Source organism: Benincasa hispida, chromosome 9 (genome assembly GCF_009727055.1).
Source record: "Benincasa hispida cultivar B227 chromosome 9, ASM972705v1, whole genome shotgun sequence".
In the NCBI taxonomy this organism is placed as follows: domain Eukaryota; kingdom Viridiplantae; phylum Streptophyta; class Magnoliopsida; order Cucurbitales; family Cucurbitaceae; genus Benincasa; species Benincasa hispida.
In genome coordinates this window covers 59776892-59848980 of record NC_052357.1, presented here as the reverse complement: position 1 = coordinate 59848980, position 72089 = coordinate 59776892, and the positions used below count along the sequence as shown (strand labels likewise).

The 72089-nt window shown below is 33.2% G+C and overlaps 1 protein-coding gene across 2 annotated transcripts; it reads left to right on the top strand.

Annotated features, from left to right (window-relative positions):
• The first annotated feature begins 25801 nt into the window (after positions 1-25801).
• On the top strand, positions 25802-31606 carry LOC120085555 (filament-like plant protein 4). 2 transcript variants are annotated; one of them, XM_039041584.1, is made up of 6 exons: positions 25802-26143; positions 27419-27520; positions 27729-27948; positions 28062-30483; positions 30713-30770; positions 30925-31606. In XM_039041584.1, exons 2-6 carry the CDS (start codon positions 27425-27427, stop codon positions 31354-31356), a joined length of 3228 nt encoding a protein of 1075 aa, XP_038897512.1. In that variant the 5' UTR covers positions 25802-26143; positions 27419-27424; the 3' UTR covers positions 31357-31606. The 2 variants fall into 2 exon arrangements, with proteins under 2 accessions (XP_038897512.1, XP_038897511.1); XM_039041583.1 differs by lacking the exon at positions 25802-26143 and having other exon boundaries at positions 27413-27520.
• Positions 31607-72089: the final 40483 nt, after the last annotated feature.

The following is a 72089-nucleotide window of genomic DNA, read 5'->3' as shown; positions in this document are numbered from 1 at the left end:
ATAACCGTATGTTTCTGTTTATGATTGTAATTGTAAAGTTCATATGTGATTGTAATTTGGAATGATCTTTCCGCTACTCATGGAAATCCTCATGTTCGATTTCCTTCACTTTTACTATTGAAGATTGCACATATTAATTGAGAAACTTCATCTTTCTCCCTTTCCATCTCTCTTTTTCTATCTCTTCCTTACTCCAATGTTTCTAATAACTCCACCTGTCGCCTGCCGCCATCAACAAATCATCATCAGTAAGATGCTCAACTCCAGTAATAAATCATCGGCAAAATACACTTGTTTCATACAAACAACAGAAGCTATAATTATGCATCTCAAATAAAGACTTCCTAACTTAGACATATTAGTTGACATCTTAGTTGAGTGTTAAAAATTTTTAAAAATATTCCTGCAATTGAAAGGTTAAAGAAAAATTCAAGGAAATAAAAATAATCACAAGAAAATCATACTTTTTTATATTACAAAAATTGTATCAGATATCTCAGATTTAATAATTTAACATAACTCTACACTCGAAATACAAACCTTCTAACTTTGAACTAAACAATTATGCACCTCAAATAAAGACTCTCCAACTTAGATATATTAATTCCAGATTTCATAATTCAATTCACCTCCCTAAATAATCCTATTGGTTTAAAAATGGAACTATGCAATTATATTTTATATAATTTGCTTGCAGATATTAAAAATAAAAAATAATAATAATAAAAAAAAAAAAAAAAAAGATTTTCAATCTGCAATCCAAAATGTTTATTATTATTTTTTTAAATAACATATTTTTAATCTTAAAAGCCTTACAATGGAAAGTTAATATTTTATAATTTTATGGAGAAAGTAAAGTAGTTTTGCTTTTGCTAATATTATGATTAGGTGGCAAGGGAAGTTGACTTTGAATAGTAAATAGCTTGTCTCTATTTTCCCCTTTTCCAATAGCTTGTTTTGTTTCTTCCTTTATTTTCTTTTTTATGATTTTTTTTTCATGCAATGCAACTAATAATTTAAGGTGAAGTGAATAATTGGACCGTAGAAATTTCATTATTCATCATTTGCCTAGTTCTTGTTTGGGATAAATTAATTCATTGGTGTTCTTTTATTTTTAAAAAATAATTAAACATATTTTTAATCGGCCATACTACTCTAAAATTTATTTTATCGTCTCCATCTCTATTTCATATGAAAATATTTAAAAAGAAACGTTCATACAACACCACTTACACTCTTTAAATGTGACATCATAACTACCTTCGATTATCATGTGGATGATAATTTAAATAGAACGATCATATTCAATCATATCTCTAGTTTGAATTGATTCAGCTAAACAATGGTAGACATGCCCCTATGTGATATATTTTCTCAACAGAATCAACGTCCTATGCTATGAATAGCCTTCCTAAACTTAGGCTTGAAACTTTTGCCAAGCAATAGATCTCTCGGTTCACAATTTTATAGAAAATTATTTGAGATGAACTTATTTCATATATATAAATCAAATAATAAATTTATAATTCTCCTTAAAAATTCAACTCTTTATTTCAACCACCATTAAAAACATCACATTTAAATAATGGAAGAAGTTGAGAACCACTTGAAGAAGTAGGCATTATTCATATAATTACATAAGCTAAGCTATGTTGGATTTTTGCAGCTATATATAGTTTTAATTATTTTCCTCAACTCTCACCTAACTACCTTGAGATCATCAAAATTATTTTGATACACACTCGCGCACACACCATATTCCATATTAATTATGTTATTTGATTTCACTCCAAAATTGAGGAAAGTGACAAACATTCAATAAATTTTTCAAAACAGAATCAAAGTAGGAGAGGATGAATAATGCACACACATGAAATAATAAGTTTTAAGTTAACATATATATATATATACACACACACATTATATTATATTAAAATTATTTCTTAATTTAAAAATTAGTTTTTGGGAGGGGAGTTATTGGATNTATATATGTTTTAATGTGATTGTTAAGTTGGTTGGAATGTGAGGCAAGATGACCTGGTGAGAAGAATGGAATAGACAATCAATCAAATGGGGGAAGGGCATAGATGTAAAAACACCATGATGGGATTTCTATTGTTCTAATGTATAATTAAGAATTTGTACAAACATAAACATTAGGGTTGGTCAGGTTGTTTATACATATGTATTAATAAGTTTTTTTTTTTTTTTTAATATTGTAATGTGTTGGTATACTTGATTGAATTGACAGTTTAATATTTGAGGGTAGTTAATGAATATAATTAAGCTTGACATCAAGTTAATTAATCATCCATTATTGGTTGTATTGGTGGTTAGATTGTTCCTTCCTTTGGGTACTATAGTGTTGGTGCTATCTTTTCAATTGCTTTTGACTCTCTTGGTTTTTTTTCATTGGATAGTGACATTCATCCAAACATACACTTAATCCTTGATTAAGGATTCTTTATCTTTTAATTTCTTTAATTATGCGCTTACTTAATTTTTTTTATCATTGATATATATTTTTTTATTGTTAGTATGATAAAAACCCACACTTTGACCATGGATGGTGAAGCAAACAAATTATGGATTTTTTTTATAGGGGCCTCTTTTGTCATAAGTGGAATATATTATTATAGTCGATTGATTTTAGGATTGTTTGATGGAGATTTTTATCTTCTCAATTAAATAATAAACATTCTCTGTCATTATTATGATAAGTTAAATTAATGTTTTGGTTTAAAAGATTATAGTGATTCTTTTTCAAAATAAATCAATACTTGATAATTTAACATTTAACTTACTTTCTACCTTCATCGATAAAATTCAATTAATTAAGACATATACATGTCATTAACAAAATATGATACTTACTTGATTATTGAACTAAAAAATATCATATTTATTATTTTAGAAGTTTTAATTAAATTTAGAAAAAAAAACGTTTTTACCTGAAAATTGACATTTAAACCAACTTTAAATCTTATCATTTTTAAACTTTAAATTTGATAGATTGTATCAATTTTAATCTAATAAGACTTAATTGAATGTGAAAATTGATACAATTATTTCAATTTGAGACTTAAATTGATAAAATTTAAAATTTAAAATTAAAATTGATACAATCTATGGATGAAATTAAAAGTTAAAAGGTTAAAAATGATATGATATATCAAGTTTTGGGTTAAAAAAATGAGGTTGTTCCATAAAATTTTATACGAAGTTCATAAATTCTCCCTCTCCCAAATCTCCTAAATTGTGCGGTTGTTATGAGAAGTGGTTAGCACATTATTAAAATTAATTAACATTACCAAATTTTAATGGATATAAAAATGAGGTAATATGGTTAAGGCATGGCAATTAATTTGTGTTAAATATTGAAGAGGTTGGGAGTGGGAGAGGGTCAAACGGTGCGTTTGAGAGTTGTTGAGTGCCGACGGCCGACGCTGTCAACTTCGGATAGTAAAAGCAAGAACGAGGGGGGGATCCCTACGGGGTTCACGAAACGAAACGTGGCCGCTTGCTTTGACACGTGTAAAATCTCTTCATTACCTACCTTTCTCTCACCCAGCCCAGCCCAGCCCAGTTAATTTTATTATTATGATTGTTTTTTTTTTTTTTAATTTTTAAAGTAATTTGTAAATTAGAGAAAGAAAATAAATTTTAAAAAAAAAAAAGTGGTGGGAGGTGGTCCCCTATGGGCAGTGAAACGTGTGGGTGAAGTGGGGACCACTGTGTCCGCTTTTTCATCTCATCGGATGCGCTGCTCCTCCACTATACAAATGCAAATGCGAAGGAGTGTGTTTGATGGGGTTGTGGGCCCCTATCCCAAACTCCACAACGCTCCCTTTGCCCCCACCATCGTTCCCACGCACTCACTTCCATCCCAATTATCCTACGCCCTCCCTACCATTTTTCTTTTAAAGTAAAAATAAATACATTTTTTGTTTCGGATTTTTAGTCTAATTTTTATTTCGCATCTTTTTAATACTACATTTTTATCCTTAAATTTTGAGTTTAAATTTATATTTTTTAATTAAATTTCAATAGCTTCCATCCTTTAAAATTTAAGTTTCATTTCAATTTATTCTCTTCAACTTCAAGATTTACACTTTTAATATATTTTTAATTTAATATTCACTTTCAGTATCTTATATTAAGGCTTATTATTATTTAATTTAAATAGTTAAATTAATTATAATTAAATTAGTCTTCACCAATATTGTTATTATTATTGTTATTATTAAGGCTTAGTATTATATAATTAAATTATTATTATTATTATTGTTTCTCTAGATCGTGTTAAAGCGCAATTTGTTACTAAAGAATGGATTCTCAAATTTAGGAAGAGCTTAAATTCATGAAGTGGAGTGGTCTTCATTTGAAGTGCAAAGATAGAAGTCGAGAGGGAGTTTCACATTTAGAATGAGCCTAAATGATTGTTCACCAATACTCTTACACTTAGCGAGATCATAAGTGATAATTCAAGAAGTTAAATTATCCGCGTGTCACTGTATTTATTATGTTTTTACATATAAGTACAACGTTGTAATTATTTGACATTATATTGATCAAAATATCGTTGTACGGGTACACTGTTCCCTAGACGTAGGTGGTATTGTATTGAATTGAGTTACTAAACTCCGTTTCTTTTCTGTTTTTAGTTTTATGTGCTTATCTTTGATGTCTCTGAAATTGTTGTAACATTTTGTGTAACAAATTGTGTCGTGTGTCATATGACTTTTATTACCATTGTTATAAAATAAAATTAAAAAAAAATCACATCATGATTATTTTGTATTAGTTAATTGACATCAAATATCAAAATGAGCATCAGTAAAACTCCAAGATAGAAGGTAAAATATTGAAACCTATAGATTAAGTGGAAACTATATTAAAAACTCAATAATAAACGTCTAAGCCTAGGAAGCAAATGAAAATCTTACTTAAATTTTAAAGAAAAAAAAAAAAGATAACATTTTAAGCTCATAAATCAAATAAAAATTAAATTCAAAACACCGTAAAATTTATTGCCCTCTTTTCACTTTCAATCCAACGCACACCAACTCCCAACATAGGTTGTATCTTCTCTCGAACCCATTTCCATTATAACTTCTACGGAAGTATTATACTTCTTTGGTTCATATTATAAATTTTTCTTCTTAAATATTTGCCAACCCCACATTAACGTCAGTGGGTCTTATCCTATTTTTAAAAACGTGTTGATGTGACATATAATTAGTGGAAGTAGTATGGATATTATCATAGTATAGGAAAGTTTTCCCATATTATGTTTGTTCAATTAACCTCCTAAAATTAATTTTAAATACAAAATTGAAAGTTAAGTACCTATTTCACACAATTAAAATTTCAAGACTAAAAATGAAAATTACAATTGTATTTGTTGGGGTTTGTGCCCTAAAGTCTCGTGTCATGTAGTTTGTAAACAACTTTGTACAACACTTGTGATGTATAGTATATATGATATTTACCTCACTTTTTGACTTTGCACATTTAGATATTTTTTATTTTACCACAAACCAATAAACTTAATATCCCTGAATGTATTTATGTAACTTAAGCATTTATGTAGTGACATACAAGTAGATCATGTCTTAAGTGACAACCAAAATAGTCTGTATTATATGGATATAGGAGGGAAACCTTATCTTGGTAATACTATGGATGCGGCCCGCTTTGTGGAATTGTTACAAGTCTTGTGACTTGTTACAGATGGTTTGATCCTGATCATTCGTGTAGTGGACATGCGAGTGGAGGCGTCCTATACAAAGAGTTTGTATAAGACCTAACCTCGAAGTGTTAATGTCTCGTCATATAACTCCGTTCATGACTGAGAGTTCACTTCACTAGAATGATCATAGGTAACATGACCTCAATCCTGAGTGAGGTGGGAACTCTTGCCATTGGGGGCAGTCCTTTGATTTGCATGGGTACGAGTGGCCAGAGCGCCGACTCAAACCTACCACTTTGGGGATTCGTCTGATTTGGAAACTAGGAACTTATCTTCATAAGATGAAGTTCACTCTTTCCCCAAAGCGGGGATAAGTAGATAGATTGTTCTCTTAAATGTTGATCCCGGGGCTTGAACGATGTGGCGTCATACACCTTCTCATGGCCGAGAGGTGTTCATACATAGTAGGACTATGTTGTATTGTTCATTAGAGGGATCAGTGGCACTTAAGGAGGAAGATGTAACTACATGAACAAAACGGTAAATTGATCTACTGTAATTACGAGCATCTGTGAATGATCGTCGTACTGATGATTGGTTATATCCAATGGACATAGAAATGTATCTATGACAAGAAGAGTTCAACTGTCAGTCTTTAGTGGAATGCCTGACAGTTAACGGATGGTGGATATCGTGACTAAAGAGTTTAGTCAACTATTCACGTACCGTTGGAGCTTTGAGCCATAGGTTCATAAGATCCCCTTGGTAGCTTGGATACAAGTTGTGAGTCAGTTTTTGGTCAGTTTAAAATGTTCAAATTGACAAGTGAGAGTTCGATTATATATGATATAATTGAATTAGTTAATTATATATGATATAATTAACTTTATGTATGAGATACATTAATTTGGAGGAAATTTGATATAATATGATTTATATCTAGTGGAGGAAAATACTATAATCAATACATGATATTAATTCATATGTTATAAATATGATATGATCACATTCATTGGACGGTTAAAAGGGAAATGAACGGCGTCTCTTCTGTTTTAATAACGGATGAGTAAGTTGGAAGATCACTTTGAGACGCATAAATAGCTCACGATGTGTCAAGCATGAGATGTGCGGACATTGTATTAAAAAGTGTGTCATCGCTTAGAAAATTTGTGCATATACGATAGTGTCTGCACGACCGCTTATCTATACGATAGTGCTAAGCGATCGCTTAACGATTACACCCGCGCATGCTATTTACTAAACGATTGTTTGTCTTTTCCTAAGCGATCGTTTAGCTTCTAATATTTACTAAACGATTGTATAGATGATCGCTTAGTTTTTCTACATGATCGTTTAGACGATCACTACCTTTTCCTACACGATCGTTTAGACGATCGCTTACCTTTTTCCTACATGATCGTAGATTTCACTTAAACAATCAAGCATTTTGTCTATACGATAGACGAGCTTATCTCCCACTTGCTTGGTCGTTATATACGATCTCTCTTCCTCTTTCCCTCTACCAAATCCGAACAAAGCGACCATTTGGATTCTCACTCCAATAATACTGAGGGCTCTGAGTGGTGTTGTCATCTCCGTTTCATTTTGTTCGTGTGGAGAATGTTGGAGGTAGACGATTGGGTCTTAGATTTGCTGTGAAGAAGAAGTCTTCAATTGGTATGATCTTTTGATCTCTTTAGCATTATGAATGCATTTTAGTATGTTTGAATGTATATGTGGAATTTCTGTCACAATGAATTAGAAAGATTCGCTTCCGCTCGTAGGTACTCTTGAATAAGAGTTCCTTCAGTATTTTATTTTCTAAATAACTAGACTTGTGTTTTAAACTAAGTCAAAACTGTTGTGATGTATGCCCTAAAGCCTCGTAGCTAATCTGTTATTTGAAATAATGGTTGATTATTTTATATATGCAATTATCCATATGAAACTTGAACAATATATGGTAGATACAAAGGTGGATCATGTTCAAGTAATAACCTAAATAGTTTACAATATATGCATAAGGTTGGGTGTCTTGTCATGTGACACTACGGATACGGTCCACTTTGTAATTGTTACCAGAGTTGTAAAGTGTTACGAATAATTTGATCATAATCAGTCATGTGGAGACATGTGAGTGAGGTATCCTATACAAAGAGTTTGTATAATACTGGATCGCAAAATGATTAATCTCTCTCTATAACACCTGTAACTTAGATTAACATTTCACAAGATGACCATGGATGACTCAACTTTAATCATGAGTGAGTTATGAACTCATGTCTTTGAAGACAATCATCTGATCTGTATGGGTGAGAGTGTCCAAATTTTCCGACTCAATATGCCTAACATTTTGGGGATTTGTCTAAGTAGGGAGCTAAGAACATAGCTACACAAGATAAAATTCCCTTATTCCCGTTTTTAGAGTAAGTAGATAAATTGCTTCATTAAGTGTTAACTCCGAATTTTAAACAATGGGACCCCTCTCTCTCACTGGCCCAAGAGGATTTTGTTTATAGTAGAACTATAAACAGGTTGCTGTTCATTATAGGATCAATGAGGCTTAAGGAGTTAGATATAACTACAGAGGTGAAGGTGAAACGATAATTTTGACCTAGCCGTAATACGAGCAATTCGTGAAAGGTTGGCTTACTGCTGATTGGTTATATCAATGGACACAGAAATATATCTACGGTGCAAAGAGTGCAGCTATGGATCTTTAGTGAAGTGACCTAGAATTAATGAATGTTGATTAATTTAATTAAAAAGTTCAATTAATTAATCTCGTATCATTAGAGCTTCTAATTTGTAGGTTTATTAGGTCCTATTGCTAGCTCATTAAAAGTAAAAGAAGAATCGTCTAAATTTGGATTAATTTGAAATGGCCAAATTAAATAAAAGAATTGACTATATGAGATACAATTAATATAATGTATATAGATACATTATGATATAAAGTTAATTTTGAATGAGATTTAAAATTATACTTTATTTTATGAGAGAGATAAATATTTGAATAATATTCAAATATTATTTATATGAATGAGATTCATATAAAACTATATGTTAAATTTAATATGAATGAGATTCATATTAAAACTATAAGTTATATGAGGTAAGTAAATATTTGAATAAAATTCAAATATTATTTATAAGAATGAGATTCATATAAATATATAGGTTAAAATTAATACGGATGAGATTCATATTAAAACTATAAGTTATTGCGAGAATATTATCTGGATATGATTCAAATGAAATTAAATATATGATATTTAATTAATTTATTAATTAATATTTATTTAACTATATATATATATATATATAAGGGAGCTATTCTCCATATTGGTGGTTGGGAGCTGTTTAACTCATTTTCCAACAATTTCTTTCTCACCCTCACATCAAGAAAACTTCATGTTCTTCCCAAGTTTTCTTTCATCTAGATAAGAATCCCACCATCATCGATATTTGTCCAAATAATAGCAAGAAAACCAAGTGGTGCATCTCACTCAGTGTTCGTGATTGATCGTGGGATTTGAAAGAAGTATTGAGTACGTATCTATTGGTGAGGTCGACGCAAAGAGAGGGATTATGTCGAAGACGGTCTTCAAGAGGTATCCTTCCCATTCCCTAAAAACATGTTGTAGAATTAATGCTTATCATGTATACGTTCTATGTATTTTATTTGTTTTTCAAGTTTTCCAACATAAATTTCACTGGCACATACATGCGTTTATGCGCTTTTGCCGAGGAATTCGATTCCTTCAAAAACTCTATTTTTTATTACTATACTTTAACTTCTATTCATTTTTTCTCTTTGTATTTTCAATTGTATACTTTTAATTCATATACTTTCAATAAATTTAGTCTCTATACTATCGTCAATCTTAAATCTAGTCATTTAAGTTTAACACTTGTCAATTTTGATTAAATAAAAAACTAATTTCATGTAAAATTAAAGGTATTATGTGAATATATTTGTACAATATATAAAATAAATGTTATCTCGAAAGCAAGATTCAAAATATTGAAGTCGATGGAAATATCAAGGTCCCGATTTTATCGAAATATCGATATAAATTTCAGAAAACTTTTATAGAAATTGATGAAAATTGTTACAATTAGTCGGTGAAACTTTGATTATCGTCGAATTAGACTGTAATTGATCACTTTTAATCATCATTTCTATAAATTAAGGCAACATTTAGATTTACGTTGTAAAATATTTGTGTAAATGTTGATGCGATAATATAATATTTTTTTTTTAAAAAAAAAAAAGAAAAAATAATTATAAAGTAATATCAAATATTGGGAATCAATTACAAAGTTAAAGAACATGAAATATTTTTATATAAAATAATTGTATATTATTTATTAGAAAATGAAGTGGATATAAAAAAAAAATCGTACATTAAACTAACACAATATAACAAAATAATAATAAAAATAGTAACATTAAATATAATAAAGATATAAAAAGCATAATATTAAACATAACACAATATAATGGAAAAGAAAGAAGAAAAAGAAAAATCTACAAATAGATAGACGGGGCTTGAGAGAAAATGGGATGAATATTAGATAACTTATATTAATTCAAGTATGAGGTGAAATGATGTGAAAAATCAATGAAAAATATTTGAATGAAAATATATGATTTTTTGAAAATAAAGATTTTGTATGATAAAAGAGAAAAAACTTCCCTTAAACTAAGATAGAAGACAAACAAAACCTTTGAAATTTTAATTTCTTAATGGAAATATCAATGAAAATTTTAAAATTTAGAGGAAAATCGAAATTTCATTCTTACCGAAATTGAAAATCTGAACTATATTGAAAAATATGATAACCAAATTGAAACAAAATAGAAGTGTGGGAAAAAATGTATTAAATATATATATATAAGTATTGTAATTAAGATGTGGAGTAAGAAAAACGAATCTTAAACTACAAAATTGATAATAATAAATACTATGTTAGTTGAGCTACTCTGTATTTAATATATTAGTGTATATTATAGTAGTTGTTATTATTATTATTATTATTATTATTATTTGGAATGGTTTGGTGAAGGAGAGGCATGGAGTTGTCAAGGCTGTTATAGGTCGAGCTGTCGATTCAACTGACATGCTTTGTTTCAGAACAAATCACATTCACGTCGCCCACAATACTCATTTTCGATTCCCTCAAATTACACAAATTTATTACTCTCTTTCCACACACACACGCCCATCTAGATTGATGGATACCAAATTATCCTTTACTTGTCATGCAAAATGGTTTTGAATAACACAAAAATCCTTCATCTTTCATGATTAACACCCTTTTAAATAACGATTTTAATAATCGAATAAAATTTTCATTCATTTTTTTTTTATAAATCCAAATCATCGATTTTTTGGACTTTCTTTTTATAAATCCAAATCCCCAAATTCAATAGGTGAATCTCACTACAACTTTAAGTAATTTTTCTATTTTAATATTCCAACTAATCGTACATAGTATTTCCAGATATTTTGCAGATAATCTTCTTAAACTTTCTTATTTCAATTTTCATTCAAATATAATTGTATGTGTATAACATAAACAGAGTTGATTGGACATTAAAATATGACTCGAAGAAAAATTATGTAAGATTTGAGAATATTTGCAGTTCGTCCCAGTCTTCATCCTGGTCGAGACTTTACTAAAAAAAATAATAAATCACTGAAGTCAATGCTTAGTAAAAAAATATTAACATTTTCTTTTCAATCATGGTTGAAGTGCATTAGGATGAGTCACTACAACAATTAGTAAAAACAATATGCTACTTGTTAATGATGATAGATCATAGATAAAAATAGGGAAAATTAAAATGATATTGCCCTTTTATAAATTATTTAGGAAAATATTATTGTTTTAAAACTATTTGTAAAAATATTGTTGTTTTTTTTTTTAATAACAGGTCGAATTTTGAACCCTCGACCTTGCCCTTTCACTTTTCATTTGTAGGTCGAACTTTGAACCCTCGACCTTGCCATTTCTTTAACATTATTATTTTGAGTCTGTTTCATTATCATTCCAGAGACCTTCCTCTATCAAAAGATCGTATTTCTAAATTTTTATAAGTTCCCCTGGAATTCCTTCCAAAGCTTGTTGAATAATTTTTATGGATTTTGTCATCTCAACAAGTCTGACTAAATAACGAGCTAATGAATCTCCTTCTTTTTGCCACTGAACTTCACAATCAAATTCGTCATAACACTCATAATTATTTGATGTGTTAAAAATAATTTTATATTAGGAGAGAGTAAGAAAGAGGAAGGGTAAGAGAGAGAGCGAGATTTTGAGAAAGAGAGATTATGAGAGAGCGAGAGTACACTTCAATTTTTGGGTCATCCGTACAAATTTCCTTTTTTTTTTCTTTTTTAATTATTACATATTCCACCTTCTTCTTTCTTCCTTTTTTTTCAATTTTCCATTTTATAAAAACAATATCTAAAAATATTTTATTATTTTATTTAAACTCTAAAAAATAATAAATTTTAAAAAAATAAAATCTCATAAAAATTTTAAAAATGTAAATTAAATATCTCATTTATATAAAATAATTACAAAAATCGATGTGTCCCATCAAGGAGCTGTCGCTCGATTTTGAGCTGGTTGTCGTCGTCGACTCGAACTTGAGGTTGCTCGGGTTCTTCTTGATGTTGCTCTGGTACCTCTGCAGCGGTTCATAATATAAATATTCATTATGCTCTCCACGACCCCGACCATGTCCATGCATGTATGAAGACGAAGGACCAGCCTTTGAGTCATAATGTCCTGAACCAAATGCTGGCATCATCATCATCGGACTAACATAATCAGTTTGATTCTGCGCCTGCATCATAGGGGGCAACTCTTCCACATTATGTGCAACCTCATCAAACTCATCCTCTTCCCGAATAGGTTCTCTACGTCTAAGAGCTGGTGGAGGAACAATAGGTATATCGTACATATAATGAATTTTCTCCATATAGCTTTGGTTGTCACTACATATAGCAAGAACCTGGTTCGGATCATTCACAACCTCACGGAGTCTATTGTTGTTCGATCTCTGTGAATTATAAAACAATTAGACAATATTTAAAATAAATTTAAATTAAAAATAATTAGATAATATTCATTCATTTATCAAATGACCCACAACTGCTTCCGGACGAGTGACGTAGCACCTTGTGATATTATTATACCAATGAATATATTCTGGAGTGACATCTGTGTCAAACTATTCAAGAGAAACCCCCACTGATTAACCCCACCCATCATTTGTAGTATATATGCTTGCACATATCTTATGACGATTTCCTCGTCTGTATCATCTGTGAGCTCACGAAATTGTGTTTCTAACCATATTAAACTTAATCTTGATCCTTTAATCTTGTCGCCAGTTGGGGTCGCACCGAGGTACAGTTGACAAATTTCTGACCAGTCATCGTACATCACTCCGGTGACTGGCTCACTGTCAACAGGTAACCCCAACAACACTTCTATGTCTTGTAGAGTGATAGTGCACTCTCCAACAGACATATGAAATGTATGCGTCTCGGGCCTCCATCTCTCGACCAAGGTTGTGATCAGATGTCAGTTCAACTGAATAAATCCTAATATGGCAACCCCATAGAATCCAGATGTGCGCAGTAGCGGTAGTATTCAAGGGTGGAGCATGATAGTACGTTGGAGAATTGTCTCTCGATGCCTGCAAGATATTTCTCCAGTAGTACGATCTCGCCATACAACAGATGATCGATGAATGGCCTGGTCGTACAAAACATCAAGATCAACAGGTTTTGGGTTTAAAGCCATGATCTGAAAAAAATATATATATATATTTATTTCTCAATTAAAAAAAAATTGTTTCTCAATTAGAAGAATAATGTACAAATTAATTAAAATAATAATGTACAACTTAATTAAAAAAACAATGCACAACTTAATTAGAAGAATAATGTACCACTTAATTAAAAGAATAATGTACAACTTAATTAAAAGAATATTTTAATAATGTTCTTTTGAGGCTAGTAAATTCCACACTGTTAAGTAAATTCTTTTGAGGCTAGTAAATTCCACAACTTAATTAAAATAATATTTTAATAAAGGAAATTGAATATACAATAAAAAAAGGAGGATCTCGCTCATGAGCAGGACCTTACTCATGAGCGAGATTTCCTTCACCTACTTATCTTTTATTGTATATTCAATTTTTTTATTATAAAGTTATACATTATTCTTTTAATTAACTTGTACATTATTCTTTTAATTAATTAATATATTTAATATATATGTGTGTATATATATATACTATTCTTTTAATTGACTATAATTGAATAAGTCTGAAAAAATATGGTCAACCTTGATTTTATTATCAAGTAAATTAAAAAAAGGTGAAATAAGTAAATAGAATAATAGAGAAAAGTGAGGGTAAATTCACTCAGAATATGCAGTGTGCGGGTAAAGAATAATGTAAAGTGTTATTGATTACAATAAAAAAATTGAATATACAATAAATTATAATAAAAAAATTGAATATACAATAAAATGAATATATAATAAAAAAAATATTTATTTTTCAATCCCTAACTATTTGGAGCCCGTTTTAGTAACGAAAGATACTTCCTTCGATTATGTCCTGACTGATTACAAAATCCACATCGTTGTCAAGTAGCTGGTTCGTTCCAATCCATCTCGTTGTGATAACGTGAACTTTCAGTCTACCAGGTTTTCTCAACAACGATGGATCATGATGTAAGACGGGCATATTAGGGTGCGTGATCCAGTAATCTTCATGCGATACAGGTTGAAATTAAGGAGAGTAACATTCAGCATACGTTGACAATTTGTAATAGTCCTCAATAAAATCTTCGTAGTTCATGCTAAAATGTGAGTAAACGACCATAAAATGCGAGCATGGAATGCCAAATGCTTGCCACTTGTTACATGAATAGTACCGCTCAGACCCGTTTAGCCTCAATATTTGAACGTTTTCTCCTTTGGCATTGAGATTATGACGTCCGGTCTTCACATGAAACACACCTTCATACCGATCGTATGATTGTACTTCATGTTTATTAGATCGTGCAGCCCATTTATTTATTTTCTCGTGTGCGTACATGGATTTTTACTCCACTTAGTATTATAAAATATGTTTGAAATAAATTATTTATAAATTATATATATATATAAAATAATATTACCGGGTGTATTTATCTTGACGTTGCAATGCATCCTTTATTTATTCTCTTCTTTTCTCGAAATAGTTCACGTATTTGAAGAATGTTATCTGAGCAAGAGCATTTATAGACAACATTCTAGCTCCTTTGAGGACTTCATTTATGCACTCTGATAGATTTGTCGTCATCCACCCATATCTTAATCCTCCATTATGTGCTCGAGTCTATTGCTCTTAACTAATATTGTAAAAAAAACTCAGACAACTCCGATTTATTTCTTTGATATCTTCAATTGCTTTGTTAAACTTTCGAATTTGAAACTGATACCCGACACGATAAACATAATTTTTCAATGAATTAAATTTATATTTTTTTATTGAAGTTGCTGACGATATGTCGTAAGCATAAACGATGGTGACATTTCGGTCCTGTCCAACCATTTGTTGGGTTGTTCACTACTGTGATTATATCAGCATGTCGACCTGAAATTAAACACACCTCTTCGTGTGTTACAATTTCTCTCAGGTGCTTTAGGAACCATCCCCATGAGTCTGCGGACTCTTCATCAGCAACGGTAATTGCAAGTGGAAGAAAATGGTCATTCGAGTCAACTGATGTAGCAATGAACAGTTTCCCTCTATATTTGCCATACAAGTGTGTACCATCTATCTGAATTATCGGCCGACATTTATTGTATTTAGTAAGCGTTTATTTAACTCTCCATTCTACATGTGTTCCGGGATTGGTCTGCTTAATCATATATAACCACCCAGGCAACAATTTATAAGACTCATCCCAATCACCGAACATGTTAGCCAACGCTTTTTTTTTTCCCTCCCATTCCCTATGGTAAGGAACATGATATCCAAACTTTTATTTGATGTCGGACTACAGTTGTGCCACACTGATAAATGGTTTTTCTCTTACGACGTCACAAAACTCCAGTGCAATCATCGATGAATCCAATTGCACGTGACTTTGACTTAGTTCTGAATAAAAACATGTATGCTGCTCGTCATACTTAGTGATCTCGAATAAGCCATGCGATTTTTTATTTATTGCACGAAGTCTCCACTTGCAACCTTCCTCCCACTTCTTACACCGAATTGTCCAAATCGTCGGTGTAGATTCAACAACCTCGTATGGTGCGTGACACTTTATTGCAAAACATTTGACCACGTGTTGTAGCATTTTCCTGTCTTGACAAATCATCCCTTTATACAATTGCGTATTGTCAACATCCACAAGAGTTACAATTGGGTCATGTTCCCGAATGCTATCCAGTACATTTATATCCAAAGCATTGAAAATATCTGAAAGCATCTCATGTTCACAACCATCGAAATCCAACTCTTCAAATTCGTCAGTCGTTTTTGTTCTGAAGTCTCTGTACAGGTTGTTAGCTGCCATATCTTCATTATCACATGGTGATGCAACTGACTCTGGATCAGGATCGATACATTAAGTTGGATCTTCAAACTGGTTAAATGACGTATCAGGATCCATCCCTATCCTATTTACATTTACATACAAATGCACTACATTCGGCACTGGCATTGCCATTGAGAATATCAAGTTCATAGCTTGTGCATTCGAAATAGGAAATGGCATAAACCTTATTGATCCTGATGGTTCTAGATTGGGATGTTTATATATTATTTCTATCTGATTTGCTCCCATATCTACACTAAGTAACATCCCAACTATTTGAATGAATTGTTCAAATACAATTCCACTCCCACTTGGTGGTTGGTCATACTCAACTCCATCAATCATATTACCATTTGTAAACATAAAAATCCCAAGCATTTTGCCTACCATTTCTAAAAAAAAAAAAAAAAAAAAAAGAACAAACATCAATTTTTTGTATATACTTTTATAATAAGTATATTAAAAAATATTAAATTTTTAGTTTATTAAACATAAACTTTTTAGTTTTATGAACATCAATTTTTTTAAACATAACAATAGATTAAACTCTTAAACTATTTTAAACTAAACATAAATTAAAATTTTTATAACTATTTTTTAAAAATAACAACAAATTAAACTTTTCAAATAAAATGTGGTAAACTATAACTTATATTTCAAAAGTTAATACTAGAAAAATATCAATTATCACAAAAAATACAACAATATAAATATTTTTCATATGAATAAACTAAAATTTTCAAACTATATTAAACTTTGAAACTATACCAAACTTGTTAACATATCACAATAATTTTTATTAAACTATAAATAGCCAACTTCTAACATAACAATAAACTAAACATTTAACACTATAAACATCAGAAGTTAATACTATATAAATCAAATATCATAAGAATAAAAAAACCTAAACTTTTCAAATATCCATTGAGCTCCAAACACACAGATTCGACGGTTAGTTCTCTTTTTCTTTCAAAAAGTGACAACGTTCACCATTTTTTCCTGTTATTTGTTATATTGACAACAAGCTACAAAAAAAAAAAAAAAAAAAAATAGAACTATAAAAAAAATAAATAAGAACAAAAAATAAAATTTATAATTATTCTAAAAAATAAAAATTAGTAGAAGTAACGAACCATATCAAGTTGTTGAGAATAATTTTGTATTAAAACGAAATACAAAAGAAGAGAAAAAAAAAAAATGGATATGGAAATGGGAGGAGGGAGATGATTTCGAAGGCTTAATTTTCGGAAGCAATGAGGGGCATGAGCTATAAAAGGACAGCGAGCAAATCAAGGGGAGAGAGTGACAAAAAACCAAGGCGCAGTGAGCTAAAAACTATTATCGAGGGATATGAGTGAGCAAAAATGAGAGGGATGGTGGTTTAAAAGGATGTAGGTCGAGTGTTTTGAAAAACACTCGACCCACGTGTTTGGGGTGGTCGAAGAGGCATTAGCAATGGCAAAAGCATGAATCGCCCGTCAATGAATGCCAGGGATCGGAGCAGAAGAAATCAATCAGTCAGTCAATGAATGTAGGGGAATCGGAGCAGGAGGCAAACATGGTGCATAGGACCTCACAAATTTTTATCAGACTTATTCAATATATCATTTTAATATAATGCAACTTTTCATTAAAACTTAGTTCAACTATAGTTATTAGTGTAAAAAATTTTGTTATTGTGTTATTTTTCTAATATATAGCCTTTTATTCTCATTGGTTCCATTTTTTTGGTATATATAATTTTTAATTAATAATATATATTTCTATGAAAGTAAAGTAAAGTAAACGACATATGAGCGAGATTCCGTCGAGCATATTCTTTAACAAACTGTCTCCCTCACGAGATTCAGCCCACACTTCTAGCAAGATTCCTTATAGAGCGAGATCCCATCACAAAATTAGCAAGATTTCCTTCTAGAGCGAGATTCTCAAAGCTTCTTTAACAAACTGTCTTTTTACGAAGCTCACGAGATTTAGCCCACATTCTAGCGAGATTCCCTTTCTTAGAGCGAGCTCCCCATCCACAAATATTAGCGAAATTTCCTTCTAGAGCGAGACTCCTCAAGCATTTCTTTAATAAACTGTCTTTTCCTAGCGATTGCTCACGAGATTCAGCCCACATTCTAGCGAGAATTCCTTATTAGAGCGAGATCCCCATCACAAAATTAGCGAGATTTCCTTTAGAGCGAGATTCTCAAAGTCATTTCTATTTAACAAACTACAATTCTTAAAGCGAAGCTCACGAGATTTAGCCCAACATTTCTAGCGAGTTCCCTTTTAAAGCGAGATCACCCATCACCCAAAAATTAGCAAATTCACATCATCTATAGAGCGAGATCCTAAGCCATTCTTAATAAACGTCTTCCTAGCGATGCTCACGAGTTCAAGCCCACATTTTCTAGCGAGATTCCTTTAGAGCGTTCCCATCACAAAATTTGCGAGATTCTTCAAAAGCAAGATCCTAAAAACATTTATTTAACAAACTGTCTTCTTACGCGATGCTTACGATGATTCAGCCCACATTTCTAGCGAGATTCCCCTTTATTTTAGAGCGAGATCCCTATCACAAAATTAAAGCGAGATTCCTTCTAAAGCGAGATCTCAAACATTTATTTAACAAACTGTCTTCTAGCGATCTGCTCACGAGATTCAGGCCCCACATTCTAGCAGATTTCTTCTAGAGCGATATCGCCCATCACAAACAATTAGCGAAGATTTTCCTTTTGTAGAGCGAGATCCTCATCATAAAAATAGTTTCATCCACTTATCTTCCTTGTCGATGGTTTGAAGTTCAATTTACGTATGTCAAACTTCAACTTTCGACAACTTAATATACAAAATTTAGCGAGATTCCCTTCCTAGAGCGAGATCCTCATCACAAAATTAGCGAGATTTCCTTTTCCTCTGTCGAGGGTTGAAGTTGTCGACATACATAAGTCGAAACTTCAACCCTTGACAACCCTAATATACATATTGTTTCCAAGTTTTTCTTTGTTTGTCGAGTTCTCAACGTTCGACCTCTATATTAATCGAATTCTCAACCCTCAACTTCTAGTCTCGAACTCCCAAAACAACAATATTTTTCTAATAAATTTTGAAAACAACAATATTAATATTAAATGTCCGATAAAAGTAATATAAGTGGATTTGAATTATATATCACTACTTACAAGTTTGCTTAGCTCAACAAGGTAAATATTATTTTTTCAGTGTTTTTTCACGAATATAATATAAACTAAATTTGTAATGAAAAGACAAGAAAGAAGTCACATCTTATATGTCGTACTACCTATCGTGAAGGACCTTTAGTAACTCTTATTTGAACAATGACATGACTAAATTGGATTTTTGGCTTATCAAAAGTATTTACCTTTAGCTTATCAATATCATATGCCTTTACGATACAAATGTACTATTATCGTCTATGTCATACATGGTGGCAATGATGAAATAATCCATTTTCATTACCGTGATTATTTAAAGAGGAAAGGACATTTGAAAACGCTATTGAAATAAATTCAAGCACACTAAACTTTTCAACTTTGTGTTAAACACAATCAAATTATCTAAGCCAAATTTTAATCAAATTAATTATTAATTTTCAAAACTTGACGTGCATTTTTTAAATTAGCTAAAAATAAACAAAATTAATAGTCAATTCTCTCTCCCTCCAACCATCCCTTTAAATTTAATATCATAGATAGTTGCTTATCCATTTTAGCATTGGATTTTTGGCTTCTGTAGCTGATATAACCTAGCCTTTTCAAGAAAATATACCCTACTCCCACAAATAAATATAACTAAAAAAGAAAAAAAAAAAAACAAGAGAAATATATTAAAAAAGATTAATAATTTGCGATACAATTATTTGTTGAATAGACGAACTGATAAGGAATGTTTATAATTGAAAATTTCAGTTGAACAATAATTTCAACACTGTTGACAAAATCTATTTTTTATTTTTCAATGACAGATTTAAACCAATAATTTGAAGAAAATATCTAATATTATATATATAATAAACTATGAGGAAAAACATCTTGAAATTTCTATTTTTTTTCTTACAAAAATTCATAATTTTTATTTTGTTGGATTTCAATAATTTTTTAAACAAAAAAATTTCGACATTGAGATTATTACATGTTTTATTAATAGAGATGTGTTTGAATGAATAATCATATAATTTAATTTTTAAAGTTACCAATAATTTTATTTTATATAAGATTAAGTAGGAAAATAAAACTATTGAAATAGTGTATGTAAATAAAATTTGTCCAGATGGAGCAGATGTCTCGAGTGTCGAGGCCTTTAAATCCTCACTCTGTTGCCGTACAGTGCCATGCAGGTTTTGACTTTATACCATATATATCCTCTCTTTCTTCAAACACCAAAACGCCGCCGTATTTGCATTTGCAACGATTGGGAAATAAACTGACCGTTTCATCCATTCGCCAGCTGATGAATATGTTAATAGAATAATTTTTAAACTTTCGTTGAATTGATTCACCCTGAAAATAAACCCAATGTTTGATCAAATTAAGTAAAAAATAAATTTAAATAAAAATCTGATTTGTGCAGCAATAAATTAAATTGGGTTTTATTTATTTATTTAATTTTTAACCTGTAGTGGAAAACGACAGGGGTTTCCTCTTCTTGGATACCCTTATGGATTCTGTTCCCCAGAAATTTGTGTCTCTATTTTCAACACAATCCAAATTTACTGTCTTTTCTCTCTGTAAATTTATTTATGAATGAGTGTGACAACCTAAGCTATTCCCTCTTTTGTCCTTTGGATTCGTCTTCTATTTATTGTTTATTACAAATCTCTTTCTTTCTATCCATTGTCACACTTGCTGTATAAAGTGATGAAACAATTCTTTTATTATTATTAAAGGTATTTGGCAAAATGGGGTTAATTAGAGTGTTTATTCAACCACCATTTAAAAAAGTAAGTTAATTTAATTGGCTGTTACATAAATATATAAATTCAACTGGGGCTAGTGGTCCTCATGCTAATTCAGAATGCAAACCTTAGAGTTGGTGCAAACCAAACAGCCACCATGAGAATTAAAAAAAAATAAAAAAAAAATAGAAAAAGTATTACGTCAGCATTTCCTCTCCATTAATGTTTATAGTTCAAGGAAAAGCTTCTACTTTCTTTCTCACATTAATTTCAAAGACGGATTCCAAATACGTATTTCCCCACTTTATATATATATACACCACTCCATATAAATTTATTGAATGGGGCATCCATCCCCAAACTGTCATTTAATAATTGTTTGACGTAGTTTTGAAATATATGTATTGATTTTAAAATATAAAATAAAAAACTTAATAATTATCTATTTTAAGAATCTTCATTGAAGTGCTTTGTAATTTAAATTTACCAAGTCAAAATGTTCCAAATATGTTACAATAATTTGGCAACTTTATAGCCACCCTTGAAAAGAGAGGAATTGAAGTTGTATAACGTGTAAGAGAAGCATTGGTCAAAATTTGGGGGATATAGAGAGGCAAAAGAAAGAAAAACTACATGCTACCAACTGTTTATAGAAAAAAGGGAGACAAAAGAAGAGAGGAAAAGAAAGAGGTTGAGTTGTGGCATTGTGGGTGTGATATCAATCTTTAATCTTTTAATTATAAAAAATCAAACTTTAGCAATGGATTCCTTGCTTCAAACGCTCTCATTTACATTGACATAGCCTATTATAACAATGTGGTCATCGATAGTTTTTTTTTTACTACTATGGAATACCATACATTCTTTTTGTTTATATTATAATTTTGTCTATATAAATATTTGTAGATTTCATCTTAATGTTAGTAGGCCTCATCATATTTTTTAAAGTTCATTAATGTGATACACAATAAATGGAGGTAGTATAATTTTTTCCTCATTATAGGAAAAATTTTCAAGGTAGTCTCTTAATAAATGTTAGACGTGAATTTAAAAACTTATCGAGATTTAAATTGAAACGACCTCTAAAATTGAAGGGCATGAACTGATATTTTCTCTAAAATTAAACCAGTTAAAAAAAAGTTTTTTTTTTTTTTTTTTTTTTTTTTTTTTTTTTTTTTTAAAAAAAATCCATTAACACCAACCAATATGTTATACCTTTTTCGGTCTCATGTTTTGAAACGTTACACATTTAACATTTTAAGTTTTGAGTTTGGTTTTAATTTGGTCACTTAGTTTTAGAACGTTACAAATTTACTATTGAGATTTAAGTCTTATTTCAATTTGATACCTATAGTTCAAGATTTTTGCACTTTTAAACTATGTCTGTTAATTCATTTATAACAATCATAATTAATCAAGTTTCATTATTTTTCATTAATATTAAAATTTCATTTCATAATTATTTTAAAACAAATTGAAATCAAGATGGAAAATGAGTAGTTAATGAAAAATTGAATTTAGAAGTGTAAAATATTGAAATTTGGAGACTAAATCAAAACAAAATTCAAATTTCAAAGATAAAAATATAATATTTATAAGACGTACAAATTAAATTGTAACTAAAATTAAATTTTACGAATGTATAACCTTTTGAAATTCAAAAATTAAATTGAAATTATACCCAAAATAGGATAAAAGTATTTCCCCTAATTCTTTCATATATTCAATTATATAAAACTTTTAAACACGTTGTGACTACTTTTGATATAATTTAACCATAAGGGAAAAAAAAAAAAAAAAAAAAAGTAAGAAGAGAAGAAGCATGTGGTTGATAGGCTGGAGTGGAACAGAAGTTTATTCAAACATTCAATTGCGTTTGTCAGAAGTTTATTAAACCACTTCCAAATCGCACCCTCTTCCTATTCCCCACTTGCTTTTATTTCTTTCTTTATCATTTCCTTATTTTTCATTTTATGTTTATCTCAATTTATTTTCTTTACTTTTTAATTTTCATTATCATTATCATTTTTTTGTTTTTGTTTTTTATTCTAAAAAATGTATACACCTTTTTGAAAAATGTATTCCACTCTTCTCCATTTTCCAAAGACACGATAAACAGTTTCACAAGTGAATTCAAATTAATTTTCTGGCACCCTATTAAAAGCTTCCCAATGTTTAAACAAAAATGACAATGTGTACAATCAAAAGAGAGAACACGTGAACATGGAAATTATAATTTTTTTTAATATCACTTCTAATTAATTAGTTGATATTTGGTGCTAAGTTTGTTTTCAAATTATGTTTCTTTTTTATTAAATCTGAAAAAAATAGAAAATACCAATACTAGAAAAATAAGGAAGTTTAAATCTCAAAGCAACTACTGTTAACCGTTTTTTTAGATATTTTTTGCTCGAATTGTCCTTTATTTGTCTATTAAGAAAAATCTCCCCATTTTCCTATAAGTCTATCTCAAAATATTAATAAATAAAATATGAATTTCGAATACCCTAACAGACACATTTTTTCTCCAACGCATACACTAACATTTATTTCAGCGAACAGTTTCAGAAATTTTAAAAGCTTTATATTTAGTCTTAAAATGACAACAAACAGATAAAAGATTAAAATGAAAAATACTTTATGGGTCTTTAGATTTTAGTACTAATTTCTATTTAGTCTCTAAATTTCAATACACTATGTATCCTTAATTTTGGAGTTTGTTAGGTTTTAAAATGTTGCAATTTTATTTTTCATATTTGAGTTTTGTTTCAATTTGGTCCCACATCAAAACTTTTTTTTTTTAGTAAATATTCTCTTAGTTAAATGTCTATACAACTTCATTTTTCTTGCTGATTTTGAATTACTTCAAAAGATTGATCGACCCGTTCAATAGAATTTCAAAAGACCGAATCAAGTCCATTTTCGAATGGTCAATCCTATTGTTTACTTGAATTGCCTCGTGAGATGTTTCTTGGATCTAAAAGAGAGTACTTGAATTTTTTCAATAACTAAAAATTAATTTAAAAGAATTAAAAGACTTACAATTAATTGAGTTTCATTGTTTTTTCATTATTATTAAAATTAATTTTGAAATTTCATTTCACAATTATCTTCAATCAATTAATATAAAGTAAAAAATCAAAATTAAAAGTGTGAATCTTGAAATAAGTGGATCAAATAAAAATTAAATACAAAATTCGGAGACAAAAATGTGCTTTTTTAAGGATAAAATAAAATTAAAATTTCCTGTTATCTGATATATTTTCTATAACATAATGACTAATTCATGTTGAAATTACAAATCAAATCATACAAAAGTGTGCTGTGAAAAAAAAAAAGAATAAAAAAGGTAAAATCAAGTAAAGCGTGAGTAAGCCTTCCCGGTTTAAATTCATACATTAAAAAACAAAACAACTTGATTATAGTTTAACGTCACATCCAACTTTTCTTGATTGAATTTCAACCATAACAAAAAATTGTTATAAAGAATTAGATTAAGATTTTAAAAACATAAAAGAATTATTTGGAAAATTGCTACAAAAGTAAAGATGAAGTATTAGATTTTACATTTAAAGAAACAGAATTTATGGTTAAAAAAAATAGCCGAAGCAAAAATATGAAACAGTAGAATAATCAACTAAGAATGCAATAAAAACAAAAGAGGAGAGAGGAAAAAAAGAAAAAAAAAAGAAAAAAGAAAAACCGGCCGACAATAATATTAAACTTAGACAAGGATTAAGTTCAAAATTTGGAAGCATAAAAATGATAAAAAAAAAAAAAAGGATCTAATATCTTAAACGAAAAAATTCTAGATGAAAATTTGTGGAATTAATCACCCTCTTGTGAAAAATTAATATTCATATCTACAAATCCAATTACCGAAATAAAAAGAAATCAATCCGAAATGAAAATAAAATATAAATTAAATTTCCTGCAAATCAGTTTATTTATAAAAATTAAGATGCTTAATCAACCCACATTAATCATTACAACTATGCAAAAAGCACGAAGGCGTTAATTAATTAAAGCAAAATTTGGATTATGTACACGATACATCTCACGCAGCTTTTAATCGCAGCCGTATGTTGGTAACTAAAAGATCAGAGAGCAGAAATTTAATGTTAAGGTGGGCCAGGCGGGGAAGGAAAATAGGGGATGGGTTTGACTTAGGAGAAATGGACGGTTGTGATGGTGGGGATGTAGAGTAAAAGCGGTGTAGAGGAGTGTAGCCGAAATGACGGGAAAATAACAAAGAGATGAGCTGTAGAGAAGGAGTGACGGTGGTCCATAGTGGCAGCGTAATGTAAATACTAACAAATCGAACTTTCTAAACTATCGGGTACAGCTAAGGTGTAGCTTCTTCAGCAAAACAGGCGCGGGGACTGGGAGGGACTCATCCGTCATTATTCCTTTTATCCCATGGTCAAATCTGTCCAACTAAATCTCTCTCTCTCTCTCTTTTAATTTAATTTTCTTTTTCGACTGTCTCTCATTAAGAATATTAAAATTTAAAATTCTTCTAAATATTATTTTGATATAAAAAGGAAATTTTAATTTCAAATAAGTCGAGGAAAAAAATTTAAAAAGGAGATGGTTTTGGAGCTTTTCCAACGTCCTGGCTTTTTTTAGTGGACACACCGAGTCCGAATATTTTCATTTTTTCACCTCTCTCACCCACCCTCCCGCTCCTGCTCCACTACCGTCGTCGCCGTTGTTGTCGCTGTCGTCCTCGCCACCGTCACTTTTCCTTCGCAGCCGCTGCCTGCCGATCAACGAATCCTCGCTTTGGATCTTCATTGCTGGAATTTCAACTGCTTCGCTTTCTTTACTTTCACGCTTTCACTATTCCTTCTCTCTAAACCGAGTGTTTCCTCTTTTCTACCTCATATCTGATACCTCCTCCTCCAAGCTGCATTTCTATTTGTAAGTCGATTTCGAGTTCTTTTGCGTTCTCTTTTCTTCTTGAGCTTTTGCTTGTGTTTGTTGCCGCTTCCGAATTCGGAGGACGCTGCGAGCGTCTGTTTGGTTATGAAATTGTTCTGTTCTCGCAATCGCTATGTTTTTCATTTCTGAGTTTTTTTTCCCTTTCTCTAATTTGATGTGGATTCTTATTTTTTTTTTCTTTGGTGGAAATATCTTCTTCTGTTCTGTCGGTAATTGCTTCCACTTTTTCTTCTAATTAAATTTGGTTTTCAAGTGTAGAGCGATTTTAATTTCAACTTGGAATTCGGATAACCGTCTTTTTCATGGTGTGGTATCAGTGCATTTTTTCGCCGCGTTTATTGTAAATCACTACTGTTAGTCTTAAACTACTTTGGACCATTTTCTAATTAATTTGGATCTCGCTTTGCCTGAGAACATTATTGATTCTTTCTTGTGTTTGTGAATTATGTTTACTCTTATCTTCTGTTTTTTAATAAAAGAATTGTACATTATCTCCAAGAGACGCCAATTGTCTCCTGGACTTGATGATCTTCGTCTAGCAATGGTTCTCTGCTTAGATCTCGATGGTTCCTTTACTAAATAGATAGTAAAGACATCGTTAACATGCAAGCCTATTTGAATCGTTTTTAGTCATTCGACTTATTTCTGAATCATTCCACTAAATTTCTCCTCTGAAATTATGAGTTAGCTTTCTGGAGATGAGTGGTGGAGTTTCTAACTGCCATCCTTTAAATTTCTTCCTGTTCTGGTGTATCTATGTAGCTACTTTTTATCCTGGTGTTGTTTGTGTCTCATAAATAGCATTTACACGGCGTTTGGATGTGGTCTGTTTTGTTGCTAAAAATGTGGGCTTAAAGAATTGAATTTCCATTTTTGGAACCTTACACTTTCATCACTCCATTCCTGCAAAAAGTTGCGCAGTTACTTCCCCTAATCTGTGCCCACTGGCCACTACCCTTATTTGACCTTGTTGATTTGGGCTTTCCATTTTCTGGAAACTGTGAGGTTTTCTTTTTCTTATAAATTCCTTTCACGTTTCATACGCAATAGATACAATGTGTCATAGAAAACATCAAGTATCACTTCAGATAAATAAGAACCAAGTAATACCTCTGGCAGCATCCACTAAGCGATGATGCCATTAGAAGTTTGGGACTCTAATTTTGACGGAATCTTGGTTTAGAGCTTCAGAGTAGTCTATTCTTTCCCTTTTCTACTTGATCAATTTACCATATGTTACTGCAATTTATGCAGCCTGGAATGGACCGACGAGGTTGGCCCTGGAAGAAGAAATCATCTGAGAAGACAGCAGAGAAGGCTAATGCATCAGAGTCGGCTGGAAGTCAGGGTGATCAGGTAATTAGCAAAACTAACATCCCCTCCCCATCTATTAAATCATTACTGTTCACTGGGGTTGTTCAGTAGTACTGTTATTACAATAATTCTCTTTCTTCCCCACAGTAATTTTAGATAATGGTGGTGGGATTTGTTTTTGTAATAGCAATTTATTTTGTATTAAACTTGAACGAATTTTCTTAACACTTTTCGTTCTTTCTTTGTACAGGATGGCTTTAAAAAGCCAAGTTATGTACAAATCTCTGTTGAGTCGTATTCACATCTTACTGGTTTGGAGGATCAAGTAAAAACACGCGATCAACAAATCCAGACACTGGAGGATGAGATTAAAGAGCTCAATGAGAAACTGTCAGCTGCACAGTCAGAGATGACTACAAAGGACAACCTAGTGAAACAGCATGCTAAAGTTGCTGAAGAAGCTGTTTCAGGTATTATAGTTAGCTGGTATATTGAGAGAGAAGACATTTATCGTAAACTTGAGGTAATTGGAATTTTCTGCTTATTCTGTATGGTTCGTTACAAACCAATGCCTTCTCTACAGGTTGGGAGAAAGCTGAAGCAGAAGCTCTGGCATTAAAAAACCATTTAGAGACTGTGACACTGTCCAAGCTCACTGCTGAAGATCGGGCATCACATTTGGATGGTGCTCTGAAGGAATGCATGAGACAGATAAGAAATTTGAAAGAAGAACATGAACATAAATTGCAAGACGTTATTTTCACCAAGACTAAGCAGTGGGACAAAGTTAAACTTGAGTTGGAATCGAAAATGGCAGACTTAGACCAAGAACTTCTTAGGTCTGCTGCTGAGAGTGCTGCACTTTCAAGGTCATTACAAGAACGTTCCAACATGCTTATTAAAATAAGTGAAGAAAAGTCACAAGCTGAGGCTGAGATTGAGTTGCTGAAGGGCAACATTGAATCTTGTGAAAGAGAAATAAATTCACTTAAATATGAATTACATATAGTTTCCAAGGAGCTAGAAATTCGTAATGAAGAAAAGAATATGAGTATGAGGTCTGCTGAAGCAGTCAACAAGCAACACCTGGAAGGTGTCAAGAAAATAACAAAACTGGAAGCAGAATGTCAAAGATTACGCGGTCTTGTCCGGAAGAAATTGCCCGGTCCTGCTGCACTTGCTCAAATGAAGCTAGAGGTTGAAAGTTTAGGCAGGGAATATGGAGACACTCGAGTAAGGAAGTCACCTAGTAGGCCTCCAACTCCACATATGTTATCTGTGCCTGACTTTTCCCTTGATAATGCACTAAAATTCCAAAAGGAGAATGAGTTCCTCACAGAACGAATGTTAGCCATGGAGGAGGAAACAAAGATGCTTAAAGAGGCTTTGGCAAAGCGTAATAGTGAATTGCAGACTTCCAGGAGTATGTGTGCCAAGACAGCTAGTAAGCTTCAAAATTTGGAGGCACAACTCCAAAATGGCAATCACCAAAGAAGCTCCCCAAAGTCTGTTGTTCAGTACACTGCCGATGGCTTTTCATGCCAAAACACCAGCCATCCTCCCAGCTTGACTTCTATGTCTGAAGATGGAAATGAGGATGGCCAGAGTTGTGCAGATTCTTTATCCATAGCGGCAACCTCTGACATTTCCCAATTCAGGGAGAAGAGAAATGAGAAATTAAGTAAAACTGAAAGTGGAAGTCACTTGGGGCTCATGGATGATTTTCTGGAAATGGAAAAATTGGCATGCCAATCAAATGAGCCAAACGAAGCCATCCTTGCTTCAGATAGTTCAAACTTTAAGGCCTCTGAAGTTGTGCACCAGGAGTCCAATGGTATCCAGTCGGAACAGCTTCTAGTTTCAAGTCCATCTACAGATGTTGTATCTTCTAGTGTCGATCTGTCAACAGAGTGCACTGATTCCGATGGATTGCCTCTGTTGAAACTCCGATCAAGAATATCTATGATTTTTGAGTCTATTTCAAAGGATGCGGATACTGGGAAAATTTTGGAGGATATTAAATGCATTGTGCAGGATGCTCATGATGCACTTCAGCAACCCACAATCAGTTGTTTGAGTTGTGTTTCTGAAGTGCAATCCCCTGATACGACATGTGACAGGCAAGCCAATCCTGATGATGCTGGGTTAGGAGTAGAAAGAGAAATTGCTTTATCCAAGCTTGCTACACACAATCAGCCTATGAGCCAAGAGCTGGAAGCTGCCATCACACAAATTCATGAATTCGTTATGTTCCTTGGGAAAGAAGCTTCCAGAGTTCATGATACAGTATCTCCAGATGGGAATGGACTGGGTCAAAAAGTTGAGGAATTCTCAGCCACTTTTAGTAAAATTGTGCATGCAAACACTAGTTTGGTGGACTTTGTTATTATTCTGTCTCATGTTTTATCTGAAGCCAGTGAGCTCAGATTTAGTTTCATTGGATGCAAGGATTCTGATGGAGATACTAATAGTCCTGATTGCATTGATAAGGTTGCTTTACCAGAGCACAAGGTTGTCCAAAATGACTCACTGGACGAAAGATATACAAACGGTTGTTCCCATATTTCTAGTCCAACTTCTGATCTAGAAGTTCCTTATGATGGAAATCTAGTCTCCAGCTATGAATCAAATTCCAGATTACCCAAAATCTCATCAGAGGACATTGAAGAGCTAAAATTAGCCAAGGAGAACCTGTCAAAGGACCTAGCAAGATCTACGGAGGATCTTGAGGCAACAAAACGTAAACTGCAGGAAACAGAGCAGCTGCTAGCAGAATCTAGATCACAGTTGGCTTTTGCTCAAAAGTCAAACAGCTTATCCGAAACACAGCTGAAATGTATGGCAGAGTCATACAGGTCACTTGAAGCACGTGCAGAGGATTTGGAAACTGAACTAAATCTTTTACGAGCTAAATCTGAAGCTTTGGAGAATGATCTTCAAGATGAGAAGAGGAATCATCACGAAGCTTTGTCCAAGTGCCAGGAGCTGCAAGAGCAACTAGAAAGGTTAGTCTTGTACTTATATCTCTGTTGCGCTCAAACAGCATAACGGCCGCCTATATAAATTATATTTATGCAAAACGTTAGATGATGGACATTTATATGACTGGTCCTAAATATCACCATCCAATTCCTCCCCGTCATGTCTGATTTTGTTAGATGGACCTTCTGTTTTCTTTTTTCATTTTAGTTTGTTTCCAAATCTAATTTTCATCTCCTCTGTCTCGCATTGCAGGAATGAGGTTTGCGCTATGTGTTCTTCAGCTATTGATGCTGATCCCCAGAAGAGCCAGGTAAAGTTGAATACTTTTTCCTTTTTTAAATTGCTTTAATCTCCAGAAACGCTCTAGAATTATCATCATTACATATTCAGGAACGAATGAGCCCCCCCCCTCGGAAACGCCACTGCAATGTTTATTGAACTTGGTAATTCTCTTGTAATATTAGGAGATAGAGTTGACTGCTGCTGCAGAGAAGTTGGCAGAATGTCAAGAAACAATTTTTCTTCTTAGCAAGCAGTTGAAATCTCTGCGACCCCAACCGGATTTTGCTGGATCTCCATTCAGCGAGAGAAGTCATAGAGGTGAAGAGTTTACGGAGGATGAACCATCTAAAAGTGGCACCAATCTTCTGGACCTCGATCGGTCTGAAATGGATACTGCCACTTCTACGATGACGCCCATTATTGGTGCAGAATCCCCTTGTAGTGCTTCTGATGGCGAAGGAGGAAGCTTCTTGAGATCACCTATCAATTCAAAACAACCAAAACACAGACCAACCAAGTCAAGCTCCTCTTCCTCCTCCTCTGCTCCAACTCCAGAGAAACAAACTCGAGGCTTTAGTCGATTCTTCTCCTCGAAAGGAAAGAACAGTCATTAGGCGTGCTACTCTCTTGCATGATGATATGATTCTGTTTAAAATATTTCATTCAATAATATAAATAGATTAAAAAAAAAAAAAAACCAAACATAGACATCTAAGATTTTTAGATGGGAAGTCAGTTTTGGGAGCTCTATGTCGTAAAAGTTAGCACATAAAATGATGCTTTCAAAGGCCTCTTCTAGCTTCTGTATGTACCTAATGCTGTACATTATATTCACATCTGTTAAAATTTTCTTTCTTTTCTTCTTCTTTGTGTTTCTCTCCCCCTTCAGCGTGGTTTTTTTTGAACTGGAACACATGTAATGCAAATATATTCTTACTTTTAACAATGATTCTTAGGTGCGATTTGGACTGGACTTTTATAAATCAAATTATGGATTCAATTGGGTCTTGGTTTTATTGGATTTTTGGGTATGTAATTGCAGGGATAAACAAGGCACATGAAGTATAGGAGCATAGGCAGTACCATGTGGGGTAATTTAATCACATGGTTCAGTTCAACCAAATCAATGACAGCTAAAACTGTTGGTCCGTAGTTGAAGTATGCTGTACAAAAACAGTACACTGTATATTTATACAGTTCTTCAATCCATAACCATGCAAGTATCTTGCTTCAATTATTATTAACCGCCTTCCATTAATTAAAAGGCCCTTTGACTTTATGATCAAACTAGCTCAGAGTGGGTGAAATGTAGCAATGTCACTCGATCATTATCTAGATAAATTTCCATTTTTTTCCCCAACAGAATGCTTTCCATTTTTAACAAGTTCTGCACGAACTACATTATAACTTGTTTCAACCAATTCATAAAGAGTCCATAAGATAAAAAAAATCGTAATAATAATTTTCCTCATTTATGTTTTGGACCTTTGGTCATAAAGATAAAAATAAATATTTCATTTAATAATGGATAAAAAAAATCAAATTATTATGTACGTTTGATGATATGAATCGTCCAGAGCATCATATTGTTATTTATGTTTTATTTCATAACTTTGATGTAATTTTAGTATTTTTCAATTTTATCATTTTTATGACATAGTAAGTAGGGATATTTTTGTATTTTTGTTATGATTAATGACGTGTCATTAGAATTTCACTGGGAAGCTATATAAAATCTTGCCATTAAGTTGTGTTACAAAGTTTTACGATAAATCAAATTTCGTCTTTGTGCTTCTTTCAAGTTAGCGAGAAGAGCCTTTTGAATTTTGTAATTCATGTACTGAGTTGAATGCCAAGAACATTCAAATGAGATTGATCGTTCAAATCTTGGGTAATGAATTTTCAAGAGTTTTGATCTTAAAAAAATTGTCTAATCTAATCCTTAGGGTTGAAATCATATTGATTGGGAACTTTTAGTGATTAAGAATTAAGAGTTCTCATATCTAAAAGTTTCTAATTCCAATTTGCTAGGGTTGGTTAGAGATTCAAATCTCTTACTCCACTTATCCTATTCAATTCAATTCTATCAAGTTTAGTTGGACATTTGGATCCAACACAACTAGTTAGATATCAAAAAGACTTATCCCATACATATAATCTTAATAAGGCCAATGTTCTTAATTTCTGTTTAGTTATACACTTATACAAGCTAAGCAATGATGGAGATTGAATGGTATAATATATGATCAATATGTCGGTTGGATGCATAATAGACAAAAATTAGTTTCAAATTGCAAATATATCAAGAATTATTTGAAATCTATTGAGTAATGAAGTGGAGTAGAAGAAGACACGAGGAATTGTATTATTTTCTTCAATGATGATCCTTAGAATCGCTATTGCAATTGTTATATGTACGGATTAAGTTGAAAGAGCATTAAAAGGCCCCCTTTCAAGTGCATTAATATTATTTCAATACATATATGTTTGTGATGAAGAGACAGAGCAGTAAATATCAAGCAAAGCCCCTTCCTAATTAATAATTGGTATTCAAAACTAGAAATTATAATGTTTCCCATACAAATTAATACCCATATGATTATATAAAAATAATAATGTTTCCCTCCACCATTTTCGATGAGATTTATCTCCTCATAAAACCATTTTCAAGACTTTCATATAATATTATTAATTTAACTTCCGTAAATTTATACTAATAATGGAGATTACCTTTAATATAATCTACGTTGAATCTATCCACGTGGGAATATTAAAGATTTAAGATTTAATGTATGAAATTATGGGTGGCAAAACAATCAAACATAAGGGCTGAAATCCGGCAAGGGATACCCCTACAACCCACCCAACTTCCCGACATGTGACACTTTTCTTATTCCTACCCTTATTTCTTCTACTTAAACACCAAACATTTTCAAAACCGACCCGACTCGATATTAATATAATACAGATGCCATTCATTTAATAAAGCAAAGAAAAAACTTTGTGAGGGCCAATTTCCAAAACCCATCTTCTCATATTTTGAACAAATAATAATCCCATTTCATATGAAAAGACACATTAATTTCTCAGAAATTGAATCCTAAATTAATTTTGTGGTTGTATTTATAATGCTATAACCTATCTATATCTTTTCTCAATTAATATGGTTTTGTTTTTATATGTCTAAAGTTTAATCTATAGTGTGGGATATTATTTATGTGTGTATATATATATTTCTTTTTCTAAAAGTTGTGGATTAGTAGACAACATGTTGTTTTGTTTTTATTGAATTTAAATTTAGACCCATAAGTTTAAAAAGAAAGAATTAAATTAGTAAATTCATAAAGTGACATGGGAGCTACTTGATTTGATGCAATCACGAGCGTTGGTCTGTGGTTGATGATAATCCCAATTGTTTTTTTTTTCTTTTTTCTTTTTTATTAGATAAAAAGAATATGTATATTCTATGTTTGTTCAGTGAACTATATATTAATAATTAAGGGTTCATATACTCATAATCTTAACCACTCTGTCCTTTCTACATCTTTAAAATCTTATTTTCCCCTTTTTATTCTTATGTCAAATTTAATTTATTTATTATATTTCTTTTTTGCCCATCCTCCAAATTTTCTCTTTAATAAGAGATGCAATAATGTTAAAGAAATGCATTAATTTCAGGATTAACACTAAGAGTGAATCAGTGATTAAGACTTGAATTGCCTTTCTTCACTCTCCTTTATTATTTATTCAATAAGAGATCCCATTCGTTGTATTAGTTAATTAATTAATTCAAAGCATTGGGCATGGTTTCATGCCTTCAAATTCTTTAAAGTAAATTTAATTGGGACTAAGAGATTCTGAGAGTAATGAACATTTAAACATGAGAAATTTAATAAGTGGAGTTCTCCCCATTGAAAATCTTAGTTATATCTAAACAAAAATAGGGCTAAACTACAACCAAAGGAAAAAAAACCCCTAAATTATACTCTTTGTTTAAAAAATGTTTATCTCCTCTTGATATTATTAGTTCACCTTCTATAAATGTTTCAAAACTATCTTTACAATGAGATGAAATGGCGTGGAAGACTCTTAAAAGGAATTGAAATCCGAACATCATGATATCGTTTTCTTAAGTCATCGTCACACCATTCATGTCTCAATTTCTATGAAAAATTTTAAAAAATTTATATTTTGAAGATAGTCTTGAAAAATTAAGAAAAGGTTTAGGGTAACAAAGAGCATTTTCAAAACGATCGATAAAGTTCAGAAATATTCTTAAATAAAAAAGAAAAAAGGGAAAGAAGTATAAATCCCACGCGTTTTAGAATAATTCCAACTTGAGGTGAAGCATAATATAATATATTAGTTGTCAAATTAATGTACATGAATGCTTGCTATGTATGAAATATGACAAAATTTTCAACTTATATGAAATTAGAAATTTGAAAATGGGAGATTACTATTTAGAGAGAGAATCTTGGGAAGAGAACAAGGAAATCTTGCATGAATGTGGAAGTAACAGTGAGAGATTGGATGGGACAATGAAAGGAGCAAAATAAGAAAAACTAGAAACTAAACAATGTTATCTTATCCAAGTATAAAAAATTTAAAATATCCTTTTCGATATTAAAATTTCAATTTTACAAGATGAAAGATATATCAATAACATATCGATATGGACTGAAAGTTTGTTAAATAGGGGTGTACATGAGTTGGATTGAAAGTGTTTTTTAGGATCAACCCAAAAATTCATGTTGGTTGGGTTGACAACCCAAATAACCCAAATAAAATCTTCAACCCAACCCTTAAAAGTCGGGCTGGGTTGTCGGGTTATAACTTATTTTTTTCTTTTTAATTTAAAATATGTAAATTTATATACAACACATGACTAATAACTAAAATTTCATAAAACTCAAATGTTAAATACCACATATCTATGATATTTATTGGAAACTTTCAACAAAGACAAAGATCATAACAATTTTTGAAAAAATATTGAAAATTCAAAAATTAATCAATACAAAGTAATCAAACTTTAAACAAAGAAAAATATATATTATTAATATATATAAAATTCGGGTTGGGTTGGGTCAATCCAAATTTTTTTAGCCAACTCACGACCCAATCCAACCCAACAAAAATAGAAAAAGTTTAACCCAACCCAACCCAAGAACAAAACTAACCCAACTAAACCCTTATATTTTGGATTGGGTAGTCCGGGTTATTCGAGTTGTCGGGTTATTTGAATACCCCATTGTTAAGTTTTATCATGTATCTATAAAAGATATAAAAAATATCTATTAATTCTTAATATTGACGTTGAATCCTTTAAATATGGAGATATTAACATCGAGACAAATATTTCAATCATTTATCTTATCTCAAATATATTAATATTAATATATTATAATTCCACTGCCTGCATATCTAAAAAATTCTCTCATTCATATTATTTTTAAATAATGTAAAAAATTGCCTTTTGTTGTGAAAATGAGGAGCATGACGAGAAAAATGATCAATGTACATTATGTTAAGATCCATCAAATGCCACATTTATTGACAAATTGACAAGTAGAATGTGAACTTACATGGACACCAACATGAATTATTACAAGGCACATGGACAATATGAAAAATGACATATAGCTTTTAGGACACTAAGCATTGGACATCTATTTTATAATATAATACTCCCCTTTAGATTCCCATATATGTATATGAAATATGTCTCGTTAAAACCTTACTAGGAAAAATCCAATAAGAAAAAAACCATAATGAAGGAAAAAGAGTATATATTTCAAATAATACATACTCCTAAAAGAATACAATATATTTACTCTCTCTCATGAAAATATTACTTAAGATCTTTGAGTTGCCGCATTCCAATGTTATGCACCAATTTTTCAAAAGTTACGGTTGGTAATGCCTTTGTAAATAAATCTGCCAGGTTATCCTTCAAACAAATTTGTTGTACAGTAATGTCGCCATTTTCTTAAAGATCATGAGTGTAGAAAAACTTTGATGAAATATGCTTTGTTTTATCTCCTTTAATATATCCTCCTTTGATTTGGGTTATGCAAGTTGTGTTGTCTTTTTATAATATTGTTGGAAGCTTTTTATTAGAAGACAAGTCACACGTTTCATGAATGTGTTGAGTCATTGACCTTAGCTGTACACATTCTCGACTAGCCTTGTGAATTGCAAGAATTTCAACATGATTTGAGGAAGTGGCCATTGTGATCTGTTTCACCGATCGCCATGATATAACAGTTCCTCCACATGTGAACAGATAACCTGTTTGAGATCTAGCTTTGTGTAAATCATATAAATATCCAAAATCTGCATAACCAATTAGAACAAATTTTTATTTATTTGAATAAAACAAACCCATATTGATTGTTCCTCAGAGATAATGGAGTATAAGCTTAATTCCGTTCCAATGTCTTTTTATAGGAGAAGAACTATATCTAACTAATAAATTTACTGAAATGCAATATATGGTCTTGTATTATTAGAAATAAGTGCACCAATTGCATTAAGATATGGTACTTCAGGACCAATAAGTTCTTCATTATCTTCTCAAGGTCGAAATATATCTTTCTTTATATCCAATGAACGGACTTCCACTGGAATACTTAATGGATGTGCTTTGTTCATATAAAATCTTTTCAAAATTTTTCTTGTATAAATTGACTGATGAATAAATATTCCATTTGCTAAATGCTCAAATTGCAAACCAAGGAAAAGTTTTGTTTTTCTGAGATCTTTCATCTCAAATTCTTTCTTAAGATATTCTATTGCCTTTGAAAGCTCTTCAGGAGTTTTAATTATATTCAAGTCATCAACATATACATTTATAATAGCAAATTATGATTATGATTTCTTTATAAAAACACACAGACATATTGGATTATTTTGATATCATTTTTTCAATAAATATCCACTTAGACGATTGTACCACATCCTTCCTGATTGTTTCAATCCATATAGTGATCTCTGTAACTTTATTGGATACCATTTCCGGGAATTTGATGTATATGTTTCAACTATCTTAGATCCTTCTGGGATTCTCATATAAATATCATTATCGAGAGAACCATATAAATATGCTGTGACTACATCCATAAGATGCATACCCAAACTTTTATACACAATCAATATCTTAGTGTAATTGCATCCACTACTGGAGAATATGTCTTCTCATAATCAATACCAGATCTTTGTGAAAAACCTTGTACAACTAGTGTTGCTTTGTATCTTGTGGCCTCCTTATTTTCATTTCTTTGTCTTACAAATACCTATTTGTATCCCACAGATTTGACACCTTTTGGTATTCAGACTAATGGTCCAAAAAACTTGATGTTTTGAAAGTGAGTTTAATTCTTCTTCAATTGCTTCTTTCCATTGAAGCCAATCTTTTTTATGTCGATATTCTTCAACAGATTTTGATTCAGTATCCTCATTTTCAGATATAATATCAAAAGCAACATTATACGCAAAAATGTTGTCAATAACTACATTAGTTCGATTCCATCTTTTTTCTGTCATGACATAATTTATTCAAATCTCATTATTATCTTTAGGTATTTCACCTTCCTCACTAGTCATGTCGATGATTTCTTCATGGGTCTTGACATTCTCAACCAAGTCTTTTTCACTATTAATTATTTTTTGTTTTCGAGGATTTTTATCTTTGGAACCCACTGGTCTACCACGCTTCTGGCGTGTTCTAGACTCATTTGCGACAACTTGTTGTGTTGGGATATTAATTTTTGATGCAACATTTTCAACTGGTATATGTGACTTAGTCTAGCATCTATAAATTCATTTGGTAATTGATTTGCTATAGTTTGCAAATGAATTATTTTATGCATTTCAAGTTCACATTGATACAGGGATTTAAATGAGACAATAACCACGTAATTTCTTTTTCCAATTTCTTAATTCCTCCCTTTAATCTCGAAAATTTTATCTCATTAAAATGACAATAAGCAAATCGCAGTAAATACATCACCCGTCAGGGGTTCAAGATATTTGATAATTGATGGGGAATCATATCTAACATATATTCCTAACCTCCTCTGAGGACCCATCTTAGTGCATTGTGGTGGAGCAATTAAAACATATACTGTACATCAAAAAATTCTCATATGGGAAATATTTGGCTCATGTCCATAAGCCAATTGTAATGACAAGTACTTATGATAAGCTACTGCCCTAATGCATACAAGTGACTCTGCATGCAAAATAGCATGTCCCTATACATATGAAGGAAGCTTAGCTTTCATAAGTAATGGTCTCGCAATTAATTGCAAACGTTTTATAAATGATCATGCTAAACCATTTTGTATATGAACATGAGCTGCAAGATGTTCAACACTTATCCCAATTGACAGATAATAGTTATCAAAAGTTGGGATGTAAATTCACCAGTATTATCGAGACAAATGGTCTTAATTGTATAATCAAGAAATTGTGCTCTTAACTTAATTATTTGAGCAAGTAATCTTGCAAATGCAAGATTTCGACTTGATAATAAGCACACATGTGACCATCTACTGGATGCATCTATTAATACCATAAAATATCTAATTGGTCTACTTGGTGGATTAATAGATCCACATATATCAACATGAATTCGTTCTAAAAATGCAAGTGATTTAGTCCCCACTTTAGCTGGTGATGGTCTAATTATCAATTTTCCCCGAGAGCAAGCATCACATGATAATTCATTAGATTGAAGAATTTTCTGGCTCTTCAATGGATATCCATTTGAATTCTCAATAATTCTCCTCATCATTATAGATCCTAGATGACCCAATCGGTCATGCTAAATTGTAAATATATATGGATTCATGAGCTTTAGGTTCATTGTTGCATATGTTTCAATTACTCGTATATGAGTATAATACAATCCAGAAGATGAAGTAAACAACTCTTCCAATATACGTTTTTCATTTGAGACAGTGGATACGATATACAAATATTCCACATTACTTTTACTATCAGTCTCAATATGATAACCATTGCAACATATATCTTTAAAACTTAGAAGATTTCTCTTTGATTGACTAGAGAACAATGCATTGTCAATTGTAAATTTTGTTCCTCTAGGCAAAATAATATTTGATTTTCCAAAACCTTCGATCAGATTTGCAGAACTTGATATCATATTGACTTTTGCTTCCAGCATTGTCAGTTTTGAAAAGTATTTTTTACTTGTAAGTATTGTATGTATAGTTGCAATGTCTGCTAGACATAAATCTTTTTTGCTCATTTTTGAAACACCCAACATATGAAAATGATCCATGTTTCTTCATTGAAAGAAAATAATTACAATAAGAAAAACAACACTTAAAATATACAAAAGTTACTAAAAAAAAAAATGAAGATAGATAAAAGAAAACGACAACATTAAGTCTAGATATTCTCAAAGTCAAAAGAAACACTTGGTGTTCCACCAACTGTGCCAAGCTTCTCTTCAGGAGATTCAAAAAAGTCCGCCACATCTAAATTTGTCATGTGGGATGGGTCAAATATGTCATTATCCTGGTATGCAAAATTTTCTTCCACATTTTTCTCTTTTTCCTTCAGGAAGATTTGATAGAGGTCAACTAAGTATTTTTGACATACGACATGTACGCGATCAATGTCCAGTCATTTCACATCGTAGGTATTTCCTATACCACGGTCATTGGAACATGTACCTTTTGAACTTTTATCTTGTGGAGCTTTTCCTATGTGATTATCGTTTTGTGTGGTTCTTTTGAAATTTAAATGATTAGAGTGACCACCACGAAAATAATAATAATTTCTTCCTCTACCACGGTCATGACCTTGACCACGACCACAACCACGACCTCGACTATGACTATTAACATTCACATTATTCACTTCAGGGAATGGTGTCGTTCTGGTTGGCCGAGATTCATGATTTTTCATCAATAACTCAATATTTTGTTCGGCCATGAGAAGACATGAAATTAATTTAGAATACTGTTTAAAACCTTTCTCTTGATATTACTGTTGCAGGAGCACATTCGAGACATGAAATGTAGAAAATATCTTCTCTAACATATCAACATCAGTAATTTTCTCTCTGGATAATAACAATCTCGAATTAATTTTAAATAATGCGAATTTGTAATCACTTACTGATTTGAAATCTTGTAGCCTCAAGTGCATCTGCTCATAACAAGCTTTGTTATCATGTTAGAAATTTAATAGATATTAAATATGCAAAATAATATTAAATCTATTAATTATAACGAAGAGAGAAAAAATGAAATACCTTTAGGACCTACCTTTAGCGGGAAAAAAATGACAGGAGCTCGTGCTGATAACATGTTGTGAAAATGAGGAGCATGACGGGCACACGGATCAATGTGCATTCTATTGTGATCCATAAAATGTTACTATTTACAGGTTAAGTGGCAAGTAGGATGTGGACTTACATGGACACCAAGCATGAATTATTACAAGGCACATAGACAATATAAAAAATGATACATGGCTTTTAGGACACTATGCATTGGGCATCTATTTTATGATATTTATAATATCTTTCTGTTTCTTCTTTTAAGTTTTTACTTTTTGAACTAATCAAATTGCCTCCTTTTCAATCTTCTGCAAACCTCTCTCTTTAAGATGAAAAAAAAGCCCAATAAAATAAGAAAAGAGGAGAAAATTATTTCTACAAAGTACACATTTGGCATTGGTGAGCATAATATGCCAATATCTTTTTTTACAACATTGTAGGATTTTTTTTTACAATATTGTAGGACAAGAAGATCAAATCTCAAACCTCAAAGTGAATAACAAAGATTCGTGTAGTTGAATTATTGGTAGCCAATATTCGATAACTAGCCAATCATTCTTTTAGGGGTGACAACACATATATAGTTGAAATCCCTACTTTTTTTAAAAAAAAAATAAAAAAAAATGACTTAAACGTTTTTAAATATTGCAAATAAAAATATCCAATTCCATGGTCACTACAAGGAAAAAAGGTCTCTCTCAGTGCTAAAAAGACCTTGTTAGAGGTTAGATGGTTGGGAGATAGGCATTTTCCAGACAATATGTAGCACCCATCGGGAGTAATTACTAACTCCCAACGCCATATAGTACTCGCCGAGAGTTAGTACCTATCTTTCGACTGCTTATAATAGACGTCAGGAGTTATGTACTAACTCACGACAGATACTATATATCGTCGAAAATTAGTAACTCTAAAAATTTGATATTAGATCTAAAATCTGATCAATCATTCTTCTTCTCTAATTTGATCTCTTCTGCTGCTCGTCGAATGCCGCTTTGCTCCGCCCCGTCGAACGCCACATTGTTTCTTCTAGGGGTGATCATTGAAATCGCTAAAATTGAACCGAATCGAAACCGAATTAATATGGTTCGGTTTAGTTTGATAATTATTGCGGTTCGGTTCGGTTTCAAATCTGAAAATTGATTTGAAACTAAACCGAACCACTTTTTAATAAATATATTAAAAATAAAAAATATAAATATAAATAAAAGTTATTTCATTTTATGTTATTGTTTGTAGAATAAGAACTTTTATATTTATAGTATCTATATTTTTGGGCTTTGGAATAAGTTTTAAGTTTGTTGTTGAACTTGTAGTGTTATTAATAATCTAGACTAGTAGTACCAAATAATGCCTAATTGTAATTGTTATTATTAAACATTAAATATTTTAATTTTTATTGTTTTTAAATTTCAAAATTAACCATCAAAACTATATTTTTAAATACACTATTTCAAATCATAGAAATTTAGAAAATATGAAAAACATAAAAATTTTTAAAAAACAAAACAAAAAAAAAAGTGAAACCGAACCGAATCAAACATGTGGTTTGGTTCGATTTCAGAAAATACACTTTTTAAAATTTGCTGTTCGATTTGGTTTGAGTCCCAAAATGAACCGAACCGATTCGTGAACACCCCTAGTTTCTTCCACTGCGCCTACACCCTTTTCATCTCAGGTAATCTCTCTCTCTTTCTTTAACTTTTGTTCTCAAGCTTTAAATTGTTCCCATGTCACATTTCTCTACTCCTTTAGGCTTTGGCTTTAGCTTTTGAGTCTTGTTGGATATTAATTTTTAGGGTTGAGGGCGGCTCTGATAGGGAAAATGTGACAACCTTATTTGTATATTGCCTATTGTTTTATTATCAAAAGGAAAAAAAAAAAGCAGAATTTTTAAGTGTTGTGGATAGACAGTGTACTTTGTTTTCTCTAGTTTCATAAAATGGTTGGTTATTGGTTGTATTCGATCATTTATATGTCTTTGGTTCTCTTTTTGGTTTAAATTTAAGTTCATAATTAAGAACTACCGTTTGTTCATACAAAGAAAATCCCTATTGTTATGTTGGTCGGGCATCCATATTTCTTTTGTTACTAAAGACTCTTGTTTATGCAAACTGATAGTGTATTTTTCTTTCCTCTTGATGGCTGTGCTGTTGGGGTTGGTGTCCTAATTTTCCCAGAGTCTCGTAGTTTGTAATCTATACACATTGTTATGAATAAAATAAGAATTATTTTATCTGGCATTTACTCATCTCTAATAAACAAAGCTCCATGGTTATTGTATGTAAACTTAAGCATGTATATGAGATATATAAGTGGATCATGCCTTAAGTGATAACCTAAATAGGTATGTAGTATAAGGATTAAGGAGGGATACTTGATCCTTGTACACTACAAATACGGCTCGCTTTGTAAAGGTTTGTAAATGTTGTGAACTACTATAGATGGTAGATCCTAACCATTCATGTGGAGACATGTGAGCGGGGGTGTCCTATACAAAGAGTTTGTATAAGACCGGACCATGAGATGAATAGTCTCTATATATAACGCCGTTGATACTGAAGACTTACATCTCACCTAAACGACCATATATGACATGACCTCAATCCTGAGTGTTTTAGGAACTCTTGCCTTTGAGGATGGTCCTTTGATTAGTATGGGTGAGAGTGGCTAGATTGCCAATTCAACAGACCTACATTTTTGGAGATTTATCTGATTTGGGAGCTGGGAACTTAGTTACACAAGATGGAATTCACTTCTTCCCTGAAGCAGGGGTAAGTAGATAGATCGCTCCCTTAAGGGCTGATTTCGAGTCTTAAGCATAGTGGCCATAACGTCTCTTTGGAAATAAGACTCAGTCATAATAGAACTATGACTTATGTTCATTGGAGGGATCAATGGTAGTGAAGGAGTTAGATGTAACTATAGGGGCATAACGGTTATTGACCCAGCTGTACTTATGAGTAATTTGTTAAGGGTAATCACACTGTTGATTGGTGATATGGACACATAAGGAGAATTCAGCTGTCGAACTTTAGTGAAGTGTCTGGCAGTTAACGGATGGTGGATCCCGTGACTAAAGAGTTTAGTCAGTTATTCATGTACTGTTGGAGCTTTGAGTTACAGGTTCATAAGGTCCTCTTGGTAGCTCAATGGATTCAAGTTGAGAATCAGTTCTTGGTGTTGATTTGAAATGTTCAAATTGACAAGAGGTAATTCGATTATATATGATATGATCTGTGTGATGTATGAGATACATCAAGTGGAGGATTAATGTAAATGAGATTTACATTAAGTACCGTGAAATAGAAAAAGAGCTATGGTTTATATGTTTCATGAGATGAAATATTAAAACTATAGGTTATAAATATAGTATGCTAAGTTGGTTATCATATATATTTATAATAATATTAATTATTGGATAATTATATCTTTTTCTCTAATAATCAATTGAGTGGGAGGTTATTGGTAGTTTCATGGTAGCCGTGAGATAAAAGAAAAATATTTTCCTAAATTTAGTAGATTTGCTAAAGTTGTTGAAAGAGTTTCCATTCTCGAAAAATCACTCACGGAAAGGCTGTCAAGTGGATTAGATTCACTAAACGATAGCTGAAGAAAGATTAAACGATCGTGGAGTGACTCTATATGATAGTTCGCTCAGCTGGGCGATAGCTAAACAATCGCAGAGCTTTTGCTAAGTGATCGAATAACATTTGTTAAACGATTGGGCATCGTCTATATGATAGACCAATGTCTTCTCCCACTTGCTCAATCATTTACACGATTGTTCTTCCTCCGGTCTCTTCCTCTAACCGGTCTCTTCTGGATTCTCACACCGAGAATACCAAGGTATCCATTGTGGTGGTTTCGTACTCAACTCGACATAGTTCGAGGTTTTTGGAGGCTGTTCGCTGTGTTCATGATCTTGGAGATCGCTGAGTTCGTGATTGTTGTCTTGCTGATTGTTCGAGCGTTCGTGATCAAGGGAATTTAAAGATGAGTCTTCAAAGGTATGTTTTATTTTATCCCTTGATCTTGTAGAAAAGCATGTTGTAATTTCGTAGGTTGCATGACCAGTTAGTTTCCGTTTCTTGATTGTAATTGTGTATGTTCAAATACGAATGAAATTTTGAATGATCATTCCGCTGCTCATGGAAATCCTCATGTCCGATTTCCTTCATGTGCTTGGTTGTATTTTGAAATCTGGTTCTTCTTGTCTCATAATTAGAATAGGATGAAAAAGAGTTGAATTGACGGCTTATTGGAAAGAAAACGAGTCAATTCATTTAAACGGTGAATGTATACGAAAAAGGATAAGGTTGATGATAAGGAATATTTATAAAAAAAAAAAACTTTGAAATTTGTTGAAATCTCGTTGGTGAGTCTCGACGATAGCCTAAATTACATCTTTTATTCATTCTCAATTCCTCAGGTTCATTAGATTTATGAAAAAGCTCAACCATAAATAATTTGGTTTGTTATTCAAGTGTAATGACTTTTTTAAACAATTAACCACAACTCATTGTCTAAATAATACAAGTTCTAATTTATTTTGGACTACAAGTTGGTCAGAAAAGGTTTAACTTTAAGGATGAATAAAGAATAGATCAAACTTAGAAATAAATTATTGGCCGAGTATAGAGAAGGAGTATCCCAGTTTTTAGATGTGGCAAAATTTCATGTTAATGATTCTGGACGAACAAGATGTCCCTGCAAGAATTATATGAATTTAATGTGGGAAACATTTGATGGTGTGGAGCGACATCTACTAACATATGGAATATCTCCCTCTTACTATGAATGGGTATATCATGGAGAGTCAGTCAACTTATGGGGAGGTTTTGAAAGTCATACAAGTTCCAATTGGAAATGAAGATGCAAATGAAGAAGAGATCGAGAATGAAATACCCTCTAATGGTCAATAAAGAGATACCACAAACTTATTCAAGGATTTAATGACTGAAGCACGTAATGTAATTTACCCTGGTGATTCACAATTTTCTTTTTTGAACTTTTTGGTAACAAATCGTTTGACATATTGCTCGAATTACTAAAAGCAGTGTTTACAATTAGCACCACTATACCTACTTCCTTTTATGAAGCTAAACAAAAATTACGAGACTTAGGGCGAGGTTATGGGCCCATTCATGTGTGCAAACACGATTTTGTACTAGATTGGAAAGAATTTGCAGAATGGCAATAATGTCCAGTTTGTGGTGAGTCTCAATATAAAGTTAACGATGGCAAGGGCTAAAAAAATTCCATATAAGGTTTTGCGTCATTTTCCTTTGATACCGAGGTTAAAATGATTGTTTGCAACGAAATAAAGTGTTTCTAACATGAGATGACTGATAACTTGTAGAAATACAAATTATTTTGTCTCTTTTATATGAAATAATTAGGAAAAATCTTTGAAAATACGATAACTTGATGAGAAATTTATGAAAATAATTATATCATGCGATCATACACGCATAAAGTCTCTCTATTTACAAAAGTTATAAAAATCGTGTTTTTTAGGTGCAGAAAATCTTCTTATGCGATCGCAAAAAATTCTCAACAGCAATATAGGAATCACATAGTTCGTAGTCTCATGCGATGGTGAATGATATGACGCATGGATGGTGGAAGTCAAATCAAAGACCAAGTTGGTGGCTAGCAAGAAAGCTTCACAGTAAAGCCAATGAACTTTTGACGCTGAGCAGATGGCGTACCAGGTTATAGAATTTAATGCATCTTATCAGCATAATCATTAGTAAGGGAAGAAAAGCTGTCTCTTGACGCCTATAAATACCCTACGAGACTTCCATGCAAAAAAAAAAATGACATTGGGAAAAACTCGGCCCAGATTCTCACTTTAAAAGAATTTCCTCTTCGACCCTCGTGAAATCTTAAGTGAAAATCAAGATTTCTCTTTGGAAGTGATGCGTTATTTTTATGAATGAAAATATGAATGATATGTGTTGAGAGATTGCGTTGTGCACTCATGTTTCCCCAACGGAATTCAAGTGTAAATTCCTCTGAGTTTCCTGGTAAGTCTATGGTCGAACACAAGGACTTGTGAAAATAGTTGCGTTGGTAATGTTTATGAAAACTTTGTGGTAACCAAGTAAATAAATAAAGTGTTGGGTGTGTTGTTGCATTGATGAAAAAGAAGTAAATAAAGGCGGCGGATTTTAGAAAGATAGTTGAGTTGATAAATGCAATGAGTATGCGATGAATGGTTGAGAAGATCTTTAGCTAGCGTTACTGGGGAAGGCATCAAACTTTGCGATCATGTTACAACCATGCACAACAAGTCATTTCCCAATGTAAATGTGATGTTCCTTAGTCTAGGACACATGTGTTGAATGTAAAATGTCCATAGAGCTTATTCCTAAGACTCTACTCTTGTCCTATGCATTGATGCAAAATGCAGGAAAGCAAGGTGACCGCATACAATCGTATCTTATCGCTAAGATGCATGCGATGCGTTAATAACAAATAGTGCTCATTCCTAAGCGCCTATCTCCCATTTATGCGTTCTAATCTGGTTCTTCCAAACCTAGATTCTAACCTGACCTTCCCAAGTCTAGATCCTGTCCTTAGACTACCCTCCCGAGTATCTTTAATAGACGAATGAATCATACATAAACAAGATAATCGCAACGAATGAAGGTTCCCTAGTTGTGCTAGCTAAATGCTTCTCAACCCATTCAACCAATTTAGCTACTCATGCGTGAATTACAGAGAGTGAACAGATATAGAGAAAGACATTCCATTCTTATAACTGAGTTGAGTACAAAATGATAATGGAAAATAAAGGTAGAGAGCATGGTAGCAATTCCTTGCTGATCGAGGTTTTTTTACACTGAATCTCTATTCTGATCTACAAATATTCCTGCTTCTGCAGGCGTTGGCCCTCTCTCTGTCTTGGAGCTTCCGGTGCTTTCCCAAGCTTGTTAGAACGATCTATCGATACACCTTCTTCCTTGTATCCGCCTTAAAATGAAAGAAGATTATGAACAGAGAAGTGAACTTTTTAAGTGATGAAGTAATCGACTGCTTAACCCCTTCTCTGAAGAATGCACTTGGTATTTATAGAGTTTCCATGGTGAGAGGCGGCTTCTCTCTCCCGGTTGTACATATGGGATAGCTTTAATTCTTGACTGATGTGCCGGATAATTGTCACCGATAAAGCTGAATGTACTTCGTGACCGTTATCGGCTGTCAGCTTAATTTGGATCCGACTGCCGTCAGCTTTCTGTCCCATCGCTCTTAATTGTCCTTTCACCCGGATGTGCCCACCATGTTGCACTGACCAAGTTGCGGTAATTCTTCTTGGGCGAATGTTTGCGAGCACGATCAATGCAAAGTCTTGCGGTGAAGTTGCGCTCGACCAATGTATTCCTATGATCGCAATTTCTGCATTACGTTAACGTATATTTTGTACAAAAAATATAAAGATCAACTTGGACGCATGCGACTGCAATATTATAAAATTTATGCTTAATGGACGCAGTTTCACATATTTCATCAACACAATCCAATATTGTTTAAGAACTTAGTATTTTGATAACGTGCATTTCTGCCCGTTATCAGGAAGCAGAAAGGGAAATTCATCTCTAACACTCTTCTTGAAGCAGTCATCTACAGAGTCGGAGGAAGCAAGGAATTGCATACCACACTATCTCTTTTCTTCCATAGTTGCATTTGTATTGTGTAAATATTGAAAGACTTCTTTTTCTCAATATGAATGCATCTTCATTCTATCTTTTATCCATCCCCTCAACTTTTATCATGAGCAACTAATTTCTTTATAGGTTGTGAAACATTACAGCTAACATGAATTAAGTAAAGCTTAGTTATGCGTTCAACTTGTTCTATGCATGTTTATAAACCACTTGAATGAGTCGAGAGATTATTCTAAGTGGATCGAAATCTAGGTTTGAAAAGGCCAAAGACTTAGACCTCATAAAATAAGAAGAGAGCATCTTTAGAAATAAAAAAATATCTTTTGTATGAAATACTCATCGCATGCATCCTAGAAATAGGATATTGTGGCTGAATACACTGAGAAATGTAGGTTGTCATTTGAGTAAGTTGCTTGAATGCTTGATTTATGCATTTACTTAAGAATGTTAGTGAATATTTTTCTCAACCTTATTTGTATTCTTTCAAATTTTGCATTGCTTGTATAGACTGTTTCATTCAAGGGTGTAATTTCCATCGCATATATCACCTTCTTTTAGTATTAGATAAAAAAACCATTGGATATTTAGTAAAAACTCGCGTCAAGATCGAAACAATACCTGCCAACGCATATATAAAACACAGTCCCTGAGTTCGACCATGGACTCACCAAGACTCTAGTTAGGCTTATACTTGGGTTTAACTAGAAAAAGTAATGTGCTAACAAGATTTCACATAGCACTCAGTTCATTGCATAATTAAAATGCATCAAGTTTTTGGTACCGTTGCTTGGGATTGCGGTAACTAAGTGCAATAAGATTATTTTTTCTGATTTTTGCAGGTTTTGGTTTTTGGCATATTATACCTTTATCTGCGAAAAAAGTGCAAACATTTTATAAGCGAAGGATCTACACCTGAGTTTGTATACGACCCAGAGATCGAGAGGAACTTTCGCAGAAGAAGAAGAGCAAATAAAAAAAAGGAGACAAAGGAATAGAGCTTAGAGGATGGTAGATCAATTAGGTATTCCAGAAGAGCCACATGCAGTAAACGATAATAATGTGAATGCTCTCATCAATCTCGTTCTTCTATCTAATGATCGCAATATACCTATCAGGGACTATGCTTCACCAATTCTATATGTTTTCTCACCTGGGATCATGCGACCAGTGTTTGAAAGTTCTAGGTTTGAAATGAAACCTTTGATGCTCCAAATGATTCAGATAGCTAGTCAATTTGGAGGAAGAGGAGGTGAAGATCCTCATGCTCATTTGAGGTGTTTCATCGAAATCTGCAACACATTTGTATTTCCCTACATCACTTTTGAAGAAGTTAGGCTCACATTGTTTCCATTTTCATTATGTGACAACGCCAAAAAGTGGACATATTCACTTGAACCTGATGAAATCACATCATGGAAACAAATCGTGGAGAAGTTTATGAAGAAATACTTCCCACGTACTGAAAAAGCAAAAAGGAGAAGGGCGATCACGAATTTTCAGCAAGAAGAAAACGAAATACTAAGCGATGTGTGGGCAAGGTTCAAAAGTCTAGTAAGAGATTGCCCACATAATGGACTCCCTGATTGTTTACAAAGGGAGAATTTCTATTATGGCTTGAATTTAGCATCTCAAATAGCTGTAGGCAGTTTTTTGGACAAAACCTATGTTGAAGCTAAAAACATCATTGATCGCATCTAAAAAACCATGAGGATTCTAAGGAAAACGAATATGGTTCAAGATCAAATGACAGAGGACAGAGCAAAGATGCTATTGCATCACTTCAAACACAGGTGATTGCGATCATTAGTCTGTTGCAAGCGATGACCATGACAAAAACCAGCATCATAAATGGACAAGTGAATGCGGTCACCCAGATGGCCAACGAGAATTGCATTCTTTGTTAAGAACCTCACATATTCGAGGTATGCCCACGTAACCCAAATTCGGTTTACTTTGTTAAAAATAATTCATTTTCAAATACCTAAACCCTGGTTGGCAAAACCACCCAAATTTTTCGTGGGAAGGAAATTAGTAGGGGCAAGCCAACCATCACAGTGCTCTTAGAGATGGACCATCTGGGTTCCATCAAAGACAAAATGGGCACCAACAAGCATCAAGCTCATCGCGACAACCAACAACTTCACTTTTAGAAATTTGTTAACAAAATACATATAAAAAAATGAAGTGGTTCTACAAAATCAAGCGACATCCACCCAAAATCTGGAAATTCAAATGGGGCTGATCGCTGGAGAGTTGAAAAATAAACTATTAGGCTCACTACCAAGCAACACTGAAATTCCACACAATTTGGGAAATTCAGGTAAGGAACAATGTCACATAGTGACATTGAGAAGTGGTCGCATCATGAAAGAAGATTCGAAGGAAAAATCAAGCAAGGTTACTGATGAGGCACATAAATATTCTCTTAATGAACACACTAACACACAACCAATGCAGGAACCAAAAAATACCATCAGATGAAAACCAAGAAAAACATAGAGACTCATTGGTGATAGTTTCTATTTCAAAGGTATCACATGAGGTGCAACTACCTCCATACCCACAAAGATTGAGAAAGAAAAATGATGAAGACCAATTCCAACGCTTTCTAGGGATGTTAAAACAATTGCATATTAACCTTCCATTCATTGAGGCATTGGAGCAGATGTCATCTTATGCCAAATTCTTAAAAGATATCATATCAAAGAAAAGGAAGATGGGGAATTACGAGATTGTTGCATTAACACAAGATTGTAGCACCATTATTCCACAAAAAATGTGAGATTTAGGGAGTTTCACCATTCTCTGTTCCATTGGAGGAGTTTATATTGGACAAACCCTATAAGCGTCAAGGAAGGGCCCCTTGGAAATATGTTCACAGCATTCGAACAAAAAAAGGTGAAAAAACAAGACGGAGGCTCAATGCGTTAACTTCTTGGATGAAGAAGAAAAGTCATTTGGACGAAAGAACACGAAGAAAGGCAGGAATGAGGAAGAAGTGGTAACCCTGCCTGCATCTGTTACTGAGTGACTGGTGGAAAAATTGACTGTTAAAATCAAGAAGGTTAAGGAAGGCGTTTAGAAGCTGAGAAAGAAAGCCAACATCCTCAACGTCGCAACAGAATTTCATTATGGGTTATGGGATGAGGATCTTGAGAGAGTTGGTGCCTCGTCACAAGCAAGGCTGGATGAGTAGATGGATAGTGCGGAGCGTGCTGCAGTAGAATTTGAAAAAGAATGGAGGGAGGAAAGCGATGAGGAAAAGAGAGTCCACAGGGAGAAGGCTCAGGGCTTCAAATGCAATTCGAAGATTCAAGAAAAAAAAAGGGTATTGAGGGAGGAGGAACAAAAGAAAAAGGCGATGGACAAGAAGAAGCAACTTGACAAGAAAGGGACAAAAGCCTCGAAGAAAGAAGCAGCGTCGAGAAAAGTGGCATCTAGGAGGGAAGAAATAGGTATGGCGCCCATGATGAAAGATGAAAGAGTGCCAAAGAAGAGGGCGTAAACCTTGATCGAGATGCGATTTTCCCAGAGAATGCACCACTGCCCACCTTCATCACAGACGTTGTAGATGCGATGGGGTGGAGAGATTTTTATAAGGGCGCTAGAATAGTTAAGCCGATAGTGGTTCGTGCGTTCCATGAAGGGATGCTGCATGAGAAAGATATAGAATAGACATTGTGATGAAACAATCGGATTCGGCGTTAAGAAAATTAACGATATATATAATTTGGAAGATATCCCTAACGCTGAGGGACATCGAATCATTGAAGAGCCAACTGCTGAAGAACAGAAGAAAGCGTTGAAAATGGTCACCCAACTAGGGACCAAATGGTTCACATCTGCTAAGGGAGTAAAGACACTATCACCACATAACCTAACACCTGAGGAAAATGTATGGCTCTACTTTGTAAAGAGAAACCTGCTCCCAATGACGTATGACCACTCAGTTTCAAGAGATCCATGATGGCGATTTATTTCATAATGCGGTGAATTTCGATCAACGTTGGTTGCATTATTAACGGATGAATATGGACTTCATTCTCGAAGTCGAGGGGGCAACTATTCTTCCCATCGTTGATTATGAAGCTATGTGTTGCGCAAGGATGGTTTAAAGAAGAAGAGGACGTGGAAGTACACTCAAGAGTAATTCTTTCTGCCACCTTATGAGATTACCAACACAACAAGTTGAGAATCTGTCTAAGCATCCAACGAAGTGGCAACCCAAACAGTCCCAAACTCTTATAGAGCTTCCTCAACATAAAAAGCGAAAGGTGGTTATTTCGCCAAATGTTGAAGAAAAGGTGATCGCATCACCTCAAATTGAGACGCCTCCCTCCTGCCGAAGCCAAACCTTCACACCTAAACCTAGTACAGACTCTCCCCCGCATCCAGACGACTTTGATGATTTACTAGAAGTGTTTCCTATTAGGTTTTATGTCCTAAAACTTGTGGTTTGTAAACGATAAACTTATTCTTTTAATCAATAAAGTTGTTATTGAAGTTTGATTCAATAAAGTTGTTATAGAATATATGAATTGCTTATTTCGTTTTAGTAATAAATCTAGTAAACTAAAAAAATCCATGGAAATTTCATGAGTACTTGAACCTTATGTGGGGAGATAAGAGTAGATTAGGTTCGAGTAAATGACCAAATTATCTATAGTATACAAATAAGGTTGGATGCCTTATTATGGTAACACTAATGGATGCGACCCACTCTATAGTCCTTACAATTTGTTGTAAAGTGCTATAAATGAAGTGATCATGATTTGTTCATGTAATGACATGAGGAGTGGGGGTATCTTGTGCAATGAGTTTGTATAAGATCAGACCAAGAAAAAGTCACTCTTACTTTATAATGTTGTTTACTGTTTAAGACTGACTTTTTCAAGACGATGACCCAGGTAAGATAACCTTAATCCTGAGCTAAATATGAACTCCTGTTTATTCGGAATTATCTTTAGATTTGCATGGGTGAGGGTTGGCTTAATAGTGTTGGCTCAATAAGCCTCCTATTTCAGGCATAAGACCGGGTAGATAGCTGGGGACATAGGGTGTAAAATGGAATTCCCTCCTACCCGCTTTTAGGGTTAATAGAGAGGATGTTCTCTTACGTGCTGACTCTAGGTCTTGTACAAGAGGCCCCACCCTCTCATTGGCCCGAGAGGGACTCGGTTTGATGATTGAATCACAAACCAATTGTTCTTAGAAGATTAGTGGAACTTAAGGAACAAGAGGTAATTTCGGGTGTAAAACAACTATTGAACCAGTCGTTATTACGAATAACTTATGAAGGGTTAACTTACTAATCACGGTTACATCGAGTGGACACAATATATCTGCAGTGAGGGGAGTGCAACTACTGGGCTTTAGTGGAGTAACCCGATAGTTAACGAATGAGGGTTAATTCAGTTTAAAGAGTTTAGCCAATTTATCTCCGATCGTTGGAGCCCATGATCTGTAGGTCTATTAGATCCCCTACTAGTTCACAAATGGAATAAACCTTAGAATAACATGATAAGTTAATTTGAAGTGTTCAAATTCGAATTAAGGGAATTAGTAATTATATGTGATATAATCACACATTTAATTATGGAATTAAACAAACTTGAAGAACCGATTAATATTTAAATGTGATTTGAGTATTAATTTCTGAATATGGATTCATGGTGGTGAAATTGGTATTAAATTAATTTAATATTTGATATTAAATTAATAGAATTAATTAAATTATTTAATAAATTATTAATTTTAGAAAAATTAATTAATTGAATTAATTTTTGGTAAAATTAATGATTTTAGTTTGGTTCAAGAATTAAAACTTAAAATTAAAATTTTTATTTTGAAAATAGTTTTCAAAATTAAAAAAAAAAATAGAATTTGAAAAATCTCAAAAGTGAGATTTTCTCACTTTGAGAACAAACACCTTAGTTACATTCCATTTACTAAATTTAATCTCAAACTGAAGTAAGAGCTATGTGTTGTTGAGGCAATCTGATTGCATGAAGTTCATGCATAAAACACACTTTATTTCTGCTGAAAAGGGCATGCAAAATAGTTGATTCTGCTGGAAAAACCTTGGTTATGAAAAGTTCTCCAATTGTTGTTAACCAGTCCACTTATCCTCACCTTCTCCCTTTGATTCAGCTTGTTTTGAGTTCCACAACTCAATCTAAGGCTTCTAGAGGATAGCAGAGAAGTTCTAGTGGTGGTTCAGACTAGAAGAGGAGAAAATTGCAGCTGATTTTTGAGTTTGAAGGAGATCTTCAAAGGTATTTTCTGAAACCCTTTTATTATTTGGTGAAAATGATGAATTTAAAACTAAAATTGATGAATTAGAGTGCTTAATGATATTATTTCTTCTGCTGTATGTTTGTTGAAACTAACATCTTCTAGATTAGGGGTTAACCTAAATAAGCACCCTCTTTCCCTTGAAGATCTCCATCTCCCCATTTTTCCCATCGCAACAAAATTACCAACACCTCCACCCTCCCTCAAATCCAAACAAAGCCAACAAAGCATCCTCCCAACCATTCTCGCTGTTGATGACCCAAGTCTACCAATGCCTACACTTGAAGTAGGCGGCGGATTAGGCATTGGTGAAACTAGTGGACACCAAGCTAACGAAAGAAGCCAACGCCAAAACCCTAACGCATCTGAAAAAGAGGACCGGGAAGTTAGCAAATGGTACAGATTCCTTCACGATGACCTCCATGAACCTATCTTAGAAGGACTTGATGAATTGTCGCGACAGTAAACATGTTCGCATGTTAGATGAATGACTTGATGCGAAAACAACAAGAACTCGTTGCGCAACATAACGATTTAAGGGAATTTGTTCAACGCAAAGTTCAAGAAATCCAACGCCTATAGATCGTCACCAGAAGCTTCATTCGTCAGCAAACGCAAAGTAGCACGAGCAGTTTCACTTCATGATTCAGTTTTTTCAAGATGTCATAGCTCGCCTACTGATTGGACCACCCATTCCCCCGCATCTCCAAGCTTCTTTACAGTTCCCTGAATAAAACGTACCACAGAACAAGATAATAATGATGTGAGTAAAATTTAAATTTGGGGGGTGTTTGCTTTTCAATTTTTGTTATCTTCTATCCGTCAGCACAAAAATTTGTAATTAATCTATGAATTCCATCTTAAGTGCCAACTTCTCTTTGCCTTTTCTTTTAATTTATCTTTTGCAAATCTTTCTTGATCGCTAATGGTCTTTTGTGTTTTGTCGCGTTCCACAAATGACCTCAATGATGATAAAGTGTTATCAACACAATGATTAGTATGACAAGTGTTAGTACTAAGTTTTAAGATTTTTCTTTAGGAATCACTTCTTTAAATTAGTATGCATGCAAGCTATATCTCAAATCTCTTTTGCAATATCTTTTTAAGGTCATCGCATAATTCAATTTTCAGCAATGAGAGCCTTACTACCCTCTAAATTTGTTAGTGGAAGGTTTAAGCTAAATGCGTTCAAATTAAGTTATTTTCTCATGAAATCTGCTTGTTATCTTTTATTAAAAAAAGGAAAAAAAAGAATGGTGTTGAGATCGAAACTTGCTCGTAGTTGGATGTCTGCATGACACCCGTGGGGGCAAGCCAAAACGAAGGTGGGAATTGTGATCAATACAGGAAATAATTGATCGCAATTTTGAAAAGAGCGCCTTGCTCGTAGTTGGATATCCGCATGACACTCGTAGGGGTAAGCCAAAACGAAGGTGAGATGCTCGGATCAGTACATGATCAAATCTAAATAAGTGCACAAGGGAACTTTCTTTTCACTAAATTTTAAAGACCAAAAGCTCATTCCTGAAAACGGAATATAAGATAGCTTTGGAAATGAGCAAGGGATTTTTTGCAAAATAAGCTTGCCACATCTAAAGGCCAGAAATATTTCCATAGGTAGAAGAATAAAACTAAAGAAAACATTGGTCTAGAAAATCTAGAGTTGAAGGCACTTTGAGTGGTCTAGGCAATGCGTCAAAACATTCAAGATTCAAGGACTCTAAATATATGCTTGAGGACAAACATTGTTTCAAATTTGGGGGTGTGATAACTTGTAGAAATACAATTTATTTTGCCTATTTTATCTGAAACAATTAGGAAAAAGCTTTGAGAATGCGATAGCTTGATGAGAAATTTTTGAAAATAATTATATCATGCGGTCACACACGCATGATATCTCTCTATTTACAAAAGTTATAAAAATCGTGCTTTTTTGGGTGCAACAAATCTTCTTATGCGATTGCAAGAAATTCTCATTGCCAATATAGGAATCGCATAGTTGGTAGCCTCATGTGATGGGGAATGACATGACAGATGGGCGGTGGAAGTCAAATCAAAGACCAAGTTGGTGGCTTACAAGAAAGCTTCACAGTAGAGTCAATGAACTTCTGACGTGGAGCAGACGGTTCACCAGGGTATGAAATTTAATGCATCTTATCAGCATAATCATTAGTAAGTGAAAAAAAGCTGTCCCTTGATGCCTATAAATACGCTTCGAGACTTCCATGGAAAAGAAAAAACGAAGACATCGGGAAAAAATCTACCCAAATTCATACTTAAGAAAGCATTTCCTCTTCGAGCCTGATAACTTGTAGAAATACAAGTTATTTATACTGCCTTATCTAGATATTGCGGCCGAAAGATAGTGAATATGCGTCAATTGTATGAAAATTAGCTTTGAAATACAATAATTATGAATTATCGCAATTACACCCACTAACATCTTTAAGATGGAAGAAAAGGAGATTTTACTCTATTTTGCAGGAAACCAAGTCACCACTTGCGCTCAAGGCTCAAGAAGAACTGATCAACGCATCTTTGTCACATTGCGCCCGTCAATAAACAATGAAGAGAGGATTAACGCAATGATGACACAATGAGATATTCGATCTAGAGCCGACTTTCAACTACATGCGGTAATAAAAACAACACCGCATGCTAACACTCGATCGAAAGATACAGCTGAGCAACGTAAAAGCGGAGGATTGAGACACGTGTACAACTAATGGTTGTGCAGAATTGACGATCTGATTGCATAACAGAAGAAATAATATCCCTCCATCTTTGGAATTTCCATAACAACAAGTGGGGACCATAAGGCCGGAGTCAAAGATCCTCACCTATAAATACCCCATAGATTTCATAGAAAGCTTATGCTACTGGATATGAGGCTAATTGCTACTAAGTGTTGAGAGAAAAGGCTGAGCTGAGTGCTTAACTGAAGAAATCCAGGAAGAAGACGAGACAAGGCCGAGAGGTGAGTCTCGGTTCCATTCTGCCGAATACCCGCCGAGAAGCTCTGTGCTGAGAACCCTGCTACCGGTTGAGCAAGCCTGAGAGGGAAGCTCATCCATGCATCTGATCCATCCAATCTGGCAAGCAGATCTCCACCCTAATCGGTGCCAAGACGTTGGCGCTTGTTTGTATCTATTTTCTCTTTTCATCATTGTATTTCACTTTCTTTATCTCTTCATTCACACACCATGTATCAAACGCTTGATAGATATATTAAATGTTTCGATTGCTTTCATATTCCATTTTCTACCTACTTCCGTTCTTCCGTGAATCACTTTCTTCATGATGTCTTCTTAATCCCCTTGTAGTTAATATGAATTAAACAAGTACTTATCTTGTGTTAAAGAGATAACTGCATTTAGCTAAAGCATGCTGGACGACATCTTCACCTGTGAGAGTAGAAGTGAAGATGCCATTCTGATCTATCGAGAAAAGGTTGGAAGAATGCGTTAACTAAAGCGAGTAGTACTTCCAGACATGGAAGCAACCTTGCGTTCATTACGTTCGTCTCTGATTCACCACAGACATGTGGGAGCGCGGTCGATCACTGAGAGGTGTACACCAAGAGAAAAGCGGAGCCGTACTTATAACTTTAACGCAATTAAGAAACTTGCGCTATTTATATTAGTTATCTTTCTCTTTCTGTTTGTACATAGGACTTGTTGCCGCATTCCATGCTCTTTGCATAACCTTCACAGCCAGCCTGGACCCCAGCATCTTGTATCAGGAAACCTGTATCTTGTATCATCTAGCTTAGGTTTACTGCACTTATTTTATTATCGCATTTTACTGCTTTCCTTTACTTTACCGCAATTTTATATACTTGTACAAAACATTCTTTAAAGATTGAAAACCCTGGTCGTATATACCACGAACATACCACAATAACCTCAAACAGTCTCTGTGTTCAACCTCGAATCACATTGAGAAACTTGCAATGGAATTACACTTGGTTCCAACGTAAGGAAACTTGTGACAACGTAAGGCATACTACAAGAACATTCATAATTGACGCATATCTAGAAGTAATATCGCAGAGCCCTCGTGAAATCTTAAGTGAAAACTTAAGATTTCTCTTTGGAAGTAGAAAGAGAACTTCACCTCCAACACTTTTCTTGAAGCAGTCATCTACAAAGTCGGAGGAAACAAGGAATTGCATACCTGTTGGGAATGTCCTAAATCTCGCAGTTCGTATTTACTAAACATATTCTATTTTTGCAATAAGCATTATTGAGATTTCATTCAATAAAAATAAGCATTATTGAGATTTCATTCAATAAAAGTGTTATTGAAATTGCATACTATTGTAAAATTCAATAAACAAACCCATGGCTGTAGTATGAATACTTTAACTTATGTTGAGACATAAAAAGATCAAGTTTTAGTATATAGCCAAAAAGGTCTATAAGTATATGGATGAGATCGGGTACCTCATCTTGGGGACACTATGCATGTGACCCACTTTGTATATTGATACAAATGATGTGATCCAGAAATCGTTCATGTGGAGACATGCGAGTGGAGGCATCCTATGTAAAAGATGTTTGCATAAGACCGAACCGTAAAATAGTCACTTTTCTTTATAACAACCGTTGACTGTTAAAGCAAGACGAAATTTGTAAAAGGAAAATGTTTCCATTGCAACGTTGACGAGCATTGGAAACGCAATTGCCCTAAGTATCTTGCAGAAAAGAAAGCTGAGAAGGCAAAGCAAGGCAAATTCGATTTACTTGTAATAGAAACATATTTAGTGGAAAACTCTCACTTAACCTGGATATTGGATTCTGGCGCCGCTAATCATATTTGCACTTTCTTACAGGAAACTAGTTCCTGGAAGCAGCTATCAGAAAATGAAATGACTTTTAAAGTGGGAACAAATGAAGTCATTTCAGCAGAAGCAATGAGAGATATTAAGTTATTTTTTTTTGGATATTTTTACATTTTATTTGAAAATGTATATTATGTACCTAAAATGAAGGAAAACTTAATCTCTGTATCTTGTTTGCTGGAATATATGTATAAAGTCACTTTTGATATAAATGAAATGTTCGTTAGTTCAAAAGATGTTCAAATGTGTACAACTAAACTTGAAAATAACTTGTATGTGTTAAAACAGTATGAGGAAAAAGTTATTTTAAATATAAAGATGTTTAAAATGGCAGAAGCTCAAAATAAGAAAAAAAAGATTTCTCCTAATGCCTATCTTTGGCACCTAAAACTCTATCATATAAATATTAATAGGATTGAGAGATTAGTAAAGAATGGTCATTTAAACCAGTTAGAAGACAAATCTTTACCTCCATGTGAATCATGTCTTGAGGGAAAAATGACTAAAAGATCTTTTTCAGTAAAAGGTCTTAGAGCCAAAGAACCTCTAGAACTGATAGATTTAGACCTTTGTGTTCCGATGAATGTAAAAGCTCGGGAAGGATCTGAATTTTATGTCAGTTTTGTTGATGATTATTCCAAATATATCTATGTTTACCTAATGCACCAAAAGTCAGAAACTCTTGAAAAGTTCAATGAATATAAGACTGTGGTTGAAAACCTATTAGGTAAAAGGATAAAAACATTTCGATCAGATTGATGTGGTGAGTATATGGATTTATAATTTTAGAACTATTTAGTAGAACATGGAATTCAATCTCAACTTATATCACCTGATACACTACAGCAGAATGATGTAGCAAAAAGGAGAAATCGAACCCTGTTAGACATGGTTCGTTCAATGATGAGTTACGCTCAGTTACCGCAATAATTTTGGGGGTATGCAGTACAGTTGCTGTATATATACTAAACGTGGTTCCTTAAAGAAGTGTTTCAGAAACACCGTATGAGTTATGGAGAGGACATAAAGGCAGTTTACGTCACTTTAAAATTTGGGGACGCCTAGCACACGTGTTGGTGCAAAACCCTAAAAATTTGGAACGACATTAAAAAATATGCCTATTTTTAGGATACCTTGAAGGAAAAAAATGTGGGTTATTTTATGATCCTCAAGAAGATAGGATATTTGTATCGACAAATGCTACATTCTTAGAAGAGGATCATATAAGAAATCATCAACCTCGCATTAAACTAGTATTGGATGAGATGACAAAAGAAACTAAAGATAAATAAACAAGAGTTGTTGATCAAGCTGATCCTTCAACAAGGATTGTTGCTGTATCACATCGTTCTTATGAGATGAGAATGCCTCGACGTAGTGGGAGGGTTGTTCAATAGCTTGATCGCTATATGGGTTTAATAGAAACTCATGTCATTATACCTGATGATGGTAAAGAGGATCCATTAACCTTCAATAGGCAATGGAAGATGTAGATAGAGATCGATGGACTGAAGCCATTGACCTAAAAATGGAGTTGATGTACTTCAATTCTGTTTGGGAACTTGTAGATCAACCAGATGGGGTTAAATCTATTGGTTGCAAGTGAATCTACAAGCGAAAATGTGACCAAACTGGTAAGGTACAAACCTAGAAAGCCAGACTCGTGGCAAAAAGTTTTACTCAAAGAAAGGGGGTAGACTATGAAGAAACCTTTTTTCCGGTTTCCACGATTAAATCGATTAGAATACTTTTATCCATTGCTGCTTTTTATGATTATGAAATTTGGGAAATGGATGTCAATACTGCCTTTTTGATTTTTCATCTTGACGAAAGTATTTTCATGTCTCAACCATAAAAGTTTACATAACAGGTTCAAGAGAAGTCCATTTATGGATTGAAACAAGCATCTTGATCCTGGAATATAAGGTTCAATACTGCGATCAAATCTTATGACTTTGAATAGAATGTTAACGAACCTTGTGTTTATAAGAAGATAATCAACAAGACTGTAGCTTTCTTGGTCCTTTATGTTGATGATATTCTACGAATTAGGAATGAGACAAAATTCCTTGCTGACGTAAAGAGATGGCTAGCATCAAAATTTTAAATGAAAGATTTGGGAGATGTACAATATGTTATTGGAATCCAAATTGTTCGTAATTGCAAAAATAGAACGCTAGCATTATCTAAAGCTTCTTATATTGACAAGATGTTATCAATATATAACATGCAAAATTCCAAAAAGGGTACTATACCTTTTAGACACGAAATTCATTTGTCTAAAGAATAGTATCCTAAGACACCTCAAGAAGTTGAGGAAATGAAAAGAATTCCTTATGCATTAGCAGTAGGGAGCTTGACGTAAACTATGTTATGTACTCATCCTGACATATGCTTTGCAGTTGGAATTGTCAGTAGGTTTCAGTCCAATCCTGGAATAACCATTGGACTGTTGTTAAGAACATTCTTAAGTATCTTCGAAAAATGAGGAACTATATGCTCGTGTATGGACCTAAGGATTTGATCCTTACAGAATACACTGATTTTTATTTTCATACTGATGTAGATTCTAGGAAATTTACGCTAGGATCAGTATTCACTCTTAACGGAGGAACAATAGTGTGGAGAAGCATTAAACAAAGTTGTATTGCTGATTCCACAATGGAGGTTGAATACAAAGCTGCATGTGAAATAGCTAAAGAAGCAGTATGACTCAGAAAGTTCCTGATAGATTTGAAAGTTGTTCCAACTATGCATTTGTCGATCACCCTATATTGTGATAACAGTGAAGCAGTTGCTAGCTCAAAGGAATCGATGAGCCACAAATACAGGTAACACATTGAGAGAAAGTACCATCTCATTCGGGAGATAGTACATAGAGAAGACATGATAGTCATGCATATAGCCTCTGAAGATAATCTTGCCGATCCATTTACGAAGGCCCTCTCGGCTAAAAAGTTCGAGGGTCACCTGGTCGCACTGGGACTATGAGCTTCATAAATTAGGGCAAGTGGGAGAATGTCAAGGGTATTTAGATGCCTTAGTTTATTGTATTTTCTCTACTCTCAACAATATATATTTGTATATATTAGTAATCCACTAAAATTTTAGTCCACGTGGGAGTTTGTTGGGAATGTCCTAAAACTCATAGTTCGTAAATCATGAAAACATATTCTATTTATCAATAAAAATATTGTTGAAGTTTTTATTCAATAAAAGTGTTATTGAAATTGTATTATGTAAATCCAATAAACAAATCCATGGCTATTACATGAATACTGTAACTTTATGTAGAGACATAAAAGAGGATCAAGTTATAGTATATAACCAAAAAGATCTATAAGTATATGGATGAGATTGGGTATCTCATCTTGGAGATACTATGGATGTGGCCTACTTTATATAACGATACAAATGATGTGATCCTAGAATCGTGTGTGGAGACATGCAAGTAGGGGCATTCTATGCAAAAGAGTTTTGCATGAGACAAGATCATGGAATAGTCATTTTTTTTCTTTATAACGACCGTTAACTGTTAAAACTAAACATCAAGCCTCCCATTTTGGGGATATGACCGGATAGATAGTTGGGGACATAGTCCTATAAGATGGAATTCACTCCTACCCGTTTTAGGGTTAGCAAATAGGTTGGTCCCTTAAGTGCTGATTCCTAGTCTTGAATAAAGGGGCCCCACCCTCTCATAACCGAGAGGGACATGGTTTATTAGTTGGACTATAAACCAACTGTTCAATATAGGATCTGTGGGAGCCTAAAGAACGAGATGTATTTACATGGGTAAAACGGTAATTTTAACCCAACTGTAAATACGAACAACTTGTAAAGGATCGACTTACAAATTATGGTTAAATCAAGTGGATAGAAATATATCTACAGTAAGGAGAGTGCAACCATCGAGCTATAGTGGTATGTCTTGGTGGTATATTGATTGACTAAGGTTAAAGAGTTTAACCGATTAATCTCAAATCGTTGAAGCTCATGATCTATAGGTCCATAAGGTCCTTCTACTTGCTCGTAAAACATTAACACCTTGGATTAGAAAAATTAAGCAAGTTTTGAAGTGTTCAAAATTCGAAATGGAGAGTTTAAAATATTTAAATATTAATTACATAAATATGATTCATGTTTAAATTATGTATTTTTATTAATTTAATATTTGATATTAAATTATTGTTAATTAATTAATTAATTATTTAAATAAAATAAATTTTAGAAATTGAATTTATTATTTAAAATTAATTTTGATTAATTTAAATAAAATTTGAATTTTAAACAAGATAGTGGAAAAATCCCACATATCTTGAGTTTTAGTGGAATTTTCCATTTCTTGATACCTAGGCCACCCACTTAGTGCATTTTGAGGTGTCACTTTGCTCAATGAGTGAGTCCTTGCATGATTAAGCTTAATAAAAGCTTGGTTATCTGATTATTTTCACTTGATGCAACAAATCTTGAGTGAATTTTTCTGAAATTTGATTTCACTTTTAACTCTCCTTCAAACCTTTTCAATCCTAACTTAATTGACAGTTTCTACCACTCAATTCAAGGTTGAGAATAGTAGAAACCCAAGGTTGAGAATAGTAGAGAAGACTCCTTTGGTAGTTTACCACTGATTTAAAGATCAAATTCATGGGATTCAACAAGGATTTGAAGAGTTTCAACAAATGTATACTTCTTTTGAAACCCTCATTTTGAGATTATGTCTTTGTATGCTTTTAAACTCAAATTAAATGTAATTAGAGTGCTTATTGATTTTGTTAACTTTCACTATTTTCATATTTATTCCATCATACTGTTGATTAAATACTTGAAAATTAATCAGTTTTGGACACGAAATTAAAATTTTGAAAAATCTTTTGCTGGAAAAAAAAGAGTTTTTCTGTCAAGCCCTACAAATCACTCTAAATCTCCTCTCAATTGGAGTTCCACCACTCAATCCAAGGTTGAGATTAGTAGAAAAGATACTCTTGGTGGTTTACTGAAAAAATTGAAGGTCAATTTTGTAGAAATATCAAGGAGCAAGTGGAAATCATTAAAGGTATCCAAAATAAACCCTATTGTTTGAAAAACTTATTTTTTTAGCATGCTTGTTACTCAAACTAATGTAATTAGAGTGCTTAATGATTAGGTTAGCTTCCATATTTTGCATGTTTACTCTAACAATACCACGACTTGATTTTCTGTTTCTATCTCTTTTCTTTCATAGTTGCATCTGTATTGTGTAAACATTGAAAGACTTCTTTTTCTCAATATGAATATATCTTCGGTCTATCTTTTATCCATCCCTTTAACTATTATCATGAGCAACTAATTTCTTTATGGGTTGAGAAATATTGCAGCTAACATGAACTAAGTAAAGCTTAATTATGCGTTCAACTTGTTTTTATGTATGCTTTATAAACCACTTGAATGAGTCGAAAGATTATTCTATGTGAATTGAAATCTAGGTTTGAAAAGACCAGAGATTTAGATCTCATAAAATAAGAAGAGAGCATCTTTAGAAATAAAGAAATATCTTTTGCATCAAATACTCATCGCATGCATCCTAGAGATAGGATATTGTGGCTGAATACACTGAGAAGTGTAGGTTGTAATTTGAGTAAGTTGCTTGAACGCCTAATTTATGCATTTACTTAAGAATGTTAGTGAATATTTTTCTCAACCCTACTTTTATTCATTCAAATTTCACACTGCTTGTATAGACTATTTCGTTCAAGGGTATAATTTCCATTGCATAGATCACCTTCTTTTAATATTAGATTAAAAAAATATCGCATATTTAATAACAACTTGCATCATTGAAACAATACTTGCCAATGCATATATAAAACGCAATCCCTGAGTTTGACCCTAAACTCACTAGGACTCTAGTTAAGCTTATATTTGGGTTTAATAGGTAAAATAATGCATTAACAAGATTTTACTTAGCACTCACTTCATCGCATAATTAAAACGCATCAATGATATAAAGAAGCGAGCTCAAATGGAAGATGTTTTAAGACATCTAGCTGATACAGAGGGATTAAAATATTTTAATTGCGAATTTTCTCATTTCGCTTTAGACCATCAAAATGTTCGTTTAGGATTAGTTTCAGATGGATTTAATCTATTTGCTATATAAGTGCTTCGTATAGTATGTGGCTTGTGGTGATAATCCTTTATAATTTGCCACCTTGGAAAAAATGAAAAAAATGAAAAAAATGAAAAAAAATGAAATAAATTGAAATAAATGATCGAACAAATGGTGCAATCACACAGAGAAGAACCATCAAATTAGGTATGTAATTGATATTCTAATTATAGTGAACATTGTGATATTGGCCAATATGTTGCTATCATGCAGTTATGGTAGCAAAGTAGTTAGTCATCATTAAATTAGGTATGATTAGTTGATAATGAATTGTTAGCTGTCCTGCAGTCATGGTAGCTGTGTTTATTTGTGGTTCTTGTGTTTTTGTTGGGAGGGGTGGGGGGAGGGGTTTGAAATCATATTTTTCAATAAGTTTTTTTTGTTACTATTTGGTTAGATTTTAATATTTAGTTGAGAGTTATTTATATGTTTAATCTTAATAATAATGTGTACTAATATCTCAATTCAATTAAATTGTAGGTAAATTTGATGCTTTGGAGGAGTATTTTTTAAAGTCGCGAACTCACAAGATGGTCATCACACTTTTTCCTATATATTACTGAAGATATATTTTTGTGGACCACTGTATCTGTAAACATTATTATCTAGTACACTTCTCTCTCTTTAATATAGCAAATAATACTATGGACGATTTTGTTTAATTTCAATGTATGTGAAAACTTTAGATTTCCTTAACTGGTATTGATTTGGGTTCAGTTTTAGGTTATGCAGATCAAAATTAAAAAATAACAAGAATATTAAAAGAAAAAAAGGCCTAATCTCTTGACGACAACGTCGGGAGTGGATGTATCCCTCAACGGGGTACACAGTCTTCGATCATAGGAATACATTGGTCGAGCGCAACTTCACTGCAAGACTGATCGTGCTCGTAAACATTCGCCTAAGAAAAATCACCGCAACTTGGTCAGCACAACATGGTGGGCGGATCCAAATTAAGTTGACAGCCAATAATGACCATGAAGTACATTAAGCTTTTTTGGTGACAATTATCCAGTGCATTAGTCAGGAATTAAAGTTGTCCCATCTTTACAACTGGGAGAGAGGAGCCGCCTTTCACCATGGAAACTCTATAAATACCAAGTGCATTCTTTAGAGAAGGGGTTAAGTAGTCGATTACTTCATCACTTTACAAATTCACGCCTCTGTCCATAGTTTTCTTTCATTCTAAGGCGGACACGAGGAAGAAGGTGTGCCGGTAGGTTGTTTTGGTAAGCTTGGGAAAGCACCAAAAGCTCCAAGACAAAGAGAGGGCCAACGCCTGTGGAAGCGGGAACATTTGTAGATCAGAATAAAGATTCAGTGTAAAAAGCCTCCATCAGCAAGGAATTTCTACCAGGCTCTCTATCTTTACTTTCCATTGTCATTTTGTACTCAACTCAGTTATAAGAATGGAATGTCTTTCTCTATATCTGTTCACTCTCTGTTATTTATGAATGAGTAGCTAAATTAGTTGAATGGGTTGAGAAGTAGTAACTAGCATAATGAGGGAATCTTCATCTTTGTGATTATCTTGTTTATGTATGCTTCATTCGTCTATTAGAGATACTCGGGAGGGTAGTCTAAAGACAAGATCTAGACTTGGGAAGGTCAGGTCAGAATCTAGGTTTGGAAGAACCAGATTAGAACGCATAAACGGGAGATAGGCGCTTAGGAATGAGCACTATTTGTTATTAATGCATCACATGCATCTTGGCAATAAGATATGATTGTATAAGGTCACCTTGCTTTCATGCATTTTGCATCAATTCATAGGACAAGAGTAGAGACTTAGGGATAAGCTCTATGGACATTTTGCATTGAGCACATGCGTCCTAGACTTAGGAGCATCGCATTTACATTGGGAAATGACTTGCTGTGCATGGTTGTAACATGATCGCAAAGTTTAACGCATTCTTGAGTAACGCTAGCTAAAGATCTTCTCAACCCGTTCATCGCATACTCATTGCATCTATCAACACAACTATCTTTCTCAAATTCGCCGCCTTATTTACTTTTTTTTTCATCAAGGCAACAACACAACCCACACTTTATTTATTTACTTGGTTACCACAAAGTTTTCATAAACATTACCAACGCAACTATTTTCATAAGTCCCTGTGTTCGACCCTTGACTTATCAGGAAACTCAGAAGAATTTACATTTGAATTCTGCTGGGGAAACTTGAGTGCACAACACAATCCACCAACGCATATCATCCATATTTTCATTCATAAAAATAACGCATCAGATACATGAGCATGCTTTCTTGTAATTTCATCATGACATTTACTATATTATAACACTTATAATATATGATGACTTATAATATATGATGCATGAATAAATTGCATAACCTAAGGTGGGTTTTAAATCTATATGTCATACATTATGGCATATAAAAAAACATATATCTCATGTACATTAAGTAAAAGTTGATGAACCGGGATAATTAGCCTCAAATCCTCAAGAATAAAGCTAACTATTACAAAGAGCAATGAGTCTATCGGTTCAAACAGGCGAACCGGGTCTTGAACCGTCTGGTTGAAGCCGCATCTCCTTGATTGTGTAATAGCTCATTGTGATCGTCTAGCAACGCTGCATGAGCATAAACGATTTTTTAGCAACAATTAAGTACCTTTTACTATACGATGTAGCATGAAGGTCACGCGATTGTGCAGCACACATCGTGTAACGCATGCCTTAAACAATCAAGTAGATGACAATGATGTGGTGATGCATAATCGTCTAAACGATCGCTGAACAAACGTCAAGTATCGTATATCGGGTGATCGTGTAGCCAGTGACTGTGCGATGAAGCATGCTCGATTACATGATCGTTTAGTATGGGGATTAAATACTCTATGTGATCATTTACCTCAAGTGTCCACGCGATCGAGCAACCAACGCTACACGATAGAGTGAACTCTTTACCCAATCGTTTAACATTAGCGATAGGATCGTTTAGTATATACTACACGATCGGGTAGAACTTTTCTACACAATCGTTTAGCCATGTATGAATGATCGTTTAGCCTGGGCTACATGGTGTGACCAACCATTGGTCTTCTGCCTCGATGAGAACAACATCTCCATGCTTCGAAACTTCATCACGAATGACTCAAAAAACTTCAAACACTTTGAATATAGACTCGATTGCTTATTAATTATGGCAAAAAATGCAGGGGCCCTTACAAATTAACACTTTGTAAACTTAAAGAAAGCTTTAAACAGAGGCAACCATCTCGTAAACATCCATCAACACTTTGTAATTTAACTCTTAAATGCATTGTAGAAAACTTAAAACCCACCATGACTGTAAAAGAAGTTCAATACAGTAATGGAATTTGGAATATCAGAACAACTGGCTCTGATACCAATTGAAGGAAATCTAAATAGAGATCTCCATGAGCAGCGGAAGTGGATCGTTACAAATTCCATTCAGAATGAACACAAAGATTTTACAGACTTAAACGGAAACAAACAGATTATGCATAAACCGAAATTATAGCATGCCACAAGAAGATAAAAGGGATAGAGTATGCATACCTTTGATGCACTCAAACGCAACGATCAAAATAGCCAACAACACGAACAAATGGATGCCACTCAAACTCGATCGGGTCCAACTCGATCCACGAACGAATTTAGAACACCACCATAATGGTTACCTTGGTATTCTCGGTGTGAGAATCCAGGAGTTGTGGGCTCTGTATGATGTTGGATTGAGAAAGACAGAAGGTATACGATCGAGTAGACGATCGAGTAAGTAGGAGATAATGAAGATTGTTTATCGTATAGACAATGTACTCAATCGTTTAGAAGATAAAGCCTATCATATAGACTTTTGCTACTCGATTGTGTAGCAACGATCGATCGAGCAACTATCGTATAGTCAACTCTTAGCTCAATCGTGTATGCTCTCAACGCTATCGTTTAGTAAAAATACTTTTAACTTGATAGCCTTTTCGTGAGATTTTCTCAAATGAATCAACAACTAATTTTTGGAAAATAATTTTCATTTTTATCTCACGGTTACCATAAAACTTTCAATAACCTCCCACTCAATTCGGTTACTAGAGAAAAAGAATTATTCATCATATAATTAATATATTATAAATAAATATGATAACCAACTTATCATATTATATTTATAACCTATAGTTTTAATATTTCATCATATGAAACATATAAACCATAGTTCTTTTTCTATTTTATTATATTGAATATAAATCATATTTATATTAATTCCTCCAATTAATGTATCTAATACATCATATCAATTATATTACATATAATTGAAATTTATCTTGTTAATTTGAACACTTCAAATCAACCCAAAATCTGATTCTCAATTTGAACCCATTAAGTTACCAAGGGGACCTTATGGACCTGTAGCTTGAAGCTCCAACGGTACGTGAACAACTGACTAACGAACTCGTTAACTGTTGGTCACTCCATTAAAGACCGACAATTGCACTCTTCTCACTACAGATATATTTCTGTGTCCATATAACCAATCAACAGTGCGATGACCCTTCACAAATTGCTCGTAAGTACAACTGGGCCAATTTATCGTTTTGTCCCTATAGTTACATCTAACTCCTTAAGTACCACTGATTCCTCTAATGAACAATAAGACATAGTCCTACTATGACTGAGTTCTGTCTTCCAAAGACAGGGTGTGACTGCTATGTTCAAGATCCGGAATCAGGTCTTAAGGGAGCAATTTATCTACTTACCCCTGCTTTGGGGAAGGAGTGAATTCCATCTTGTGTAGCTGAGTTCCTAACTCTTTAATTAGACCAATCCACAAAAAAGTAGGCTTGTTAAGTTGGCAATCTGAGGGCTTTCACCCATACTAATTGAAGAACCGCCCTTATAGACAGGAGTTCCCAATTCACTCAGGATTAAAGTTATGTCACCTATGGTCATTTTAGTGAAATGTAAGTCTCAATTATCAACAACGTTGTATAAAAAGACTAATCATCTCGTGGTCTGGTCTTATACAAAATATTTGTATAGGATGACGTCGCTTGCATGTCTCCACATGAATGGTCAGAATCAGACAATTTGTAGCACTTTACAACATTTGAAACATCTACAAAGCGGATCGTATCCGTAGTGTCACTAGAATAAGGTATCCCTTCTTTATCCTTATACGACAGACCATTTAGGTTATTACTTAATGCATGATCCACTTGTATGTCTCACGTACATGCTTAAGTTATATGAAATAACCAAGGATCTTAGTTTATTGGATTTGAGTAAATAATGCAAATAAAATAACATTTATTTTATTAATAACAATGTGTGTACAAAATGTTTACAAACTACGAGACCACTGGGAGAATTAGGACACCAATCCCAACAACTTAAGCATAGAACCAGGGAAAAAAGTTTCCTCATAGTCAACCCCTTCCCTCTAGGTATAACCTTTTACTATAAATCTAGCTTTGAAGGTTTGTACCTTCCCAACTGCGTCTCTCTTTCTTTTATAAATTCATTTATACCCTATGGGTATAATCTTTTTAGGTAGATCTATAAGTTCTCATACTGAATTGAAGTACATAGACTCCATTTCAAGGTCCATGGCTTTGACCCATTGGTCCTTGTCTACGTCATCCATTGCCTGTTTATAGGACAATGGATCCTCAATGCCATCATCTGGTATGACAACCCGAGTTTCAGTTAAACCCAAGTAATGGTCAGATTGTGATATAATCCTCCTACTGCTTCGAGGCAATCTCAATGATTGAGAAGGACGAGACTGACCTAAGGTGATGACTTTTTCATTAACTCTTGATGAAGGACCAGTTGCATCAACAATCCCTATTGATTATTAAGTAGCTTCATTTAATACTAATTTGCACAGTGGTTTATGACCTCTCATGTGGTCTTCCTCCAAGAATGTAACGTTTGTCACTACAAACACCTTGTTTTCTTGAGGGTAGTAGAATAGATCACCTCTCATTTCCTTAGGGTAGCTAATAAATTAGTATAACCTTGAATGAGGTTCCAACTTCTTAGGCTTTGTTACTAGCACATATGTAGGAAAATCCCAGATTTCTAAG

What these genes read in the sequence shown, in the direction of transcription:
- LOC120085555 (XM_039041583.1), top strand. Translation starts at nt 27,413, where the DNA reads ATGCAGCCTGGAATGGACCGACGAGGTTGGCCCTGGAAGAAGAAATCA. An exon ending in CTGGAAGTCAGGGTGATCAG is followed by an intron (nt 27,521 to 27,728) that starts GTAATTAGCAAA and finishes TTCTTTGTACAG; the next exon opens with GATGGCTTTAAAAAGCCAAG. An exon ending in CTGCAAGAGCAACTAGAAAG is followed by an intron (nt 30,484 to 30,712) that starts GTTAGTCTTGTA and finishes CTCGCATTGCAG; the next exon opens with GAATGAGGTTTGCGCTATGT.